Raw genomic sequence first — 72,089 nt, 5'->3', positions numbered from 1 at the left:
GAGGTAAAACAATTAGTTAATCATTCAGTTAGTTGATCGTTATTCTATTGGAAGTCTTATTATATAATGTGACGTATCTTGTTGTAGGCAATGGAAAAACGGATTCAAGCTCAAGAGGAATTGAGGGCCGAAGGGAAAGCTGATGCGGTACAGAATATGAGGATTTATAAGTTTTATCCTGTTGCCACGCCTGACACCCCAGATGTCTCCTCTGTCAAGGTCGTCGTCTTTTATTTGATTGGTTTTTTCTCATTATCTGCGATAGAGAATATGAGATTTAATGCATGTAATGTGTTTTTGTCTTGCTTGCAGTCACAATTCATAAATAGGTATTATGGCAAGGCACATCAAGTGTTCTAAGGCAACACAGAGCTTTTGAATACTCTCTATCAGCATCTGTTATTACTTATTAGCTTTTAAATTATCCCAAGCTGAGGTTAGTTTCTGATACTTTTGATTTTCTGAAAGTTTTAAGTTTTCGACACTTCGGATTTTGTGAAATATGATTGTCAATTTTAAATGTTGCTTAAGTCTTTAATTTCTTATAGTTTCTTAACGAAAGATGTGTACAGTTTAACCATGAGTACATAGAAAACACAGTAGTATTACAAGTTCAAATATGAACACGGTATATTATTGTTATCTAGTAAGTTTTTCTAAAATAATGTAATTTGGAACATACTTTCAAGAAGACATGCACTAATAGTATGATTTGGAGCATGTATCTTTTCCTGAGTATGTTGAAGTTGATATAGGACCGCAAGGGTCTCCGTATACAAGGTCCAAAGTTGTTGAGATGAACTTTTGGCTTACTGAAGGGAGTTCTATTATGTTTCCGAAGTAAACATGCACTACACACTTGAGTTGTGTGATTTATGGGAGGAACTCCATGGACTACTTTCTTTCGGGCAATTTTAATTGTGTCAAAGTTTAGATGACCCGACCGAGCATGCGATAACAATGTTTGGTCTTCCATATTAGTAGGGGTGTGCACAAAAACGAAAAAACCGAATCGAAACCTATAAAAACCAAAAACACGGAACCGAAAAAACCAAACCGAATTAGAAACCGACGGTTCGGTTTTGAACTTTAGTAAACACCGAAATATTGGTTTTGATTCGGTTTTGTATTTTGTTAAGAACTGAAAAAACCGAACCGAACCGAAGCAAAATGACCAAAACATTGAAATAACCATAATAGCTTAGCCGTACAATTAAAACAAAATTTACCAACGACCATTTATTTAGTATGGTTAGTAACTAATAATAGTAGTAATTTAGTTTTGATTTTTGATTTCAAATGTATCTTTTCTTAGTTTTTAATATTTGGGCTATATTCTAATAATCATTAGTTTAAAGAAAAAAAATCATGTCCAATTTCAATATCTTGGGTCAAGTGTTTTTTGCCCAAAATATTTTGGCTCGATTAGCAAAACCGATAAAACCGCATCCAAACCCGAATCAAACCTGAAAACCAAAAACCAAACGGTTTAAAAAATCATAAAACCGAAAGTTTGGTTTTTGGTTCGGTTTTAGTCAATAACCGCACCGAACCGTACCACACACACCCCTAGATATTAGTTAGGAGAGACATTTTTAAGTCGTTTATTTAGACAAGTAGCTACAAATATGGTGAAATGTTACATAAAAGTAAAAAAAATTTCAAAATAGCCATGTTGACCAATAAATTTCCTAAAATAGTCAAAGAGTTCTTTGTTCTATAAAATAATCATATCTAAAAAGGGGTCGTCACATTTAGAGACATCATCAGATTCGACTCATCAGACTACTTTTGAGCCGACACAAAATAACATTAAATGACTTGGCATCAAACATAATGCGAAACGTATCACGATCCATCTATAAGCTATAGAAAAACATGAATAGAAATCCCTCAACTAGAGTGGTACTGGTGTTGCTTTGGGTAAGATAGAGCCGTCGGTCTATGTTTCGGTTTTATCCTAGCTGACTCAAGTCGAAAACATGAAGCCACCAACGAAGTTGGCTCTAGGTATGCCGTCTCAGTAGACCAACAAGAGTTCTAATTGTTAAAGCAAAAAGACCAAAGAACCTCTCAAACTAGTCCACATTGACGTCTTCAGAGTCGTCAAACAAAAATCGATAACATTTATATACGGTTACTCACGTTGCATTTGGGTATCGTTTTTGAAAGAGAAATCAGAAGCCCTACTTAAATTTTAAGATTGTAAACAAGAGGCTGACTTTTAAAGTCAAGGTATTACGATCAAACAATGGAGGGGGAATTTGGGATGCTCACGAGCCGAACCAAACCAAGCGAGGGCTTGCTCGTGCTTGGCTTGTTTATAAATCGAGCCGAACAACTCATTTACAAACCAAGACAAAATCGAACAAGCATTTTCCGAGCATTTTTTATCGAACATCGAGAGATTTTCGAGCATTTTTTTTCACCCTATAGTTTTTTTAAGAAACTAGGTTGAAGTTGGATATATATTATAACCGGAAAAAAATCAATAGAATTTAGACAAACTTGTAGTAGCTTACAAATTCCTATAAGAATGAAGTTTAAAGTTGGATACAAGATTACTCTCATTCACAATCTAATCTAACCCAACTTTTTTTAATTAAAAAACAAATTTATCTTTCTCCACACATACAACCCAACCAAAGTCAATTTTCACACTCATTAACAACTCAACCCAAACTATTTTTTTTATTAAATACGTATGATTTATGGTTATCTTTTATTCTATAAAAGTTATTACAAATATTATCATAAAATTATTTTATTCAAAACTAATAAATTATTAATGTATAAAATTAAAAATTTTAGTATTTATTTTAATTATATTGAAAATTATTAGAAGCATAGAATTGTGAATAAGTATGAAAGTATGTCAATATTATACATTATAAATAGAGAAATAATTGTTATGAATTTTGATATTCTATTTAAAAAAATTTGAACAAGATAAGTTTATATGGTTTAACGTGATAAGTTTTATTTTAAAAAATATATAACTAACCAACAACAGAGCAACATAAGTTAAAAAAGAATTTAAGAAAATAATTTAAAAAATGTGAAATTCTTGGTTGTTTGGGTAAAATGCTTTTAGATTTTCCTTTTAGAAAAACACCGACCAAACAATACTAAAACCCATCTATGTGAGATTGGGAGTAGTCTGATGTACATGAAAACAAACTTCTAGTAAGCTATGTAAAATTAGAAGTTAGGGTGTTTGTGTATATATTTAAAAAGCAGCTTAAAAAGTTGACACCCGTTAAACTTTTGCAACCATAAATTTTAATAAAAATTTTGCCACCAAAATTTTTTTACTTTACATTTTTGGTATAAGACTGAACATTTCAATTTTGATCATAAAACTTTTACACTTTTAGCCTTTTAATTTTTATCGTAACTTTTAGACTTCTACGAGTCACAAAAAAACCTTTTTACTTTTCCATTTTCAGTTGAGGTAAAAAACAAAAATTTAACGGTACAAGCCAAATCAAAACCTACCAAGTTACCATCGCCTCCCTGCCGTGACACGCCGGTTAAAAGTAGCTACAAAGAGAGGGTTAGGATTCTTTCAGGCGAGGTAACCGACATAGACGTTAGGGTTCCTTTGTGAATTAACGCCAGTCTCTTCTCTCCGTTCTCCAATTCTTTCCTCTTTGTCACCTCATATGACTGAGAGAAAAAAAGATGAAGGTTTTGCATCTCATCTGTTTGCTAAACACGTATTCCATGATGAAAAGAAGAACAAAGAAGATAAAATTAAGTTGACAAAAATATTAGCTGGGTTATGACCGTGTTGGAAAAATAATTAAATTTTGATGCTAAATCATACCCCGACACCCTACGTATAGTCGAAGTACTGCTCGTTCGTCCTTAAGCGTTTTATCCCTTTTAAGTTTGTGAGGTTCGTCCGCTTTGGTTCCTTTAACGCATCTTCACTTATTATTCCAAGATTTTCTCAAGGTGAGTTTCTCACTCCCCCCCCCCCCCCCCCGGTTTTACTGTTTTGGGGACATATGCGTTTTAATACTATATATTACTCAACTTGCAACTGTTAGTCATGTGTGTTTAACAATTTATGCCTAACGTGTTATATGCTTATATACTTTACTTGAATACATTTCGGAGAGGTCCAACATATTCTCAGACTAGTATGATCATACGCCCGTCGTGTTATAATTAGCCATCGTCCAGTTCATCTGGCATCAAGCTTACCGGCAACATATTTACTTGCTCATTTGGTTAAATTACTTATCTTACTTGACATAGTTTGCTCTTTTATTTATTATTATATAATCATAAAAATATGATGTTTTACTCACTCAACCTAATGTTGACAATTTTATTGTATTTTTAACGCATATCCAGGTCATCGTGTGATATGATTATCAAGTTCATTGGAAGAAATTAGGGTTGCATGTTAGATAGAAGACAACAAGAGCTTGAATTATATTTTGTTTTTGTTTATGTTATTTATGAATTATGTACTTTGAAATTTGAAATTTGGAAATTGTTAGATTATTTAAATTGTAATAATAGATATTACAATATTAAATTTTGCATGATAGTACATTGAGAGTTGTGAGCAATCAGCTCACGCCCCGACATTTTCATCGTAGGTCGGGGTGTGACACTAGACACTAAGTAATATTCTATACTCTCTAAAACTCGATCAAACTACTGACCGACAAGTGAACCGATCGACTCTAGTAAAGCTAAGTAAGTCCAGATATCAAACCCACGAGACTCTTTTGATTACGTAAATTAACTAATTAGAGTCGACAAACCGAAACAACTATTTATTTATATATGGGGTTTTAAATTACTAATACTAAACTAATAAATTAACCTAATTTAGAAACTAGTAAATAAAGCGAAAGACAATTTAATTCGACTGACTAAGATGATGATGAAAAACACCTATGCTAGAATAACCTAAGTTGCAGTTACCAATTTATTTGGAAAATACTTGTTATGGAACTTGGATAATAAAATAGACACTTAAAAGAAAACCCGAGCAAGGGTCGAGGTGACATCGAGAAATATGAACTTCAAAAAGTATCAGAACCCTCAAAGGAATTTACGAAAGGGGGTCCGATAGTTGGAAACCCTAAACAAAGCCGGGTAAACATATAATTTACCCTTAGAAAAAAGGTGAATTGGTTTGTTAGCCTCAGTTTCAAAGGATTCTGATCCCAAAATATATGAACTTCGTCCACCACCGCATCACTGGGAATCGCTTAAACATGTCGTATTTAGTAGACAACGACATAGATAGTAACAAGGAAATAAAAACTTAAAAGCGTTATCAAATCAGAAAGTCTAAAAGCATGCAGAAGGAGGAAAATGACTTGTCAAATCAAAAGTCTAAAAGGCTGCAAGAGTCAGAACAAAAGGCAGATGGTCCCACAAGCAACACACTAATAAACAAAAGTACAATTCAGACGATCTGAACAAAAGCCCCGCATAATAGTGTACGAGTTGTGTAGATGGAATTATGTCTCTTTAAATAGAGAGTTGTATTATAACAATGCAGACAATATCAATATATTAGACTTTGCATGTTTATTGTGTTCATATATTTACTCAATATCTCTCATCAATATCACTTAACCTACAATGTAGCTAGAATCTAGAAGTCGATCATAACCTGATTACAGTAGGGTTATGATTTGCTTTAATATTGCTTTACGATTTTGTATATACGTATATACATACATGCATACATACATCTCGTATTCGATTTGAAAAACTAGAATGATGAACAAAATATTTTGTGCAAATTATAACATATGTTGGTTTTCTATACTCATATCATTGCAACAAAAATTGTTTTGCAAAACTTAAGGATAATGATACCATAGTTGAAGTTAACTTTGCTTTCTTCCCACTATGACATATAACAATTGCATTTGACCTGGAAGTGTTGCAAATGGTCCTTACAAATCTATGCAAAAAATTATTGCAACAACATTAAACTGCATTTTAATGAAAAAGATGATGGGAATCACATTACCAATATAACATGTGTAATTGAAAATTTGGGGGCTGTTAGTTCTATGCTTGAGTATGATATGGAGATTGATAAAGTATGCACAATCATGAAGTTAAACAAAACTTCTCTGATTGCAAATATTGGATCAAATCAAAACGGTTGTAATGGAGATTTAAGACGTATCTTAAATGGAGCTTGGGTTCAAGGTCAAGAGGTTGCAGTCATTGAACAAGAGGATGCTGCAGAAGACACAGATGACAAAGAGACTGCAGGTGACGATGAACAGGATGAGGAACACAGTCATATTGGTGCCAACATTGAGATGCACACTTTTATCATTGGTGCCAACATTGAGGTACACACTTTTATCAGCATATAATGGGTTGACCCTACAACATACCCGAATTTGAAGGAGATACAATAACTCAAATGAACTTCTTCACAAACTTGGGGTATATTTCATGTTACATGTTATGAAATTTTTGGAGAGAACCCGAATGAGCAAAGCATGTAAGGGAATTAATCTTATGTTTCATTAATGATTAGGCATTCATAAGTAACTATTTCTTCGCATTTTCTCCTTTGCTAGCATTTGTTATCATTAATGATTGAAGGAATGGTGCTCTTTGCGCTATCATAATGTTTGATGTACAAACAGGAGATCTGTTCTTCGTCGCAGAAGATTAAAATCATTACTATTAAGGTTGGTTCAAATAAATTATTCTTCTTCTTCTTCCACACACACACATCCTAAACATATATTCACATCTACTTATTGGTTTGAATTTAGGGTACACGGTGCTAGTATTCCAATGGTACTATGTGGTAACAAGATCAATCGTGTAAATGATAGAGAAGTTCCACCACATATGGTGGCTGAAATAGTGCGACATACCATGCAATACTATGAAGTAAGTGCTCGGAATGATAATGATCTTAGTATAGTCACTACGCTCGTGCTTGCTCCTTCGGAAGTTCATGCAGACATGCAGACATAGCAAATGTAAGTGTTTTCTTAATGAAAAATGTAACATTCGTTAAATTTCAAACCCAAAAACCCGACTCTTTTTTTATTGTAATCCGCATTTATTAATTTTATCAGCCACGATCTATTTCATTAATTAATGCTATATATGTCATATTAAACCGTCAGATCATTATCGGAAACTTGAGAAGTTTAGTCATATATTTGGAATCCGTTAGTTGGAATATGAAAATGGAATAAAGTTAAAGGGTGTTTTATTAAAAATCATAGTTAAGATTACTGTGACCATGCTTCTAAATTTAGAGACCTATTTGTAAATTTTATAAAACTTGATTTTTGATCACGCGTCTTGCTCCCTAGTCCCTTGGTTTATGTTTTTCCGGCGATAAATCCGGCCACCATACCGTGTTTTACTGCGCGCATTAAACTCAAAATTTCATTGCCAAAACGACTAATTCCCTGCCAACGCGTTTGAATTTCGGCGAGTTACGTATCACATCGAGCATCAACTGAGGTAAGTTAATGCAGTATTCGACTCATTTTCAATCTTCCATTCAAAGCTCTATGGCTTTAATCAAAGTTCTTTAGTTTTGCTATTGTGATTTCGAAATCGAAGCAGACGGATGTACAAGATTTTTGCTTCATAAGCTTTAGTTTAGTTTATTTTGTTATTTATTGTTATACTTCTTTTCAAACTCAATTAGTTGATTATTTAGAATTTAAATTGAACACTTGGTTTTAAAAATGTTTATGCAAGTAAAAAAATTAATGGTATGAACCTTCCCAGTTGGTATGGTAGCAATATACTCAGGAATGATCTTGTTTAAAACCTTAAGGGGCTGTTTGGTACGTCGTAATGGAATGAATGAATGAATGAAATGGGCATAGTAATGAAATGGATGAGGGAATGAAATGGGCATGGTAATGAAATGGACAATTGTGTTTGGTTACAATGTAGGAATGCAATGATCATCCCTTTGTTGTTGTTTCTGCTGCTGTTGTTATCGTTGTAAAAAAGTTGAATCGTAAAAATAATCAAAAAATGTTGAATCACGCATAATTAACTCGTCAAATAATAATAATGATGATAATACGATAATAACTCTAATAAAATAATAGTTTTATTCTAATATTCCAATATAAAGATAATATAACAAAATTAATAATAATAATATAACAACTTTTTATGTAATAATAATTATAATATAATAATTTTAATCCTAATATATAATAATCATAATATATTATTTAATTATTATTATTATTATTGTTATTTTTGTTGATTCCATTCCTTGAAGGAATGGAAAAACACGTATTTCTAAAGGAACGAAAATATCATATTTAGAAGTAATTTTATTTATTATGGAATGGTTCATTCTATTATCACAAGAAAATCAAACAAGTTTTGAAAACTTAAATATCATAGACCTTTTGTTATAACTATAATTTGTTTATAATGATATAATCAAGAAAAGATTATTTTATAAAAATATATTGCTTAAGCGCCTAACTTTCGAATAAACGAAAAGGTTAATAAATATTGCTTTAGATACAAACGTTTTAAGATCCTCACTTGAAATGACTTAAGCGAACTAAATCCAAATAAAAACTATAGGTTCCGCATCATTTCGCACAAGGATTCTCTTTCGGTTTTTGCTTTCGCCTCCGTGTAGACAACCTTTCAACCTTAAAAAAACTATGCGAATGATCTAGACCCCTTTTTATCTTTTACACGTTTTGGGGTGTAACACGTTTCCATGCTCCTCGTTATTTCATGACCACTATTTACAAACCGATTTGAAATTATGCCATGCATGTTAATAATATTCTTTCATATTGTTTATGATGATTATACGTGTATAATGTGCAATGTGTTTATCGCTTTATAGTTGGTACATCAAACATCAAAACAAAGGGTACGACGGGACGTAGCTGCGCTACATATCCTTCAACTTTAGTTGTCGAGAATAGTCGTATCTTTTTCATTCCCCTAGGTTGGGACATTATTTGTGGTTGCATTCCATTTAATTTATGTTTGAATATATTGCATTCATGACTGTGAATCGACACACATTTTTACATTATATGCATTCCGGGCTATGAAATCTCAACAACATACGTGTTGACAAAATATATATTTTAAGCGTGTTGCAGGTTTAATCCGGTAATGTGCTAAGGACGAAGACTATTAGTTTACCTTAGGATGTATAAAATAAGACTTATGTGTTATCCGATTAAATATATTTTGTTTTGTTTTCAATTCTAAGAAACTGTGTACTTATTACCTTGTGAAATAGATTAAATATAATTATTGCCATTTTAATAGTGTTACGAGTTTATAAGTGATCAATGATCATGCACCCCTTCTTATATGTAGTAGAGAATGTAAGTTTTTATATATGTCATGTGGTTTTTCTTGCTTGCACTCTCGATTCATAAATAGGTATTATGACAAGGCACATCAAGTGTAAGGCAACAAAGAGCTTTCAAATACACTCAACATCTGTTATTAACTTTTAAATGGTCTCAACCTCGTTCAAAAGCGTTTAGTTTCTAACACTCTGAATTTTTGAAAGTTTTAAGTTTTCGACACTTTGAATTTTCTGAAATATGTCAATTTTAAATGTTACTCAAGTCTCTAATTTCTTGTAATTTGGTAATGAAAGATGTGTACAGTTTAACTGTGAGTATTACTTAGAAAACACAATAGTATTACAAGTTCAAATACGAAAAAGGTTTATTATTTAGACTTTACAAATCAATTTAGTTTGTTTTTCTAGAAGAATATAATTTGGAACATACTTTTAAGAAAATTACTTACAAAGGTCTCTATATACAGATACAAAGTATTGATGATCAACTTTTGGTTTACTTTAGGAAGGGAGGTCTATTATGTATCCCAAGTAAACATGACACACTTGAGTTGTGTGATTTATTGGAGGAACTTCATGGATCCTGGTAGTACCTAATTGGAACACTTTTGAAACTTTGTTACTATTATATGAAGTTGCCCCTAATTTTAATTGTGTCAAAGTTTAGATAACCCAACCGAGCTTGGTCTTCCATATTAGCTATGAGACAGACAAGTGTTGTAAATTCGGTTTATTTAGATAAGCAGCTACATATATGGTGACATGTATAAAGGAAAAAAAACATTCCAAAATAGTCATGTTGACTAACAATTTTCCCAAAATAGTCAAAAAAAAAAGTGTTTCTTCTTCATCTTTTTTTTTTCAAACTTCATTTAGAGCATTCTTAATAGTATCTCTATTTCGATCTCTGTAATTATATTAAAAAATACTACATTTTTTATTAAATAATATTTTTATACGTTTATCATTATTTTTCCCCTCTTTCACTCACAACCACGTTAAAAAAACATCAAAAAGTTATAGAAGGTGAACTAATGTTTCCCAAATTTACACATAAACAAAAGTTTCTCAAACTCCTCCACTCACAACCACTTACAACTACTCTATATAATATAGAGAACCTACTCACAATAATATAGAATGACCTATTAGGAATGCTCGTATATCTAAAAAAAGGTTAATCACATTTAGACACATAAGCAGATTCGACTAAACATGCTTGTTTGAGCCGACACAAAATAGCATGAAGAATGGCTTGGCATCAAACATAATGTTAAACGTGTCATGATCTAGCTATAGAGGAGCATGAATAGGCATGCAAGGCCGACTCTGCTTTAGCTAGGATCGAGCCGTCACACTCTATTATGGTTGCATCCTATCCAACTCAAGTCGAAAACCTGAAGCCGACTCTAGGTATGCCGTCTCAGTACACCAACAAGAGTTTAGATACGAATAAATTCACGGCTGGTTCATAATATTTAACCCGAAACAATTCCTACCCCTAGCGTTATGCGACGTTATAGCATCTTTTAATAACGCAAAAAGACGCAACACAATATCACATCTGGAGCACATTCCTATGTTACACTATTTTAATAAACAATTAAACGTTACCTAGAACATATCAAATAAAAGTAAGCATAAGCCGAACGAGTGAGATTCTTTTTCTCCTAATATTTACTACGGATCAATTGATCATTCAACTATTTATTTCTATGCATTTTTTATCAATCAAAGTACATGCTGAGAATGCTACCAAAGTTGATGCTAGTTGTGGTGTCCGTGAATCAAATGTTTTGTTCGTATATAAACTCACTCGTATTTTCTTCAACCAAGAAATAGATACTTACGATTGTCCGAAGTAATCAAATCATTATTGAGAAGAGGTTTCGATACACTTCATCGCCATAAATCAAATGTATCAGGTAAATGATCTCTTACTTCCTTCTGTGTGGCCATGTCTTGCGAGTTATAAATATGCATGCCAGCCCATAATACTAGCATGGTAAGCACCATAATACTACTAGCTAGATACAATATGTTAGCTAGTTAGAGTTTATTGTTATATAGTTATCATCACTCGACAACATGAATTGATCATGATTATATATGTTTACTTTGTAATTATTCTCATTGTACTCATATGTCACAAATATGGTATCAGTTTATTCTCAATTGCAAACGGGAACTCAAGAACAATTTAATTTAACAAGAACACAAACAATTTAATCAAGAACAAATATTGGGTATATAAACCCGGCCTAGACAATTCTAGACAAGATGAAGGGGAGATGCTCGGTTGATTTAAAAGCCTTAGAAGGAGCCGTCCCTTTTATAGGTAGCAACGACGCTAAGGGACGCTCCTTTCCCAAACTGAGACACACACTCCTTCCATAGATAGACCGGTAGACTCCTTTGCATATGCAGAGAGAGCAGCAGAACACTCATTTCCGGTCCAAGAAGCTAAGGACGCCGAACGTCCACAAAGGCCATATGCAAAATAAACCAAGGCCTAAGTGAGATAAATAAAAGATTATGAAATTAATTAATAAATGTAGAAATTTAACACCCCCTCAAATCGATAATCTGAATTCGTGTTCAATCAACAACTCGATCCTTTAGAAAAAATAATTTTTCTACTAAACATCGATAAGAATATTCAATATTCCAAAAAAAAAAACACCTCTTATTTGACATATAACCAGTGATTTAGACGACACTCCTCAAAACTGTATCATAAAATTTTAGATGTGGATTTAAAGCTAGAATTGATACCTTTGATACAATTACAAAATATGTGTTAGAGCATTCTCAGCCTATTTCTTAAAAATATGTGAGAGAAATTTGTAAATTATATGGTATAGTTATAAGTGGTTGTGAGTAAATGAGAAAGAAATGATAATGTATAATAGAATAAAAGTATATTATTTAATTGAAAAGTAGAGAGAAACTGTAGTGATTTTTAGTGTAATTATATGATATATATGAAATATGAATATACGGTAGAGAACTGAATGTGAATGCTATTATGTTATCTATTTAAACTCGTTAAGATCCTAGCGCGATACAATACCCCTAGTTTACTTCGTTTATAAAACAAAACACGTTTCAAGCCCGGAGTTAATTTAACATGGTAAAAAAAACATAGCAATATTTTTTAATATTAAATATTGAAAAACAACTAAAAGATAACAAATGAACTAATGATACTCAAAACTAGGTTCCAATGATGAGCATACTCGGAGCACATTACTATGATACTCTGGATAAACAAACAAGGCTGCTTAGAACATATCATAAAAAAAAGGTGGCAAGCAATATATGTAAGCTAGGCTAAATTGAATACCGGATTATATTATCATTCAACTAACATCCCTCTTGTTAGAATGCCACCGAAGTGGATGTTAGTTGCGGTGTTTGTTATCTCACTCTTACTCACAATACACGAGTCTCAGGCCTCCCTAGCGAAGCCAGGATGTCAGGAGACGTGTGGTAACGTAACCATTCCATATCCTTTTGGCATAGGGACAGGTTGTTATTTGCAAAAGTCATTTGAAGTCTTTTGCAGGGGAACATCACAAGATCATGCTTATCTTTGGTTCGCAAATAGAAAAGAATTTCAGATTTTAGAATTTTCCACGGCCTTGGTACGGGTGATTGATAAATCTCCCATGGTCTGTGCTTACGAGAACGCATCAGTAGGGGCTTCCTTGATCCTAGACGGCCGTTTTTTCTTTTCACAAGATCGTAACAGTTACGTGGCTGTTGGATGTAACATCAAGGCTTATTTTGGGGTTGATGGGTACAAACCATTTACATGTAAATCCTTATGCAACGAGAAACGACCTTCTATTGTATCGGCCAGTGGTTGTAATGGCTTGAACGGTTGCTGCCGAATTAGTATCCAAGAAAGTATAATTACATCATATGCTTATTCAATCAAATACATGACAGAAGGTTCATGTGTTTACGCATTCATTTCCGAAAATAGTGCACTAATCCCTACCGAGGAACCAGTATCATTACAAGCACCAAAGCCCTTACATGTTCCCATGGCCTTAGATTGGGTTGTAGCACTTACCACATGCCACCAAGCTATCACAACCGGAGACAACTTGTGTGGCATAAACAGTCGTTGCATTGATTCGACAATTGGCCTGGGATATAACTGTCGTTGCGTACAAGGTTACAAAGGGAACCCCTACCTTCCCAATGGATGTCAAGGTAATTTTCAAGTAATATCCGATACGCTTTCTGATTAATATGTTCTTATAAACTCACTCGTTCTATATATTTTCTTCGATCAACAAATAGGTATTAACAATAACCTTTGTCCAAACCAATCAAATCATTATTGCGAAGACGGCTTGACTTGTGAATATACACACGGGAGCTACAAGTGCATATCCCCACAGAGCCACAAATCGAAAGTTTTAGGTAAATAATCACATATAAATTTTTTGTGCACATAATAATATTAGATAGATTATATTAGTTAAGGTTTATTGTTATAAGCATCACTAGAACTTGTTTCCTTTGTAATTATTTTTATTGTAGTTTTAAAAATGGTTAGATTACCCAATACTTTAATTGAGGTTTGTTATTCTACATAAGAATTACCTACCTTTTCTTTCTCTTTTTGTCTTTCTCCACCGCTTTTAGACCGGGTGTAGTGGGGTGTTTTGCCCACCCAAAAAGCCTCAAAGCGCCCGGGAACACCACCCCCGGCACTTTGGGTTGAAGTTTGGTTATGGGCGCTGTGTGGGAAGCGCCATATGGGGGAGAGGGGGGAATGTGATTGTTGAGTTTTTATTTGTTTTTTTCTTGATAATTAATAATAATAATAATAATAATAAAATAATAAGGTAATGATTGGTTATTGCTCCATCCACTACATCATTTTTAGCAAAAAAATACCATATGCTGACATGACGCCACATGTCACACAACGCCCACAAAGGGGCTCCATCCGCTACACGTGGTCTTATAACGTACCATGGTCGTCTACCCTCTTCCCATCGTCCAATTGTGTGACGACTTATTTATTTTCTTCTCTAACTCGTCTTAGGGGGGACTCATTGTACACGTATATTGATTACATGTTATTTATTATTTCTTTTGCCGTTGTGGTGCGTCACAATCGTTGATGTTGTTGTACGTCGCCATGACCATGGATCCATCGTTATCGATTTCTACCACGAAAGAAACTACAAATTGGACGCTAGTCTAAGGTTTTAAACCCAAGCTAATTTAATTAATCATGCACCGGCGTTAAAACTCATTGTTTTTTTTTTCTTATTTTTCCAAGATTGTACATTTTATATATACATTGTTTTCACTCTGGTATGAGCATCCAATTTCCTCAAGTTTTGACTACTTGTCAAGAGAATACATTAGATAATTAAGACTATATGTTACACGGTTAGGATCATTAGAAGATATGATTTAATTAAGTTTCTTTTGCAATTATTCATTATATATTCTTATAAACAATTTACCAATAACACAAAATATCTTGGGGGGGGGGGGGGGGGGTTCATTAGTTTTAGATGGTATCAAATCCTTAAGAGTTCTAATTCTTTTCTCTCCCTTCATATCCTATTACTTTCACGCTTTTGCCACAAAATATTGGTTGGTTGTCGGCCCTCTTCCCCAACAACCCTACGTGTTAAGAATTCGATCTTTTATTTATTTACACACTTCAACTTGCCCCAGGACACTTGTACATATATATACATAAATTTGTTTTCCCCATTTCTCCGTTGTGCAACCACAATCGCAAGTCCTATCACCGTAGTCATTGCTCTTGTAACCATATGGCGCCATTGTCGGGCCTTTTGTCATCACCTCTATGTCCTTATATATTGTGTCTGTATATTATTTGGCTTCCGATTTCTTGACTCGTATATACATATTCAATATATACCTTGATCTTCCAAAGTACTACGATCTTTGATCCCGATTGTCTAACAAGTGTTTGATCATCGGATATTTCTTCTTGTAGAAGGATATATATATATATATATATATATATATTTTGTGTAATTTGTGTTCCTTTTTATTTAAAATATAAAGAAAATGAATGTATGGATTTAATTGACTCTCTTGGTGTCTTATTGCAACCTTTTTTGGCTGAAAAATTGTGCTTACTAAGTTTAATTGCAGGTGCATTAACTCTTGCCATCATAATTGGTCTTTCAGCTTTTGGTGCCATCTGTTACTGGGCATATATAAAGCTTAGCAGAATAAGAAAAAATAACATCAATAAGATGTTCTTTCAAAAAAATGGGGGACATCTTTTGAAGCGACATATATCTGCTAATAAATCATGTATCATGACAATAAAAATTTATACCGCGGAAGAAATGGAAAAGGCAACTGGAAATTTTAGTAGAAGCAGATTCCTTGGCAAGGGAGGACAAGGTACAGTGTACAAAGGGTTTTTACCTGACGGGATCGTTGTAGCCATAAAGAAATCGAACATTGTAGATGTAGACCAGGCAGCGCGATTTGTGAATGAAGTGTTAATCCTTGCACAAATAAACCATCGAAATATAGTGAAATTGTTAGGTTGTTGCTTGGAATATCAAGTCCCCTTATTGGTATATGAGTATTTGGAGAATGACACGCTCTCACAGCATCTTCATGACCGGGCACCTGGACTTTCGACATATTCATGGAAAGATCGTATACGAATCGCTAGGGACGTTGCGGGAGCACTAGCCTATCTGCATTCTTATGCATCACCAGCGATAATTCATAGAGATATTAAGCCAGGAAACATATTATTAGATAATAACTACAAAGCAGTAGTAGCTGATTTTGGACTTTCAAGGTTAGTACCTCTTAACAGAAGTCATGTAACTACACAAGTTGATGGCACATTTGGATACTTAGATCCTGAGTATTACCAGTCAGGAAAACTTACGGCAAAAAGTGATGTCTATTCCTTTGGCGTGGTCCTCACCGAACTATTAACCAGGAAACGGCCTACTTCTTTAAGTGACTCGGGTGAAGGCTTGGTGCCAAGATTTAAGTATTTGATTAAGCATAATCGGTTTGTTGAAATTTTGGACAAACTAGTTGTGCAAGAGGCTATGGTGGACGACGTATTTCTTGTAGCTAAGCTTGCCAAGAGATGCATGAAAACGAATAGCATAAAAAGACCAAGCATGGAAGAGGTAGTTGCAGAATTGGACAAATTAGGATTAGTATAAGTTCCTTACAAATGCATTATAGAACATGAACTCACAACTAACAAATTGTAATATATGCGTACTTTAATACTTTTGGTCCTTGTACAAAGAAGAGAATCCGTAGTATTAATTAGATCTATTATCTGAAGTGAAGTGCATCAAGTTGTAACCCGTTAATCAGGGACTAATTAATAACTCGAATGGGAACTCGTATGCGTACTAGTGGCAACGTGAAGTGAAAAATAAAACAGCGGTTCATAACTTACAGAAATTATCATTATAAAACCTTGTTAATTAAATTTACTTTTTTTTAGATGTTCTATAGAGTTGATCACTTTGACCAAATTTAAGTATCTGATTAAACGTAATCGGTTCTAAGTTAACTCTATGTCAATACGTACTCAACTTAGTGCGTTGTTACTAGAGTAGCTAGCTTGTAAATGAAAGGTCATTAGTAATGTTTGAAACAGCTTTGCTACATGATAATAAGCTTTCTCACATTTGGAATCAATCTAAAAGTTTACTAGAAAGTTGATAGTCGTTTAGCTTTCGTTATACGTGAGGTGCCATCAGAGCTTGTTAGTATCCTCATGGCACATGTGTTGGAGTAAATTAACTTCCTTGTTCTCATGATGGAGATTGTGGGGTTGATGGTTTGTTATGTGCTTGAGGGTCTGTATAAAGGCCGACAAACTTAATAAAAGTTCTTGTTCAACACTGAATTTTGATGTTAATAATTACTATAAAAATATACAATCGACAACGGCTAGTCGATGCTTTCATTACTCTCATTTGTAGTGGCGAATGAATTTACTCGCTCAAAAAGCTGTGACAGAATATGATACTTGGTGGAATCGAATCGAATCGAAGGTTTGGTCCTGTTTGTTAATCTTCTCCTGCTACCACAACTAATTAATCTTTAATGGATTTGCACGGTATCTTCTGCCTATGTTCATATGTTGTATACACTCTTTTCCCTCACTCAGTCACTCTTGGCTGTTGTTAGTATCATTCATAGCAATGAATGGTAATTTTGACTTAAGATCAAAAATAGTTAATGCAGTATAATCTTTATGACCATGAAAGCTTATAACTATTTAATCACAATATTAGCTAATAGACAAAATAAAAATATGTTAATTTATACTTGATTATGACAGCGCCGTATTATATAATTTATATTAGCATTCATGGAATAACGCCGTCGAAGCATCACAGCACAACAGTTGACAGCCATAGCCATGACATGACACTTATCGTCTCAACAAAGCTAGGATGTGACGTATTTATGAGTTGTTTGGGAAAGTTTGATCTCCATAAACGTGTTTTCACGGGCAAGTGAGACGTTTTATTGAACCATGGAGAGGCGATTTTTTTAATAAACGTGTCTTGCGCTAGAAGCAAGAAGGTAGAGTAGAGCAAAGATTTACAATAATATACCCCATATATATATGTCATGAAAAATGAATATTTACAAAATTTTTAACTAAATTGGCCAGATCATTAGAAGAAAATAACTTTGCTGTCTTTTTTATATATACACATAAAAAGCGAATTTTCCTTAATATCTTCTATTCTTTTGAAATCTTCATAGCGTCGTTGTTGAAAGCGTATCATTTCGAGCTCTGTGGAAGTAGAGATGAGTGATACGTAGACGCCGCATCAGCATAAACCTATTGATGGTATTCATGTTACAAGGTTTTAAATGTGTTGTTATAAGTTTTGAATATTAACAAGATAATGGAATTGTTATTGATTTTCTCAATGATTACATGAGGTATTAATATATACCAATACATATGAATAATAGGAAACATATTAAAAGACATTTACACACTTGCTATAAATAAAAGATATACACAATCATACTAACTTTGAGAAGATCGTGATTGGTGATTCAAATTTGAATTTGAATTATAATAGTTGTCATCCTTAATAGGCCCCTTCAAGATAGACGGTCGTAAGACAAGGCCAATCTTGGATGTGAGTTGTTGGAAACGAGAACGCGGTAATGGTTTCGTTAGGGCGTCGGCTAGTTGATTATCTCCATTAACGTGTGTAACCCTTAAGCATTTTTCACGAACCTTTTCACAGACGAAATGAAAATCGAGTGCCAAGTGCTTCATGCGTGAGTGAAAAATGGGATTGACCGAGTATTGAGTAGCGCCTAAATTGTCACAAAAGATAGTTGGGATATTGACCGATTTGAACCCTAGTTCTTGAAGTAACGACTTTATCCACATGACCTCGGCAGTAGTGGAGCTACGGCACGAAATTCAGCTTTGGTGGAGGACCGGGCGATGGTGCTTTGCCGTTTCGAGCTCCATGTTATTGGGTTTGAACCGAGATACACTATATAACCACTAGTACTTCGATAATTGTCTTTGTCTCCGGCCCAGTCGGCATCCGTGAAAGCGTGTAGCTGTAGAGGGGATGCATGGCGCAAAAGGAGACTTGTATGTATTGTTCCATGTAGGTAGCGAAGAAGCCGTTTGAGTGCACCCCAATGTTCGGACGTTGGAGCATGCATAAACTGGGATAATTTGTTGACAGTGAATGCAACATCTTGTCTTGTAAGTGATAAGTATTACGTAGTGCTCCAACTAGGGTTCTATAATCGGTAGGTGATGAGAGCGGTGTTCCATCATTCAATGTGAGATGTTTGGAGCAAGTAATAGGTGTGGATGCCGGCTTACAATCACTCATGTTGGCACGTTGTAGGATATCATTGATGTATTTAGTTTGTGATAAGAGGAGACCATGGGAGTGGGGAAGGACCTCAACACCTAAAAAATAGGATAAGGTACCGAGATCTTTGAGGGAAAACTTTTTAGCAAGAGAGGAGATGAAGGCATCAATGGTAGGAGAAGATGGTCCGGTGACAATGATGTCGTCGACATACACAAGAATGAATATGGGAGAGTGGCCGGAGGTGTGGATGAAGAGAGAGGAGTCAGAGATGGCGGGTTTGAAATTTTGGGAATGAAGGTAGGTTTTAAGTTCTTCATACCAAGCACGAGAAGCTTGGCGAAGACCATAAATGGCTTTATGTAGTTTGAAAACATGGGAAGGAAATGAGGGATTTATGAATCCGGGCGGTTGTGCCATGTATACATCCTCGTTTAGAGTGCCTTGAAGAAAGGCGTTATTTATGTCAAGTTGTCTAAGATTCCAACTGTGTGACACGGATAGGGATAGAATAAGACGTAAGGTGGCGGGTTTAACGACGGGACTAAAGGTTTCAGCATAATCAATTCCTGGTCGTTGGTGAAACCCCTTGGCAACAAGGCGTGCCTTTAGGCGATCGATTGAACCATCAGGTTTGAATTTTGTGCGGAAGACCCACTTGCATCCAACAAGATTTTGGGCTGAACTGTGAGGAACTAGAGTCCATGTTTGGTTGGTGTGAAGAGCGTTGAACTCTTCATTCATGGCATTTCGCCAAGAGGGGTTTTTGAGGGCTTGGGTTATGGTAGACGGGTCAGTGATTGGTCCGTTTGTAGCTGTGTATAGTTGAAAGTTCGGGTTATGGTATCGCGGATTTGGTTTGCGAATTCTTGTTGGTTGGGTAATGGATTCTGATGGTGTCTGGATTGGTATATTTTGTGGGGAGGGTCTTGATTGGTGTCGATTGTATTTGTAGGGGTGGGTTGACTTGGGCTTAAAGGTTGGGTTGGTGAAGTTGGGCCGGAGGGTTGGTTTTGTGGAGATGGGTTTAATGGTGGGTTTGTTGGAGTAGGATTGGTGGTTTGTGTTAAGTTGGTGTTGGAATTGGATATTGTAACAGAAGGTGATGAGGAGGAAGTGAGGTCAGGAAGTTTTATAGGTTTTTGATTATTGGAAACAGGAAACCATAAGGTAAAGTTTGGAGGTGAGTAGGATATTTGATTTGTGAGAGACATAAATGGAAATTCATGTTCAACAAATGTGACATGCCGGGAGATAAAGATTTTGTTGTTGGTGGGGTCGAGTGTATAATTTGCACTTTGGGTTGGGGAATATCCAACAAAGATGCATGGTTTAGATCGGGGGTGAAGTTTGTGTGGGGAGTAGAGGCGTAGCCAAGGATAGCAAAGGCATCCGAAGCTTCGAAGTTTGTCATAATTGGGATGTTTGTTGAATAGGCGATGATAAGGAGATGTATTTTTTAGTGTTGGTGTAGGTAGACGATTTACGAGATAAGCAGCGGTTGTTATGGCAAGAGGCCAATAATCGACCGGTAATTTGGCATGTGTAAGGAGAGAGAGACCGGTTTCAACTAGATGTCGATGTCTCCGTTTGGCATAACCATTGTGTTCCGGTGTATAGGGGGGAGATGTGAGGTGTGAAATACCTTTTGATTTAAGGTGAGAGGAGAGTTTTATATATTCACCGCCATTGTCAGAATAAATTTGTTTAATGGTAGTTTGAAAATAATTTTCTACCAAATTTTGAAAGTGAATAAAAGTAGAAAGTGAGTCGGATTTGTTTTTGAGTGGGTAAAGCCATATGTATTTTGTGTAATGGTCTACAAAAATAATGTAATATTTGTATCCGTCAAAGGAGGTGACCGGAGAAGACCAAACATCAGAGAAAATAAGTTGAAGAGGAGCCTTAGAAGATAAAGTAGATTGATAAAAAGGTAATTTGTGACTCTTGTTTATTTGGCAAGAATTACAATTGTTACTTGAACGAGAAATACATGAAATAAAGGAGGACAATAATTTAAAAATTTTATTGCTTGGGTGGCCTAATCGATGATGCCAATGCTTGTGGTTGGACTTGTGCATGGAGAAGAGTGATGGATGACACGAGGATGTTAGTTCATAAATGCCATTGCTTGTCGTCCCTTTAAGAAGAGGGGTTTTGGAACTTCGATCCTTTATCACAAAAACACAATCAAAAAATTGGATTAGAAAGTGATTGTCACGACAAAGTTTGGAAATAGAGAATGTTTTTAGAAATAGATGGGACAACTAGAACTTGTTTTAAAATTAGAGGGGTAGAAGGAGTGTGGATTATAAGATAACCAATATGAGTGATTGTAAGAGACGAACCGTCACCAATTACGAGTTCTTCAGTTCCATCATAAGGTGCATGAAGGGGGAGGGCATTGAGGTCATTAGTTACGTGGTGTGAAGCACCACTATCAAACATCCACTTTGTTGAAGAAGTGCCTTGGAGACCCATCATGTTGGCTTGTGGAGCTTTCTGCCCATGCACATTACGATTAGAAGAAGGTATATGTGCATTTGGGAAAGCCTTTTTAAATGAGTTACAAGTGCTAATTGTATGCCCTTTAATATTGCACCATTGACATCGCCCGAGAAAGGGGCGGTTTCCACTTGATGTTGTTCCGGATGAGGGTGTCGGCAACAAGGGCGGGTTAGAATGGTGTTGTGAACCGGTGGCGTTTTGGCGACCAGTCCATTGTTTGGGACGATTGTGTGCAACGAATGCGGATGCCGGATGATGGAGTCCGGAATTGGTGACAGTGGCTTGGGCTAAAGAAAGTTCTTGGTTAATGAGTTTCTCATGTAGCTCTTGAAGGTGATGGGAGTGTCCCGACCATGGATACCTTCAATTATGGGTTTATAGCTTTCTTGGTCTAAGCCATTGAGAATGATGTCAGTGACATCCTCTTGGTCAGGCTTTTTACCAAGGATTGATAGTTCATCTACAATACTTTTAACAGCTTGTAGATAATCCGTAATGGATTGTGTAGGGGTTTTGGAACTTTGGTTCAAGCGGTGTCGAAGTTGTTTAATGTGACCTCGTGAAGCAGAGGCATATGTGTTGGCTAGAATGGTCCATGCTTCAAGGGATGTTTTAGCAGTGGTAACAATGGGGATAATTTCAGGAGAGAGGCTGCCAACAAGAGCACCGTAGAGGAGGCGATCTTGTCGGAACCAATTCGAATAGTCCTTATGAGGAGTAACCGAGCCATCTTTTTCGGTAGTGGAGGGTGGAGAGGGATAAGAGCCATCAATGAATTTGTAAAGATCGAGTCCGTAAAGGAAGGCCTCGATTTGGGTTTTCCAACCAAGGTAATTGGTGGATGTTAATTTGAGAGAGGTGGGAAAGGCAACAATAGTGAGATTGTTGGTGGTTGTGTTGACTGTGAGAGTTTGGTTAGATTGGTCACCCATGGCAGTGTGTTTGTGGGAAAAAAAAAGTTTATGGTGAAAAGGTTGGATGGTCGATGTATGTTACTCAGGCTGTGATACCATTATAAGTTTTGAATATTAAAAAGATAATGGAATTGTTATTGATTTTTTCAATGATTACATCAGGTATTAATATATATACCAATACATATGAATAATAGGAAACATATTAAAAGAAATTTACACACTTGCTATAAATAAAAGATATACACAATCATACTAACTTTGAGAAGATCGTGATTGGTGATTCAAATTTAAATTTGAGTTATAATAGTTGTCATCCTTAATAGTGTTAGAGTTTATATATTTAATACGAAGAACAAGTATACGTGTTAGTTACTTAATTAGTTTATCAATTTCAACCTCACAAGCTAACCCGACATAAAGATGACAGAGATGAGATTTTCATATATTACTAAAACTAGGTATCAATGATCGCAATTATGGGAGCACATTCCTATGATACTTTTGATAAACAAACCTAGTAGCTTAGAACATATCATATATGTAAGCTAGGCTAAATTGAATATATACAGCCGAATAAAGATACGATCTTTTTCTCAGATTATTATTTAAGATGGTACTGATCACTCAATTATTTATTTCATACACCTTTGATCAATCAAATTAAGCATAGTGAAAACAGCTAGAATGCTACCGAAGTTGTTCTTGCCAGTTGCGGTCGATTCAGCCTCGTTAACAAAGCCAGGTTGTCAGAAGACGTGTGGTAATGTAACCATTTTATATCCGTTTGACATAGGGACATGTAATTATTTGCACGAATCATTTGAAGTCTCATGCAAATGATCGTTACAAGATCATTATCCTCTTTAGCCTGAATATAAGCAAAAATATCCGATTTTCCACGCACTTGGACAGTACCGGTGACTGATAGAGGTGCAAACTAGTTGAGGCAAGCACGAGCTCGGCTAGGCTTGAGCTCGGCTCGTTTTGACTTATGAAAGCTTGAGCTCAAGCTTCGATGGTGAGTCGTTCGGGCCAGCTTGTTTATTATTTGTTAACTAATTTACACATTTTTATTATAATAACATATTTTGAGAAAACCTTAAACGAACCTAAGCTCAGCTTGAGCTCGGCTGTGCAATGTTAAATTAATATATAGAAGTCAAAAGAGTTAAAACTTAAAAATACACAAGACTCATTAAGGCTCGACGAGCCTTAACGATCATCCCATGCAAGGATCAAGCTCGATAAGGGCTCGGCTCGTTTCGACTGTTTTATCAATCCGATCACAAGTAGTTCGCGAGTGGCCAACTCTTTTGCACCCCTAGTGATTGATGAATCAACCATGACGTGTTCTTCTAAGGACGAAACACCGGAGGCTTCCTTGATATATATGCTGGACCTATATTTTTTTTCCTTTTCACAAGATCATAATCGTTACGCATACGTGAGAGTGAGATGTCACAACATTCTGGCTACTTTTAGGGCTAGTTTACATGTAAATCTTAATGCAATTGTCAAAATAGTTTTAAACAAGTGTTATTACTTGATTAAAGAACACTGACGTGGACTTTCATGTTGTAAATTAACTAGTTTAATTCCCTTGTGAGTTGCATTCGGAATTTAGTTCAGTGCTGGTTCGTTCATTACAGTATCGATATGTTACCAGCACTCGGTATAAGTATAAGTATAGGTATAAGCTGAAAAAGCCAAAATATAAAGTTGTGATATTCATAAAAGAATGTCGACACTTGTTTTATATTGATAAAAAACCATAGAAAAGAATACTAGAAACAATTTTAATGGTACCGGTAACGATGTTCGGTCGCAATCGTCATGGTACTAATATTGTTGGGATGGTATCAGTTTGGCTCGTCATAGTACTGGTACCGTACTGGCACTCAGTGCCAAAGCTTGAGCTAAATCATAGGAGTGGCCAAAAGTATTTAGGGGTGACCGGACTCAATACCTGTAAATTTTTTCGAAGGAAAGTGCAAAATTTGACACTACTGAGTGAAAAAATCGAGGGTGGCTAGGGACACCTGGGTCACCAAGCAAGTTGCTCCTCTATTGGCAATGATTAAAAAAGATACTTTGTTGGGAGCAGGGCCGTCTCTGAGATTCGAGTGCCCGAGACGAATATAAAAAATGGACCTTATATAATTTATTTTATATTAAATATGAACGATAATTGTAATAATAAATAATGCAAAGTACGAATCAATACGATGGCAAACATTAAAAAAACACAGTTATAAATGGGTTGATTGCTAAATTGCTTATGGAAATATAAACCCACTTTGATTACTTATATGATAGCACCTACAAAAGTTTGTATTATTTATCAAAAAAGAAAAGAAAAAAGAAAAGTCAACAAGCATATTAAAAAAGTTGGCAGAAAAAAAAAGTACAAAATACATAATAGAATATTTATTTCTTTTATCACCTCCTTCAATTCCCCAAACCAACAAAAGCTACTTCTCGCTGTAACTTATACACGCCGAAAAAATTTCAGGCAATATTTCTTTATCTTTGTTATATCCTCTTCTTTCTCCTTTTTCATTGCCACTTTCACTTGTTAATGTTTAAAAAGACTTATGTATGGATATACATATATAAAACCTTTTAAAAATTTTGTGCCCTCTACTAAAACCGTGCCCTAAACGGTCGCCGAGCCCTGGATGGGGTCTAAGCCGGCCCTGGTTGGGAGTACAACCTCGCTTTCAACCAATTTGCGCGTATATAAAAATAAGCACGTTGTAATGGTATATTCAGTGTCTGTGTTTCTATTACTTTTACATTACTACTCACAAGTCACAACCCGGTTTCAGCTAAAAATATATTGAAACGTAATTAAAAAATAGTTATAATCACGTCGCAATGTGTATTCGATGTTTGTGTTTCGATTACTTGTAATTACTACTCGTAACCAGTTTCAGATAAAAATTTTATTGAGTCGTAGAAAAAATAGTCACGTCGCAACGACATATTCAAAATTTTGTAAAAAAATCGTATCATAAAAGTCATGATAGATAAAAAAACAAAATATGATGCTAATTTATTATTTAAAAGTATTCGAGTTAGAGTTGATATCTTAGATACAAACAAATATACGAGTTAGTTTATCAATTTTTAACCTCCCAATCTGCTAGACATATAGCAATATTTATCAGTTTCAATATCACATAAGATCATGTTTTCAATGATCACAATGTTCGGAGCACATTCCTATGTTACCTTTGATAAACTATCATTGTCGCTTAGAACATATCATATAAAAGGTGACGGACAATATTTGCAAGCTAGCTAGGAAGAATTGAATATATACCTGCCGAATGAGGATATGATTCTATTTCTCCAAATGTTTAATAGCAATGTTGAACAATCATAGCATACCAAAAAAAACACCTAGAATGCAACCGAAGTTGTTCGTGCAAGTTGTGGTGTTTGCTACCATACTCGTGCTCACAATACACGAGTCTCAGGCCTCTTTAGCGAAGCCAGGTTGTGAGGAGACGTGTGGTAATGTAACCATTCTGTATCCATTTGGTATAGGGACCGGTTGTTATTTAAATAAGTCATTTGAAGTCTTGTGCGATGAATCGACACATGATTATCCTCTTCGGTTTGCAAATAAACAAAAATATCCCATATTAGAACTTTCCACGAACTTGGTACGGGTGTTAAATAATTCAGACATGGTGTGTGGTTCCCTGAACGCAACCGTTGCAGCTTCCTTGATCCTAGACGAGTATTTTTCCATTTCACAAGATCGTAATCGTTACACGGCAAAGGGATGCAATATCATGGTTTCTTTTTGGTTTGATCCACGCAATCGAATTACTTGTAAATCTGTATGCCACGAGAAAAGAACTTCTACCGCATCTTCTAATGGTTGTACTGGCTTCAACGGTTGCTGCCAGCGTAGCATCCCAGAAAGTACAACATCATATAATTATTCGATCAAATCATACAACACAGCGGGCTCATGTCCTTTGGTTTTCGTTTCTGAAAACAGTGTACCAATCCCTATTAGCAAACCAAACTTGGAACTTCATGTCGTCTTAAACGTTTCGGTGGCCTTAAATTGGGTTGTCTCACCGACCACGTGCCATCAAGCTAGCAAAACCAGAGGCAACTTGTGTGGTAGCCACAGTCATTGCATTAATTCGATAAACGGCCTAGGATATAACTGTCAATGCAAACAAGGTTACAAGGGGAACCCCTACCTTCCCAATGGATGCCAGTTAGGTAATTTCAAAGTTATCCATCATGCCTTCTGGTTATTATATTCTTATGAACTCGCTCGTCCAATTTTTTCTTAAATCAGATGTTAATGACTCGTGTCCGAAGCAATCAAATCATTATTGTAAAAAGGGTGAGACTTGTGTATATAATAAACATGGGAATAACTACAAGTGCATATCCCAAAATCCTCCCAAATGGAATGTTTCAGGTAAATTATTTGTACATTCTTCTATGATACCATGTCTTGCAAGAAAAGTTGATATAAATATTATGCACATGATACTTTATTATAACCTCTTGGCTCAAATGTTCCATTAGAAAAATAATGGTACAAGAATAGATTAAAATGTTTCAGTCTATTCTTTGTACTGTTATTTTTATAACAGAACATTTTAGCCAAGAACACCTTAACTACGCAGTACCCTATTTATACTAGAAAGACACCACCTATGATAAAAACGCAACTCGCTTTAAATTAATGCTAAGACTTGAGCATTGACTTATTTAGCTAAAAAAAGAACAATTAGTATTAACTAGGATTTTACCCGGCAATCGGTAAAATCTAGGTGGTTGTAAACCTTAAGCGTTGTCGGTCTCGAGCGTTGAGATGATAAGTTGACGTGAATTCAGTTATTTTCTTACGGTACCAAAACTAAAATAAAAATGACAGTCGATCGGTTTTCGTTACGGTGGTACTAACTAAAACAAATGGCAGTGACTTTAAGCGAATTTGGTTGGTTACCTTCTTGTTCGTGACGGTACCAGATCTAAAACAAAAAATTAAAAAGAAAATTGGCATCTGGTCGGTTGGTTATGTTCGTTATGGTACCGGACCTAAAACAAAAAAACCGAATGGCATCAAAAACCCTAGCATTGTCAGTCCCGAACGTTGATGCAGTGAGTTTACACAAATTCAGTATGTTTCCGTTACGTAAACAAAATTGGCGTTAGGTCGATTCTCGTTACGTTCGTTATCCTACCAATACTAAAAAAGAAACTCAAAATGGTATGAACAAGTTTGGTGCCACCACTTGACTAGCGGCACCAAACTTCTCTTTTATAATATATAATTAACCAATTAAGTTCTATTAGCTCGTCATTGTTCTAACTAAATTTTATTGCAAGTGCAGCAACTCTTGAAATCATATTTGGACTTTCAGCTTTTGGTGTTATTGGTTACTTGACATATATAAAGCTTAACAGTATAAGAAAAAATAAGATCACGAAGAAGTTGTATAAACGCAACGGAGGACCTCAATTAAAGCAACAAATATCTTCTACTGAATCACGCGTCATGATAATTAAGGTTTATACCGCTGAAGAAATGAAAAAGGCAACAAAAAAGTTTTGTAGAAGAAGATTCCTTGGCAAGGGAGGACAGGGTACAGTCTACAAAGGGTTATTACCGGATGGGACAGTTGTAGCCGTAAAGAAGTTGAACGTCATGGATGTGAAGCAAGTAGCGAGATTTGTTAATGAAGTTTTCATTCTTGCACAAATAAACCATCGGAATATAGTGAAACTGTTAGGTTGTTGCTTGGATTATGAAGTCCCCTTATTGGTATACGAGTATTTAGCGAATGACACCCTCTCACAGCATCTTCATGATGGGACAGTGCTTGCGAATTTTACATGGAAAGATCGTATACGAATTGCAAGGGAGGTTGCGGTAGCACTAGCCTATTTGCATTCTTATGCATCACCAGCGATAATTCATAGGGATATTAAGCCAGGCAATATATTATTAGATGATAACTATAAAGCAGTAGTAGCTGATTTTGGACTTTCAAGGTTAGTACCTCTTAACAGAAGTCATGTAACTACACAAGCTGACGGTACATTTGGATACGTAGATCCTGAGTATTTCCAAACGGGAAAACTTACGGCAAAAAGTGATGTGTATTCCTTTGGTGTGGTCCTCACTGAACTCTTAACAAGGAAAAAGTTTTTTTCCTCAAGTGACTCGGGTGAAGGGTTGTTGCCAAGATTTAAGTATTTGGTGAAGCATAATCGGTTTGATGAAATCTTAGACAAGCAAGTTGTGCAAGAGGCTACGATGGATGATGTACTTCTTGTTGCCAAGATTGCCAAGAGATGCATGAAATCGAAGAGCAAAAGAAGACCAAGCATGGAAGAGGTGGTCGTAGATTTGGACAAGTTAGAAGTAGTGCAATTCAAATTTCCTGATAAGTGTGCCTTAGAACATGAAATAACAGCTAGCTAATTCTAGTACATATGCACCTCAATATCTGTAATCCTCATAGGCTAGACCTACTGACATAGCAAAAAGAGTAATCTTAGTTTTATAGTTTTTTTATGTGAGATGGTAACCATTATATGATAGTTGGGGCTGGCTAAGCCTACCTCACCCCTAAATTTTCATTGTCACCCCCCCCCCCCCCCCCCCGGTTTTGGGTTTTTTGTCTTTTATGTGAAAAGAGGAAAATATTAGTGATATCAGAAGGAATTTATGTGTGGGTTGATCAAGAATTAAAAGGTACGTCTAGTACAACCCTTTTTGTACACATACATCATTCATATGTAATCAGTGGTTACACATACATCATTCATATGTAATCAATGGTTACATATACTTAAGATGTTTTAAACTTAAAATTATGAGTTAAAAACTAATCACTGCAAAATCATGTCGATTGAGCGGGTTTGATTGGGAGTCATTCTATGGAGTTCGTTTTGGATTGGAACAAATGGGTCCCCTTGGAGGTCAACATATTCGGTTCGAAAGCGTAGAAAGGGAGAATTGCTACATCCGATGCATTAAGGAGAAGAGGGGTAACCGAACAACAAAGTTGGTGCTTTTCATGTGGGAATGAGCAAGAATCAATAGACAATATGTGTAGTTTTTTTTTGGTGGGAAGGGCAAATAACAAGTCTTTAATTTTGAGAGACAAATGTGTAGTTTTTTTTTTTTTTTTTTGAAGGGCTATGTATTATAAACACGACCGAAGCTTGGTCCACATAGGAAACCAATTAACAAGCCAAACCAAAACAATTAAAGGAAATTAAGAGGAAAATAATAGAATGACACAGAGCAAAATTACAAATTTAACACAACAATGGATCTAACTTTCAACCTGAAGAAACACCATCCTTTATCGACTCCAACATTGAGACCTCATAGGCCCGCCTATCGTTGAAAATCACCTCGTTTCTGCTCTTTCCTCGGACCAGAAAGTTGTCAAGAAAATTGCAATAACACCTTACGTTTCTTGACATCCGACACATGACTTCTCCCAAATTCCAACGTGTCCCTAACCGTCATAACCCACCGAAAGCGGCAAATTCAGCCATAAACAAACCTGACACCAAATTACCTTTGCTACAGGACACATGTATAGATTTAACCGTAGGATTAATGTGTGTTGAAGTTACCATTCCAAAAGGTAAATCTATCAAGTCAAGAGTAATTAGTCACTTTAATAATCAATAGTGAGTTAATGGTGTGCATCTCTCAACCCGGTTAGCCTACCGTGAATTAATGATAAATGATAGTGACTCGAGTACAGATACTTAGTATGGTTTCCCAGAAAGATGCGAGTAGTATTCGGATTATAAGGTTTTAAACGATTCTTATTAGAGACTTAGAGTTGATCAATTTTCAGATGAATATAATAACTTAAAAATGGTTCTGCTATTAATTTCAACACGCAGACACCTTGTTTTATGACACGCTTTTTAAACAAACTGAAGAATTATAATAACTTAAAAATCATACCAATATTTGTTTAATATCCGATATTAATTGTGAAATAGCGAAAGGTGACAAATGAATAATGACACTAAAACTCGGTTCCGATTATCACAATGTTGGGAGCACATATATTCATATGAAAATTTTGATTAAAAAATCCACTTTGCTTAGAACATATCAGATCAAAGGTGGCAGACAATATATAAAATCCCAAATTGAATGCCAGCCGAATGAAAATGAGATTCTTTTTCTCCTAATATAATTTATTTGGACTTGAAACATTCAATTGTACATTTCTAAGCAATTTTGATCAATCAAATGATTAAGCATACTTAATTAAAACAACAAGAATGCTACCGAAGCTGTACTTGCTAATTGTGGTGTTCGCTACCTTACTCTTGCTCGGAATACATGAGTCTCGAGCCTCGTTAGCGAAACCAGGTGTAACATCCAAATTTTTCGTTCGGATAGTAATAATAATAATAAAATATGATAGGATAAGTAGGCTTTTAGATGGACTTAATTATGGACCAAAAGGGAAAGATGGGCCTTAGGTCCATGGGCTTAAGGGAGTATAAATACCCCTTAAACCCTAATCCTTTCCATTTTTATCCTAATCTACACACTAGCCTATACCTTAGAAAACACACACAACACCATCTTATAACCCGAACCAAGATCCGAAGGCGAAAACCCGAGCTTGTTGGTGCTGGAACGTCGTGACGGACCAAAACAACATCAAGGCTTAACCGTGTTCGTAGTTCGACTCGTTCAAGGTACGTTTATAGTTAGAAATCGTTCGTATAGGTTCGGTTTGATTTGGGAAATCATAGATCTGTGTTAGTTTGTTATAAACGAACCCAAAACAACAAATGTTACTGGAATTGATTAGCATTTGATAGGTTAATTGTTAATCTAAAAGAACCCGTAACCTATATGCCTAAATCGCACCCCTTAAACATCGAAGTTAGGCCGATTTGATGGTTGGGGTTTGTAGGCGCTGGTCAGACGGTTCCGTTGATACCAAAATCGTGATATTTGGTTAAGAAACGAAGGTTTAATTGCAGATCTAAGATCTGTTGACTATTTGCTATTCTTGACGATTTTGACTTTGACCCTTGAGTCAAAGTCTGGATAAGAACTATGGGTGATTCGTTATGGGTGATTCTTTAGCTAGTTCGTTATGGGAGATTAGCGAATCAGAGGGTGATTCGTTAGCTAGTTCGTTATGGGAGCTTAGCGAATCAGAGGGTGATTCGTTAGCTAGTTCGTTATGGGAGCTTAGCGAATCAGAGGGTGATTCGTTAGCTAGTTCATTATGGGAGCTTAGCGAATCAGAGTATGATTCTTTACCCAATTCGTTAAGGGCAAAGTAACGAACTAGGAGTTTAATATAAAGACAGAATGGTCCCTGGACTTAGAAAAGAATTATATAATTATATAACAACCCTTGGAGTTTGGCAATTTATGAAAGATACCTTTAAAGGTTAATGAGTAACGATTAACTAACCAGGTAATGATTTAATGAAGTAAAACAGCTTAGACGTGTAAGACTAATTAAGTAGCAATGAGATGACTAGAGCGGTACTTAATACTGTAATTATTAAACAGTTAGACGCGCACAGCTCAAGAAGGAGAAACCGTTAGCAGAAGAAGTAACCGAGTTCAGGTGAGTTTCTAGCCCCATTCCATGTGATGTTTTTGGGGCTGTGTGCATACTCGATGTGTTGTTAATACATTTATCCTAAGTGATAAGTGTATGCCATATGTAATAGATATGAATGATTGCTTGTCGGTACACGAACGATCTTCGGATATTGCGCGTACTGTCAGGTTATAAATAAAGGTACGAATATTATATATGGAAGATGTATGAACATTACAAATGAACACTTGTCGGGGTGTGAACGATCTTCGGATATTGCACGTATCGACAAGGGGTATGGTTGTTAAATGAATGATGTAAAGAACGCCTAGAGTGTTCTTATGCTATAATGTAATTATTGTATATGTGAAGTATGTGTATACAGGTACACTAATGGTATGTGAGTCCTACGTTCGACATAGTAAGTTAGGATAGTGAATCCCTCTTACTTCTGTTGGACGTAGACTTGGCAGGTGATGGCGTAGTTAAGGACTGCGGGCCTTATACGTGATGTAGATGATAGATGTAAACGTAGATAGGGACGGTGGGCCTTATACGTGTTATAGGAGATAGACGCCAACGTAGATAAGGACTGCGGACCTTATACGTAATGTAGATAGGCGAGGAAAGGACTGCGGACCTTATACGTGCTATATTTGTGTTGTGATAGCATAGGGGAGGACTGCGGACTTCGTACGTGCTATGGTTTAGGTTGCAACATAGGGAAGGACTGAGGACCTTGTACATGTTGTCAATATAGGGTGGTATAGGGAAGGACTGCGGACCTTGCACGTACCATAACTGGCGAACATAGGTAAGGACTGCGGACCTTTTTACGTGTTCACAACCTTGAGTATAGGTGTAGACAGCGGACTATGATCGTACTCTCGGTAGACCAGGATTAGTGATTGTAGGTATGTATGTAAGTATGGTAGTAGGGTAATTGGTTAAGTATGGATATGTATCTTCGGATATGTATGTATGTATGTATGTATGATATGTGTATGTATTGTATGTCGCCTGGTTAACTAGAACTCACTCAGCGTAGCTGACTTTTAGTATGCACGCAGGTATACATGTTTATCGAGATGGCATGAGGATGACACATGGCATGGGTTGAACGGCTGGCATCTGAAGACGGAAGAAATGGTGTTTAAAATGTGATGTTTTAAGTTGGTTTTAAAGAAAAGATTTTATGTTTTGTAACAAATGATTTTAGTTAACTTTTCCGCGAAAGTTTTAATGAACTCTGATTTGTAGAACTGTGTTTATGAGTAAATCCGACGCTAAAGTAGGGCTACCGGGAATGGGGCCTTACACCAGGTTGTCAGGAGATGTGCGGTAATGTAACAATACCATATCCATTTGGCATAGGGACAGGTTGTTATTTGCACAAGTCATTTGAATTCTTTTGCACCGGATCGTCACAAGATGATGTTCCTCTTTGGTTTGCCAATAAAAGAGAATTTCCGATTCTAGAAATTTCTTCGAACTTGGTCAGGGTGATTGATGAATCAACAATTGCGTGTTCTACAATAACGTGTCGAGAGGGGCTGTCTTGAACCTGGATCGACATTTTTCCTTTTCACAAAATCATAATGTTTATGTCGCAGTGGGATGTAACATCCTGGCTTCTTTTGTATATGGTCCTTGGATTAATATGAATAATTGTGAATCTTTATGTAATGAGACAACAGTCACAACACCTACTATTGTATCTACCACTAGTTGTACTGGCTTCAATGGTTGTTGCCAAGTTGGGATCCCAAATTATACAAGTGGATATACTTCTACGATCAACTACGCCTACACCGACACAAATGACTCATTATGTGCTCACGGGTTCATATCCGAAAACAATGCACCAATCTTTTTAAACAAATATCAACTACAGTTTCCTGTGGCCTTAAATTGGGTTGCCGGGCTTAACACATGCCGCCAAGCTAGCAAAACCGGAGAGAACTTGTGCGGCAGGAATAGTCATTGCGTCGATTCGAGAAATAGTGTAGGATATAATTGTCATTGCAGAAAAGGTTACAAAGGGAATCCCTACCTTCCCAATGGATGCCAAGGTAATTTCAAATTATCCATTATGTCTTCTGATTAATATATTCTTACGTACAAACTCACTCGTTCTATTTTCTTCAAATCGACATAAATAGATATCAATGATTGTCCGAAGCAATCAAATCGTTATTGTGAAGAGGGTGAGACTTGTGTATATACACACGGGAGTTACAAGTGCATATCCCAACATCGCCATAAATCAAATGGTTTAGGTAATGATCCGTACCTCCTTCTTTATGATCATCGTGTATAGTAAACAAGGCTGATATAAGTTAGAGCTTTAGACGCAGAGCATATATCTTTCAATTTGTTTTCCTTCTTATTAAAAAGATAAAGAAAATGACTAGATTTATACGTTGGCTTGCTTAGTGTCTTATTATGACCTCTCAGCTTAAAAGTTCTAGTTCCGACACTTGTTCTTGTTAGATCCAAAGAGATTTTGGCTTTTGAATATATGAAGCATTAGTGTGGAAAAAGTGTGATGTATATTGCTCAAAGATTTGGATGTGTTTACGGAAATCTCGTAAATAATCAAATCTTGCTAAACATTGTATTTAATTATTCGGATCGTGGTTATGTAATTTTAAGACTAGGTAAACCGACGCCAAGAGACACCTCTATGCATGGTTTGTCACAAATAACCAGCCATAACTACTTATTATGTCACATCTAGTGACTTAATTACATATATAATTATAATAGTGTTCAATGTATAGTTTAATATCTATAAGTGCTAAATAAAATTTATTGCAAGTGCAGCAACTCTTGAAACAGTAATAGGACTTTCAGCTTTTGGTGTTGTTGGTTGTTTGACATATATAAAGCTTGGTAGAATATATAAAGTTAAGATCAAGAAGAAGTTCTTTAAAAAAAAATGGGGGACATCTACTGAAGAAGCACATATCTGCTAATAAAACATGTGTCATGACAATAAAAGTTTATACCACGGAAGAGATGGAGAAGGCAACCGAAAATTTTAGTAGAAGCAGATTCCTTGGAAAGGGAGGACAGGGTACAGTGTACAAAGGGTTGCTCCCTGACGGGACGGTCGTAGCCATAAAGAGGTCAAACATTGTTGATTTGTTAACGAAATTCTCATTCTTGCACAAATAAACCATCAAAATATAGTGAAATTATTAGGTTGTTGCTTGGATTATAAAGTCCCCTTATTAGTATATGAGTATTTGGACAATGACACCCTCTCACAACATCTTCATGATGGGATAGTACTTGCGAAATTTTCATGGAAAGATCGTATAAGAATCGCAAGGGAAATTGCGGGAGTACTAGCCTATCTGCACACTTATGCATCGCCGGCAATAATTCATAGGGATATTAAGCCAGGAAACATCTTACTAGATCAAAACTACAAAGCCGTGGTAGCTGATTTTGGACTTTCAAGGTTAGTACCTCTTAGCAGAAGCCATCTAACTACTAAAGTTGAAGGCACATTTGGTTACTTAGATCCTGAGTATTTCCAATCGGGAAAACTTACCGCAAAAAATGATGTTTATTCCTTTGGCGTGGTCCTTATTGAACTCTTAACCAGGAAAAAGTCTATTTCCTCAAGTGACTGGGGTGAAGGCTTGGTGCCAAGATTTAAATATATATTTGGTGAATCATAACCGGTTTGTTGAAATTTTGGACAATCAAGTTGTGCAAGAGGCTATGATGGAAGATGTAGTTCTAGTCACTAAGCTTGCCAAGAGATGCATGAAAACGAATAGCAAAAAAAGACCAAGCATGGAAGAAGTGGTCGGGAATTTGGACAAGTTAAGACTAGTACAACTAGAATAAGTGCATCATATAATATGAATATGAACTCACAAATAGTTAATTATAGTACATAACTACATCTCAATACTTCTAACATGAGATGGTGAACCCGTGTTGGTGATGATGAGAACCACATTAGGCGTGGCTACTTAAATTCCAGATTGAATAATTCTAGGCTTAACAAAATATTTAGATTCAAATAAGTATATACACTAGTGTAAAAACACCCATTTAGGAGTGGTTTGTAACACCATTTGGAGCGGTTTTAAATCACTTATAAAGGGATCGCTCCTAATGGGAGTATCCCTCTTTAGGAGTGGTTTTATAAATCGCTTATAATACGCTTCTAAAGCCCTTTAAAAAACAAAAAAATGACGGAAAATGGCCGGAATCCTAGCCACCATCGTCGGAGTTTCCGAATATTTGCAGGATATTCTTGTGAGTGGTTGCTCCGGTAGGTGTTTTCTCAAGCCTCATCTTTAATGGTCTTTTCTTAGAACCTTTATACTTGGCTGGATACCTAGTCGCCATCTTTAATGGTCCTCCGTTGTATCAAATCTTAGTGACCACCACTTGGCCCTCACTTGTTTTTGGTGAACGTCCGATAAAGGTTTTGCGGGAAGTTTTCGTTTATGTTCGTTCGATTAATAAATGAACAAAAATGAACAAAAGAATTCAGTCCGTTAAGCTTAATGAATGAACACGAATAGAGGTTGTATTCGTTCAATAGTGTTCGTGAATGCTCGGTAATGTGTTTGTTTAAGTCTACCCAGTTACGTACGTCCAATTATGTCCGTTTACGTGGCGTCTAGTTAGGTTCATGTATTACCACTTTACTACTAATATTTTTTTATTTGTTTTACTGTGTAAACTATTATGTTTTGATTACTATGTGAACTGATAAGTTCTTTTTGGTTATTCTGGGAGTAATTCTGTATTTTTGGTTGAATTTGCGTGGATTTATGATTATTATTCTCGAATTAACATGTAATTGTTTATATCTGTTTGTCTGTTAGTGTCGTTTCTATCACACATTCACACCCTCGGGACGAAACACAATTGCTCATAGCTCGTAACATTAATTTAAGTGACAACAAATATTATTTCATATTAAATAAAACAATTCATCACATTCTCATAAATCAAAACAAAACAAATAATCCAACATAAATAACCAAAATAATTAAGTTCTATATTTATTAAATATCCTAGAAGTCTGTCCATCTAGGCGTTCCAATCTTGAGCATTTTTAACCTGTAGCATATATAAAATAACTTGTTAACACAAAGTTGATGAGCAATCATAGGTTTAATATTATATAACATGTAAAAAACGTTACGATTCATATATCACAAGACAAAATCCAGCATAATGTAAATACGTAAAAATAACTAAAAACTTTCGTTCGTTCTTGACATATAGTCAATCTACTAGAAGTGTAGGTTCGTCTCAAGGGTTGTCCCACTATAGTGTTTGTGTTTGAGTATCCATCATCAACAACTTGAAAATAAACATTTAATCATATAGCATGTAGCATGTAGACATGAACAAACATGTATAGAGATCAACACTTACTTATATTGTCATGAATCATATTTGAAGAATATGAAATAACCGGTTTTGTAATGTAAATACAAGCTACACCCCCAAATATATTTAAAAGCATAAAATGGGGACATGAAATAGTCATTTGGAAAAGGCGTATAGAAGTGATGAAACAAAAGATGAGCTTAATCGAGTAGATTGACTTGGCTTGGTTCAACAAGAAATCCAAGATTGAATAATCTAAAGTCATAGAAAATATTCAAAGGAAGTAAAACAGTGAATATGGAAAACTATAGGTTCGATTTTTAAATAGGGGTTTAAACAAAACTAAAAAAGCAAAGTTAGGTTTAACGTGTGGTAATAATCAAAGTTCGGTTTTTATTATGAAAATTAAGTTAAAATAGTTATTGATAAATTTTAGATGGTTTAGTTTCATTAAAATAATATAATGCGGATGAAAAAGTAGACTACTTATAAAAAATGCTTAAACTAAAAACCCCCAATTTGAAAGAACATAAACCTTAGTTATAAGATTGACTAAATTGGATGTTGAAACACCTAAAATCAATGGATTTGGTAGAGGGATTTTGATTCATATATGTAAACAAAGAACAACAATTAAATAATTACGTGGAAGATGTAGAGAAATATGAAGAAGAAAGCTCGGTTTGACTTTTGGAGGTCAACTATGCAAGAACACCAAAACAAAGCTTGAATTCGTGAAAGTGAGGAAGAATTGAGGGTGAAGGACGATTGAACAGAGGCTTGTGATGTGGTTATATACAAGAATTTCGTTCATGATTAAATCGTATCGTTTAATTTGAAAGATTTATTCAAAATTCAAACTTGGAAGGAAAAACTCACAATTGACGAGGTAAATGGTAAAGTTGAGGGAAAAGAAAGTGATATGCGTTAGAAAAGAATCTAGAAACATCCTAAGTCGACAAAATCAAAATCTTATCGAGTTTGGAAAGGATTTGGATAATAACTTGGAGTCTCGTCCAAGTTTCGCGTTCAGATGTATGCGTCGTGTATCACGAAGACTAAAGGGAGTGGCCTTCGTGTGTCTCTATCCAATTATGTTTGCGGTTGTTCTTGGTGTTGGTCGCGTATCTCGAAGATCATTAGAGGAGTTCGTTGCGTAGCGCGGCCTGATTGAAGACTGGTGCAAATCCTAACATTTTAGCATATCGCGAAATGTTGGGTTAATATTATTCGGGTAGTGCGAATGATAGAATTCTTTGGAATTTTTAAGATTTGGCAACTTTGACCCTAAACTTTGATTGCATGCAATAAAAGATATAAACTCCTTGAAATAGCGTTCGTGATCGAGTTGTAACCATACAATAACATACATAAATATACACCAGTAACACCACAATTGAATAATGCAAACTTTGTTAATTAGGAAAAATCCGAATTACAATACAGGTTGGATAAACGAACTGGGAAAAATGACAAATGTCACAATTTCCGTTCGTTCGCACATTAGGGCCGTTATATTTGTTTGTCCATTAATGCCAGCTATCGTTAGTTAGCATCCAGTTACATCTACTAGTTTTCATTAGTATCCATTTGCGTCTATTTACGATATTAACGGACCAACATGGGCAAAATCTCAATTCAATTCCTTAATGAACGAACACAGACACAAATTTCCGTTCACTAGAGCGTTCGTTAACCGTTCATTTGTCCGACAAAAAACTTAACAGACAAACATAAACAATGTCTCACCCCTTGATTCAGTTCAATTCGATTCGTTTACAACCTAGAGAGAAACATATCATATATATTAAACAAATTATAATGATCCCATTTTATAAAATTTAACCTAATTAGAGGCGCGCAAATAAACCGGTTAACCGAACCGACCCGAAATTCGAACCGAAACCAAATCAATTTGAAACCGATTATGCAAAAACTGGTTTGGAAGCGATTGAAACCATAGGTTCGAAACCGGTTTGTAACTTTCTCCACCAAAACCGGTTCCAACCCGGTTAACTTAACCGAAACCAACCAAAGACCAAGCAAGAAATCGGTCAAAACCCTAACCGAACCAATCAAAACCCGAACTAAAACCGATCATACATAGTAAAAAAACGGTTTCAACCCGAATCGAAACTGAACATAAATAAATTTTGACTTTTATTGACCAAACCGAACCGTTTTTAACCCAAACCGATATGTGCACCTCTTAATCTAATCCAAGACACCCCTCAATTTGGTAACAAAATTTAAAATCCAAAATATAACCCCATAAAATAAAACTTTACCAAAAGTAACAAAAACCAAAACCAAACCACAATAATAATAATAATAATAATAATAATAATAATAATAATAATAATAATAATAATATAAAAAGCAAAGAGAAGTGGGCGAGTGGGAGGGTTTGGTTATTATTATTAATACTTTAGTTTCGAAACCTTCTTCTTCTTCTTCTTCTTCTTCTTCTTTATATCTGGTCGCCTCCTTCCAACTGCAAACACAAATTCACTCACCGATTAATACTAATAATATTATTATTATTACCCAGTAACTGAAATCGACGGTGGTGAGTTTAGATCTGACTAATAATAATAATAACAACGATGGGCAGCAGAGGCGGCGGTGGTAATAATAATATTAATGGAGTTAACGGAATACCGACGGCGTCTAGGAAGATGGTACAGAGTCTTAAGGAGATTGTTAACGGAGTTTCGGATGCTGAGATCTATGCTGCCTTAAAGGACTGTAATATGGACCCTAATGAAGCTGTTAATCGTCTATTGTCTCAAGGTTCAATTTTTAACGGGTTTTTTTAGGTTAAAAGATGTAATTGGTTTGTGTTATGTGTTTTTTATGCCTTGTTTTGTGTGAATTTGAAAAGGGTTAGGTTAAAAATTATAGCTTTGTGGTGATACTGGTCTTTTTTTTATTATATGTTGTGTGTTGTTATGATTTGGTTGTGAAAATTTGAAAAAGATTAGGTTAGAAGCTATAGTGTTGTGGTGATACTGTTAGTTTGTTAAGTATATGTTATGTGTTTTTATGTTATGCTTTTGCAAATTTGAAAAAGATTGGGTTAAAAGTTATAGTTTTGTGGTGTATATACTGTTAAGTTGTTAATTATATGTTATGTGTTTTTATGTTGTGATTTGTGCACATTTGAAAAAACATTAGTATAGTTTTGTGGTGATGCTGTTAATTTGTTAATTATTTGTTATGTGTTCTTATGTTTTGATTATATGTTGTGTGTTTTTATGTTTAGGTTGTGCAAATTTGGAAAAGATTAGGTTAAAAGTTATAGTTTTGTGGTGTATATACTGTTAATTTGTTAATTATATGTTATGTGGTGTTATGTTTTTGATTATATGTTATGTGTTTTTATGTTTTGTTTAGGTTAAAAGTTATAGTTTTGTGGTGATTAGTTTTTTTAATGTATGTGTTATAAAAGCACATGATACTGTTAATTTGTTAATTGTATGCTCTGTGTTCTTATGTTTTTATTGTGCAAATTTGAAAAAAAAAATAGGTTAATAGTTATACTTTGTGGTGCTTATTTATTGTATATATTATAGAAGCACATGATACTGTTGATTTTAGGTTTTTGTTATTTTACTTGGATAATGAAGCATGATGGTTTGGTTTTAGGTTCTTGTTAATGTTATGTGTATTGTTTTGATATAAAGTTTTTATTTTTTTTAATCTGTAGATCCGTTTCACGAGGTGAAGAGCAAGCGAGAGAAGAAAAAAGAGGTGTGTTTGCTTGAATGATAACTGAACTTGTTTTTATCAGCCTTGCCTGATTCTTTGAATTACTGAATGAGTATTGTTTTTCTGCTTTTATTTGCATCAGTTTAAGGATACTACAGAATCTAGGCCTCGTGGTGGCGGTAGCACTTCAAACCGTGGTGCTAGAAATGGTACAGATCGTTATTCTGGGCGTGGTGGTTCATCACAGTTTAACCCTTCTGGTATATTAGTATTACATTTTGTAAAAATCAAATATTTATTGGTTCTATGCGAAACTTGAACTATTAATTCTTATTCATTGCATTTTTTTTAAAGAATCTGGTGGTCTACACGGAAAGTCCAAGAGGGAAAATGGTTCAAGTTCTTACACAAGATCTTCTGCACCAGCTTATGGAGGTGCACCAACTAATACAAACCGAACCCCTCAAACTTACAGGTATTTCAATGTTACAAAAATTAGTTGGATATATATGTGTTCTATGTAAAGGGTTAATTTTTATTACTTGTTGACTGCAGTGGTTCTGTTAGCAATGAAAATAAAGCACCAACTTTCAGTGTAACTGATGGTGCTGCAACGGGCTCTCAACCGCCATCTTCTGGTTTCCAATCTGCTTGGTTGGGTGCACCTGGTCAAAAGTCGATGGCTGACATTGTGAAAATGGGTAAACCACAAAACAAGGTTTATAGTGCCCCGGTTCCATCTCAGCCACCATCAACACATTATGAGCAGAATTCTTGGGAGGACAATACTTATAAAGCTCCAGAGACGTATCAAGAACATGTTGATGACTGGCCCGTAATGGAGCAGCCACAAACAGTTGTTGTACAATCTGTAGTGGGGCCCGAGTCTCATGTAGAGCCTGAGAATGTGGATTATGAAAGAAACGATCAATACATTGAGTCTCAGACCGAAGAAGTTGAAGCAGAAGATGAACATGTTTACGAAGAACACGAGGATACATCTGAGAGTGCACCTCTTCGTGACGATACGTATAATGATTCCTTTCATCATGAGGATCATGCTTTTGAGCATAATGAAGAACAATTCACGCATCCAGTTGATGAAGGTGATGCTTTAGCGTCTTCGGTGAGTGCAAACATGCAGCAACTAAATATTCAAGAAGACAGACAGTATGATGAACCAGAAGAGAATATCCCGTCTGTAGTGATTCCAAACCATCTGCAAGTTCAGACTGCTGATTGCTCACACTTGAGTTTTGGGAGCTTCGGTTCCACCATGAATCCCGGGTTTCCCGGATCTTTTGGATCTAGACAGTTGGAAAACAAAACAGAAGAAACACTTGCTGAGCCTGAGTCTTCATCTGTTGGGCCTTCTGAAATTAGGTACAACCTTAATCTTATATTACAAGTGTCACAATAGATGCTTTTATTATTTTTTTTATAATTTTTAAAAACTTTTTTCGCAGAAATTCCGAGTATTATGGTAACGAGTCTATGATAACGCCGGAAAACAATGCGGTCCATCAGGCGGGGCCAAATTCTGGGAGTTATGATTTGCCGTCTGCTTCACAAGCAGAGGTGTTGAAACAAGAAAATGCTGAGGTGGCACATGGGAATCAATATAGTTTTCCTTCACCGACACCTGGATCTGGTTATTCATTTGACAGTACCCATTTATTGAATCCCGGTTTCCCTCAGACTCAGACACCTTCACAGATGCCAAATGCAGCTCCCTTCTCGAACGTTATGGTACAGTTACAGTTACAGTTACATTAGCAATAGTTATATATTTTATATGTTTTCTTTAATAGCATACGATTTCTTGTACTTAATTTATTAACTTTTTCAGCTGAATCTGTTTATGATTTTTACAGCAGGCTGCATATACAAACTCGTTACCAAACACATTGTTAGCAGCAAATGGTCATCCTGCTAGAGAATCTGAACTGGCATATTCGCAGTTTCCTATTAGTCAGTCAATGGCTGCTAAATATGGTAACTCAGTCCCGTCCATCAGCGGTTCAACTATATCTATGGCAGAGGTATTGTACTGAATTTAACTTACTGTCTTTCTTTCGTCTGAATAATCAGTTAAAATACTTTTGGTTGTTAAAAGTTATAGATTTACGATTATGTTCATTGGTATTGCAGGCTTTAAAGACTGGCGTGTTCTCATCGTCTCAACCAACACCACAGACTTCACCTGGCAACACAATTGCAACCGGACCCGCTCTTCCACAACACCTTGCTATGCACCCGTACTCTCAACACACGCTTCCGTTGGGTCCATTTGCAAACATGATAGGCTATCCATTCTTACCTCAAAGTTACACATACATGCCATCTGGATTCCAACAAGCGTTTGCTGGAAATAGCACTTATCATCAACAGTTGGCTGCTGTTCTTCCTCAATATAAGAACAGTGTTTCTGTCAGCAGTCTGTCTCAATCTGCAGCGGTTCCATCTGGTTATGGTTCGTTTGGTAATTCTACTGCGATTCCTGGAAACTATCAAGTTAATCAACCTGCGGGCCCTTCAGGGTCAACTTTAAATTATGATGATGTGTTGAATGCCCATTACAAAGATAACAGTCAGTTGCTCTCACTTCAGCAGGTATCTCATCTTTTCCCATTTAGCAATTTCTGAAATAAACAAGAATATGATAGTAAACAGTCAAAAGTTGCTGAAAGTGTCTAATTTCATATATGCTCTTACAAATTTTAAAAATTTCATAAATATCATATACACTAAACTTTAGTGAATGCTTACTTATTGACCATTCTACCTCTTATTATTATTATCTTTGATCGACATCGATGATATATTTTTATGAAAACCATTGTTTACGGATAAAAACTATAAAAGTATTAAGTGTAACATGGCATGATGGCATACATGATATTTTTAGTTTTATATGAATTTTTTTATGAAATAAGGTTTACTTTTAGTTTTAGGTTAAAGTTATTATAATTGTTATTCTTTCTTTTTAAGTTAAAACTTTTTATCCTTGGTGTTTTAACTTTTGCTTTAAAAAGCATTTCCATTTTCATTTTGTTTTTTAATCCCTTGATAAATTACGAGTCTTACCCTCAAAGTTATGGTATTAATAAACTAAACTAGACTATTACTTATATGCACATTAGGATGTTAAATGTATAGTTTTTGGGTTGTGCATATAGGTTACTTTTAATATAAAAATCATATATAAAACTTACTTTTAATAATGTCTCGAGGCTTATATAGGTTATTTACTTATTTGTAATATAAATCATATATAAAACTTAATTTTAATACTGTCTTGAGGCGTATGAGGCTTAGGCCTTGAGAGTCAACGGAAAATGTTTCGAGGCGCGTTTCCGCTTTTTAAACTTTGGGTATATTTGAAATTTTTAATTACTTGGTAAGGGCATACATGGTATTTTTAGTTTTCCATGGGTAAATATGATATTTTCAAGTTTGTAGGGGTGTATATATTAATCTGTTAAATTTACTCACGCAACGTTTTTTCCCCAGAACGAGAACCCAGCAACGTGGGTTCATGGAGCTGGTTCAAGACAAATGCCCGGAGTTCAAGCCAGCACGTATTACGGTTTCCAGGGTCAAAACCAGCAGCCAAGTGGGTTTAGGCAAGGTCAACCACAGCACCAACAGCAGCAGCAGCCGTCACAGAACTATGGCGGGGCCGGTCTTAACTACCCAAATTACTATCATTCCCAAGCGGGAATATCTCAGGAGCATCAGCTGCAGCAAAACACCAGGGACGGGTCTGTTGTCGGTGGGTCTCAAGGGCAACCGAAACCTCAGCAGCAGACACAACAGCTATGGCAAAACAGCTACTAATGGGTTCATGCCTGACTCGGGTTTTTCAGGGTCTTGTAATGAGTTTGAAAGTGGCAATGAAATAATGGAATGATAAAAAAATTAAAACAAGTGCTTGGCTTTTACCTGCTGCTGCCCTGTGCCTTGAGAGGTTGTATTCTACAGTTGTTTCTACTACCAGTGTTTTGTGGTTTCGGTTCTAAGTTAGTTTGATGTAGGGAACATGCGTGCGTGCTAATTTTTTGTTAGTTTGACTTCTATTATAAATCGTTCTGTCGTTTTCTCTGTTTCTTTCGTTGGTGTTAATTCCTCGTTCGTTATCAAGTAATTTATAGTTTCTTTTGTCAGTTTTCAATCCGGTTTGGTACTGTCTTCTTTAAATCAAAAAGCAATTTTTACTTTCTGGTTAACTCAGTTGAGATACAAAACTGAAAATCTGAAGTGGGACTGAACTAAACTGTAAATATAGTATGTTTGGTCGGTTCATCGTTCTTAATTTATGCTTAAGCCGATCAAAATTAAGATAAACTTGTATATTTATAAGGTTTACGAGCCAGTTTGAGATCAAACTCGTTTTTTTGGTACTGTGGTCTGACTTGATGTACGCTTGAAGCAAGGTTTGTTGAAACTGGTCTGAGTGTATGTAGTCGATCACTGGCCATAGAGGCAGGCATAGAACGATTTTTCGAACATCTAGTTAGTTTTGGTACGTAGTCAAAATAATAGTCATAAAATGTTAATTTTTTCAACTTTCCATGATTTTTAATAACCAGAAACAATCATGATTTGAGTGAAGATATTGATGATTTTAGAAATTTAATCCTCCCAAATGAACAAGTTACAAAAAAACCTCAATCCTTGAATAAAACTAAAACAGGAAAGAACAATAACTCCAAAAGAATATTCAAAATACACAAATCTTTTCTCACTATTGAAAACATAATATTCAAATTCAGAAAATAGTAAATTAAAATAAAAACCAACTTTAATGAAAACCCATATAAAGTTGATGAGAATGATCTATAAGAAACACAACAAGAATAAAATATGCCATTTCATGTCTGATTTTTAAAAACCACTGCATTCAATGTCCAAATTGTTCTCCCTTTAGCTGCAGAATCTAATTTGAAATCAAGAAACTCGGCTTGCTTAACTTCAAATTGTAGCGTCATCATACACTGAAATTAAGAAATTCAATTCAAAGTCAGAATCTTTTATAGCCGTCTATCTGTTATAAAATAAAAAAGATCAATTTTTTTTCTCTGGTTAATTTTAAAGTTTATTACTTGAGAAGAGATCTTGTAAGATGTTCCCGTGCAGTTGCCAATGCTTGGCTTATCGTCTGCAAAAATAAATTCACAATAACGAAGCATGAAATATGAAAAAATAAATCGTTATTGTGGAGTTAGGCGGTTAGCTTACCTGCTCAGAGAGAGGAGCTCCGGAATCTACACTGTGGCTTGCAACCTTACCAGCAATGACATTTGCATCGGTTTCCAGGATGATTCTGCAAATTACAGTAGATAGATGTTAATATATCTCTCATCTGTATAGATTTTTAAACTAGACAATAATACAATAGTTAAAAATTAATAATAATTAAACTATGTAATAAAGATAGTTAAGATGTAGCTTACCCGCCATCAACAATTTCATCAAGGCACAATAAAATGAGATCCAAATTTTCAAGTGCCTCTTTCTTATCCACGTTGCCCCTGGAACATATATCAATTGAGAATATTATTGACATTTCATAAAATAAATAAAACAAAGCTCGTGAAATAACAGAATAAGTAGATGTATAAATTTATTTTTAACTACCTAAGCAAAAGACCAACTGCATCAAAGAAGCCCTGAAGAACAGTAGATATAATGAGCTCATTTTCGTCATCACCGCCAGTAACAAAGAAGTGAAGGTCTTGAGCAAACTTGTAAATAACAATGTTGTTCTCAAACATTGCTATCTCAGCTGCACATTAGTCCAACCCAAACATTACATGCCAGTTAAGATAACTAAACAAGTTCTTCGTTTGTGGAATGGCATTTCATCATATCAATCCAATATCAAATCAGAGGGGTTTTAAAGTATACCATCTGTGCGTGCATTTGTCTTCTGAGTCTTGGTAAACACAGCCTTTTCAAACGCTTCCTTAGAACTATTAGTTGGCCAGTCATCTGAATAGTACTTCACAGCTACACGGTTGCCCTCTGAATCCAATAGTAAAATGTTCTTCACTGAAGGGCAAGACTCCTACACACAAAAAGCGACACAGATATATCAAAACTTTATTACTCACATTCACATCAGCTTCTCTATTTTTATCTCTATATAACCAAAAAACACATTTATCTCCAAAATTTGACAATCTTCTACAAACTTCCCACATCTCACTCTCTATGACCACCTCTGTTTAATTAAACAATACTTCTTTATTATTTTTTATCTTTCTTCCACTCTCAACAACTCACGAAAAGTATAGAAAATATATATAGGGAACAAATAGTAAATCTCTATAAGTAGAGAATCACTATAGCTTCTCTATAGTTGTTCTCTCTTTTAGAGATCCTGATGTAGTGATAATTTTATTGGTTTCTCTAAAGTTTAAAGAACCCGCTGCTTACTCTAAAGTTTAAGAGCATTCTTATCGAGTCTCTATCTCCATCTATATACGTTAACCCAAAAAAAACACCTTTTCTGTAAACTTTGTTTTTTCCCTTAAATCTCACACATCCGATTCTCCATCTCTATCTCTATCTTACTCACAAACACTATTTTATACACTCACAAAAATATAAAGATTAACGAACAATCAGTCAATCACCCTCTACATATAGAAGTTTACTATTATTTTTATCAGATTTTTCTTAATTATAGAGATTCCAATGAAGGGAGAGTGTAAGTGTTTTCTTTATTCCATTTAGAGGCTCCAATGTCACTCATGCAACGGAATCTAATGTTCGTTAACCCTATTCTCGATGCATTTTACATCAAAGTATCGGTCTTACATATATATCACAATTACGCCCGAACCATTACTAGCTAGCAACTATGTTAAATCAATTACTACAAAGTTCCATTTTTTGCAACAAATATGCCAATAGATCAAGGCTTCCCGACACAAAAACCTAATTAACTCATCACAAAAACAAAACCAGATCTTAAATTTACTTCAACACCACCATTAATTCAACTAAAACTCCAAAAAAAACCCTAATTCACTATAATCACCATCAAACTAAACCTCTTAATTCAACAATAACACCTACATTCATCCAGATCTGAGTCCTGTAACCCTAAAAATCCTCATAAACCTACCTAACAACCAATCGATCACAAAATCAAACAAAACTGAAGCTCCAGATAACAAATTACATTACCGATCGCTAAATTTACTGAAATCAATTGACAGATCGGCAATTACAAATGCAGGATCGATGAACACACGCGTTAAAGTATGATATAAATTGAAATTGAGCAGTAATGGAGACAGTATGTGTGTATTATAAGCGGATCTCATTGTTCAACTTACCATTGGATTGGTTACAAATTTTGGCGTCAAGATTTGTTGTGCAGATTCAGAGGAAGTCTCGACTTATTATTATTATTATTATTATGAACACAACGAAGAGTATTTGTAGGTGGAGAATTTATAGAATGGGCACTGTATTTTTATGTATTTTACAATTTCATATAAAACCGGTTAGGAATCGATTGAAACCAATGGTTAGGAATGGGTTATGTATGTTTGAACTAAAACCGATTACAAGCCGGTTAGTTTAATTGTTTAAATAGATTGGTAAGTGGTAAATGGTTACTAAGACTACTCTCATTGGCAATCTCATAATAAGATTGGTGGGCCCAAAGTTAAAAAAAATTGAAAAAGAAAATTTACCAATCTAGATTGGCAATCTGGGTTGGTAGAGCAAACCCAAATTGCAATCCAAACTAACCCCCAATAACTTAATTATTCAATTAACTTTTAATATTCGAACTAAAAAAAATAATTAAATACACGATATTTCTTAAAAAAAAATTATGAACATTCTGACATAAATTTTATTTAAAACGGACTTCGTTAAAAAAAATACTTTTTTTAAGTTGGGATGGATTGTGAATGTGTGTAAAAGATTGGGGTGAATTAAATTATGTAGATTGAGAGAGAGAAATAAATTTTATAATGTGAGATTGAGATTGTGAGATTGTTGATGGCGATAGTCTAACGTTGACATTATATTTTAAAGGGGTAGTTGTTGTGCGTTAATGCCTTAACGTACGGTATGTACGCGAGACGCTCAAAGGCAAAAACAAAGGCAAAAACCTAAAACGCTCACAAAACGTAAACACTCAGCAAACGTTCAAAAACGGTCTTCGTGAAAAAAAAGTGAAAAATTGATCGATTAACCATCCAAAACTGTTTTTTTCGGTGAACAAATGATTGACTGGATATGTATTGACGATTCTGAGATGTTTGGATGTGATTTCATGGATCGATTCGTGAAAAAATGGATTCGCGTACGTAATGTACGTTAAGACATTATTGTATTGGATCTTTTCCCATATTTTAAATATTATGATTGTTTTCTAATGGTTGTATAGCTGTTAGAAACTGGGTATTGGCTATTTTTGACCTTTTAAATGGGTGTTTGGGATTCCTTATTTTGTCTCCTTATAACTTTTCATTAAGTTAATAGGTTACAAAGTGTAACTTATGTAACTTTTACTTTCACAGTATAAGCAATCTCAAACACATTTTTACTTTTCAAAAAGTTTATAAGTTATAAGTTGGTGAAAATAAGCAATCCCGGGCACCCCTTAAGTTAGTATAAATAGGTGTTGGATGTTTAGGTTTTATAACACCACCTCTTGATTTCTCGAATACTTTCTAACACGTATAACCGTTCATCTCGGTCATGTCTCAACCTGATTGAACTAATGGCAAATGTAAAGCATTGTGTTTTTGGCTAAGTTTGACCTAAGTCTAATGTTGGCCAACACCAAAACGGCTTGTTGTAAAAGTTGTTGAGTCTTCCTTAAGGCGACGTCCACCTTCACCTTGCGATCTCACTTGAAAAAACATTGCCTGGCAGTGAGAGCAAGAAACGAAGAAAAAGACCTTGGAGCTACAGATTAAAGACCAAGTCCATGTGTCTTGATTAACAAAAATGCTAAATAACCGGTTCAGTTATTAACCTAACTGGTTTTCACGGTTATAAATTTCAAACATAGAAACCAGCAAATAGTTGGTTACTGGTTAACCGGCTTGGTTATTAACCTAACCGGTTTTTATGGTTATAAATTTTAGGCAAAAGATCCGATACAATAATACCTTAACGTACAATAGGTACGCGAATCCTTTTTTTCACGAATCGATTCATAAAATCACATCCAAACATCTCGCAATCATCAATACATACCCTATTAATCATCTATTCACCGAAAAATGCAGATTTGGATCGTTAATCGATCAATTTTTTACTTTTTTTCACGAAATCCGTTTTTTGAGTGTTTTAGTTTTGGCAGAGCGTTTTAGTATTTTTGCCTTGTTTTTTTGCCTTGAGCGTCTCACGTACCTATCGTACGTTAATGTATTATTGTACAGTATCTTGACCCATAAAATTTTATGCATAGAAACGGGCTAAAAACCGTAACTGATTTTGACAGCTTGACAAAAACATGTTTCGGTTTGTAATCGATATTACTAAAACCGGTTAACCACTATTTGCACCACTAACCGAAAATGCCCATCACTCCATGACTCCATCGTCTTTGTCATGGGCTTCTTGGGCTTTTATGGTTTATTTGGGCTTAATAGTTGGCTACCTCTTCCCTTGATGGCTTGAAACCTCATTCGGATGGCCGGATTATGGTATTGACTTTTGTAGTTTTGTGAACACCAAAAACCTCATTCCCTTGGTGTCGTATTTAGTCTGTAGGAATCATGTCAATTATTGATATATGTCGCATAATAAACATTCTAATCACTCTATTCATGGGTTTAGGAATATTAAATGCAATATGGGTTAAAATGTTAATGGGCTTTAAAATCATCTACACACAAAAAATATAATTTAAGAATCAGAAGCGTAAATATATGTCCCCATGGCGTTACTAATTAAACCGACACATAGTTGTATGTAGAGGTGCACAAATCGGGTATTATGAAAAACCGGGTTCGGGTATGGAACCGGGTTCAGGTATGATCGGGTATTGAAAAATCGGGTATTAACAATAATCGGGTCGGGTTCGGGTAGGGTATTGGCTTGAAAAACCATACCCTGTGTACCGGGTTCGGGTAGGGTATTGAACCGGGTCTTCAATACCCGGGTATTTGAAGACCTTATTTTCGGGTATTGAAAAAAACCCGTTTTATCGGTTTTGAATACCCTATTTTCCGGGTATTAAAAAAACCCATTTTCTACAGTTTTCTTCTATTAACGGGTCTGCTTCATTTTTTTATCCTAACTCCATTTTTTTGCATATAAACTTCAAAGTTCATTCAAACATACATAAACAACTAAACAATGATACAAAAAACATATATTTTATGTGTTTTCAGTTGTTTGTTATATCAAAAGGTGTTGCTCTAAACAAGTATTTATATCATATACGTGCTCCAAAAAGATCCGTTGGAGAACGACTATAGATATGTGGACAGCCACACAAAAACATGTGCATAAACACTAATATCCTAGCATGCAAAAAATCCGGTTCGGGTATGCAAAAAACCCGGGTTTCGGGTATAACTAGAACCGGGTTTCGGGTATAGTTTAAACCGGGTTTCGGGTATACTTAGAACCGGGTTTCAGGTATTATCGGGTTTAGATCGGGTACGGGTTAGGGTTCGGGTTTCAACATTGAAAGTCATACCCTATCCCTACCCTACGGGTAGGGTCGGGTTTGGGTATAAAAACTCGGGTTTTAGAAAAACCGGATCCAGGTTTTTTTTTTCGGGTCCGGTTCTGAGTTCAGGTTTTTTGTGCACCTCTAGTTGTATGTATATAAACTTTTGTACCAGTTAGAAATGTATTTTTAAACTTAAACCCTTGGTCCAACGCCAAATGTTTGAGTCAAGATTGCGTATGTTTGTCTAATAGAACCAAGTAAAGAAGGCCCAAACTAGTGTTCCTTAAGGGCCGAAGCTACAAAGCCCAAATAATCGATCTAAAACCTTGGCAGTTGGCAGTTGGGCACACACATGACACATATTGACACTGACACACGTCAAATGAACTAATGAATTCAATTTATTTATATAACCTACATGTAAGTCATCGGCAGGTTATATCACCTACGTATGATCTATGTGTCTGCACACAAACATAAAAATATAAAAGTATAATTTTTAAAAATACGAGCGACTAATTAGAAAGAAAATTTGCTTTATGTTTGTTCTTTTGATTAAAAAAATCTTGTGTTAACCTTACCTTGGAGCATTCGCAATAAGTTCTCCATCTTCATTTCAATAAATAATACTTCTTTATTTAACAAAAATAATCATTTCTCAAATTTAGCATTCATTTTTTAAAAACCGACATCCTCTTCTTCATATCTATCCTTATTTCAATTAAATAATACTTTATTTCCTTTCAAACTATTTTATTTCTTTTTGCTTCTTTTATAAACAACCACACACATTAAATACGGGTTTGATGAATAGTAAAACCCCTAAATATGGGGTTTTACTGTAGCTCCCCGATAATATTTAGGGTTGAGGAACGGATATAAAGAACCTTTTTTCTTGTTTTTGAAAGATAAACTTCATTTAAAAAAATGACATACAATATAAAATAGTTAAAAGTTTATGAGTTCTCTTAAATCATAGAGATGGGATAACAATGATGACCCTATTATGAATAATGCTCTTAAAGTTATATTTTATATTTTCTGTCTCTTTTAAAAATATAAAACAATACCTTTTAATAAATAAAATATACAAATATTAGAACATGGCACCACAACGATACAAAATGGACTAAATTGTCAACACAAGATTTAATTTAATTAAACAATATTTGTAGTCAAGAAGTCAAATTCAAACAAAATGTTCACTTTAAGATTCCCTTTAAATCTCTCCATAAAAACTATAAAAATTGGTCACATGGCTTAAATATAAAAAGATATAAAAAAATTGTCAAAAGAGTTATTTGCAGATTTAAACAAAAGGAGGAAGTTTTTAGAATAAAAGTGACTATAGATTAAAAAGAGTTCGAACAAGTGAGGTTAGAAGATGATAATCCAAAGTAGCATTGTTGACATATTACTTTTATCGGTAACATGTTCTTGAACAAATATTTTTCATGTAATATTGCGCGTGTTAACAAAAAAAAATTTTGTTCAAAATAAGTTCAATCAAAAATCGTATAAAGAAGTTTTAATAACTATAGCGTGGTCCCTCTGAAAAACAACATATAATGATGATATTTAATTTTAATGTACTTTTTAATTATTAAAAAACCAGGCATTAAATAAGATTTGGAGTGTAAAATGGTGAAGATGTACAAAAGAAAAGAGGGGACAAAAAAAAAAGAAAGAAAGAAACCCAAAAAAATAATGAAAAAAAATATAAGTGAGATTAAATTTGATAATTTTTCTAGTGAGATTAAATTTATGTTATTTTATATGAAATGAAAATTACGGCCCTTTGTGACCACTTGTGGGTCTTTTCTTCCTGTTGATGAGTAGACTCGGACCCGAACTGATATCTGTATAGTGGTATAAATCTAACCTGCAAAACAAACCTATTATATTTGGGTTCCAAAACTCGGTTATATTATGGTTCGAAGAGTCGGGTCCCATAGTTCAAAACTGCTTCTCGCACACCCCCAGAGATAACGTCATAAATGATGTAAAGGTTGATTAGCGATCAATGCCAAAAGCTTAGTTGGATGGTTTTTTTGTTTCAAGATCGAAGTAGGATTGAAAGATGTTACTCAAGTTCTATACGCTTTTGTTAAATTTCATTATAATACTTATCGAATTGCAAATTCATTAATGGCGTGGTCACTAAAGGTACCATCTTCCCATCAATCCTATAATATCATCTAATTTATCTTGTATATTACTCTAAAACCGCTTAAACAATAAACAACACTCCACTCAAGCGTCTCTCTCTCTTCCTTTGTTATTTTTTAACGGGGAAACAACCCACGATTTACAGTACCCCAATTACATCATAAACCCATGACGAATATGTTCATCGTTTTTGGTCTATCGCGTGCAGTGCACCCCTCTTCCCTAATAGTTTAATATGATTCATAACGATTTATATTTCAAATTAAGTTATGTACACATATTTTGAGTTCAATATATGAATTTAACAATTACATGAAATTTACTTTGTTCATTCATTTTTATAAATTCCAACTCCTTACACCTTAATTGAAATTAAACAAGATTGAATTATTTTAAGGTCTTACAATAATGTGGTCAAAATTACCATTAACGCTTTTCACTATAAATAAAATAAAAAAGTTATAAAATATCAGCATCCAAAACTATATCTTTTAATGACCATAACATTGGCCATGATATAAATATAAAATATCACTTAAATATACATAGTAACACTTGGGATGCTCAAGGTGGGGACAGAAAAAGATAGGCCTACATAAAAACATAACCCATGTCGGGTCGGGTCGGGGCCCACAAATGTAAAAAGAACCAATAAAAGTCACGTACACTTTATCATTATCGAAACACTGGGACCCGTTTCCCAAAACACGGTATCCGGATAACTTTACGAGTTAACGCGTTATGTTCCTTACTTCCGGTTATCAAAGCATTACATTTGGTCTTTAATTCCTGATAATATTATGTTGTTGAATATATACTTTTTTATCTTTTGTTATTAAAATATAAGGTTACTTATGCAATGTATTTAGTATCACCTCTTAAAGAACACTTAAATACAAGAGTACACGATGGAAAGGAAAAAAACAATGCAAGCAATTATTCTCGTTATGTGTTGGTGTTTGTGAAATGCGAGAAACAAAACTCTTTTAATAAGACACGAGTTCGGATCAATCGACTATAGGAAGACATCAAAGGGGGTTATCGACTTATCGTTCATATGGGTGAAGAATAAAGGGAAAATGACGTACTCACTTTGATTTATGTTGTATTTTGGTTTGATTAATGTATGGGTTTATGTAATTTTACGGGGGCTAACTACTTGTTAGTCTTTTATGTTTTAGTAAAACGGTTATTAAAAAAAAAGTTTAGCATCGCTTATCTTTAAAACAATTATTTACTCTTGTGTTGTTTCTAAATCTAGTCCTAGAAAAAAACCTCCAACGCATGTTTATAGCGTGATTAACGGTTGTTCTTATGGTGTCTTGGACATGTTTGCTAACACAAGACGGTCTTACCACGCATCCAACATTGTCATCAATATCCTTGTATTCATCTCCGTGACTGCGTCTTTGTATCAACAGTAACGTTACAAGAAGTTTGAAGTTCTACTTAGCTTTTAGCAAATGATAAATAGATAATTAAACACGTGTTTTGGAATATATTTTAGTGAAATAATAAACAATGAACTAACGTTTTTTATAAGTATATATATATATTTTTGGAAGTTATAAATATTTTTTGTAGCATAATACCTCATCAAGTAATTTATCAGTTTAACTAATCTATTTTTATTTTACCTTTTTTAAATGAAAGTATCGCAAGGCTTTACAATGAGGTTGCATTTCACCATCTTTCCGAACTCAGATTGAAAATACATGTATATTGATCTTTATTTTAGTCACATAAACTCAATAAGTGTGTCTAAGTTAAGTAAGAACGAACTCCATAAGCACATTTAATCAAATAACATGTCTAGATATGTTCACCCATGACACGTACTAATGCTTAATAAAATAATTCAATTACAATAGAGATGCATAAAAGTGGACAATAAAATACACCACAAACCATCTATTGTCATTAATGTAGACTTTTTTCGATCTTTGTATCTGTAATGTAAATGATCATATTTAGTCATTCTGCGTAGATATATAATGTAACATTGTTTAATCAAAATAACACAAAAAGAAAATGTATAGAATGATAAGTCATAAGTTAGAGGAATTATTATTTTTCATTAAAATACACACTAGACGACACACCGCATACCACCATGTGAAGGCATCTCCGTTGGCAACTTATCACAAGACCTTAATTTTCATATTTTTAAAACTTAAATCACATTCTATGGGTGAAAAATAAATTTAACTCGTTTCATTTTTACCCCTTCTACACTGTTAATTTTATTTACTTACTTTTGGTTAATCAATCAATAAAAATCTGCAAACTAAAATATGTATTTTCAAAATACTTAATAAAGTATATATTATCAAAGAGTGAAAGAGGGTAAAAGCTTAAGCTAAATTACACATTAACAAATTTAAACTTATTCTAAAAGATAAAAAAAAAAAACTCATACATCACAGCCTTTTAGTTTGAACATCAGATTATATGATACGGGCACCGCGCCACGTTGCCGCCTACCGATGATGATGTGGTTGACACGAAGGTCACATTTCGGTGATGAAGACGATGATTTGCGTAGATATGTCCACGCAACAACAACGTCTTAAAGAGGAGGACAAGACCATGCGGTGCTGCTCGGTTGTAAAGAGTGGTTGTGGTGGTAAGCGGCAAACATATCAGTGTTGTAGTGAGATGCATGAAACACTGATCATCGTTCTGTTATTTCCATATCGCCTAAACTAAAAAGAGACGATATGATAAACTTTTAGCTACATTGCGTCAAACAATTCTTTCTATCATATTCAATCGAATAACTTTCGTTAAATCCACGATAAAATAAGAGTATCGGTTAGAACTTTGAAACGATCCAATACTCCAAAAATACAACATGTTAGAAAAATTACTATTTGTGTAATTTCCTTTTAGAAAATACAAATAAATATCTACTATTATAATAAAAGAGTACTCACTTGTGTCACTTGTCACTCCCTTAACCATTCTCATCTTTTTTAACCCTTTTTCAAAAACATAAATTCAATAAACATAAATTTGAATATGGTCAACTCATTTACCATACTTTCTAAAAATTCGAATTATTTGTTTCTTTGGAAAGCTACAATCTATATCTTTTTTTTTCATAACTAAGATACTATTAGTTGTTTGTTTTTTCATTATTCATATTTTTGTTAGACCATGTTTTGCTTAGTGTGCAAAGATTAACATTTTCATTAAAATCACTTTATTTAAAATTTTTAAAATTAAAAGAATTTTAAGTAAACATTAAAATCATTATAGTTTTAGCTGAAACTTTGAAAATTTATAATTCTGATTTTCTTTCTAAAACTCTAATCATACGAATAATTATTAGCTTTAAACCTTAAAATAAAGTATTAAAGTATGTTTTTTTTCCTTATTAATACATATATAAGTTTGGAAACAATCATGGTTTATTAGGTGTTTAATATTTCAACAACTTTTCAAACAAAATTATCTAATCACATGAGATATGAATCAAGTTATATATATTCATTATTTGACACTTTTAACTAATATAAATGTGAGTGATTTCATTTTTCAATTTTCCCTAAATATAAATCAATAGATTATTTTAGGTAGATTTTTTTAATGAAGAAATCAAAGGTCTAATATGATCAAGCTATAATTACGATTTTTTTTATTTAATATGATAAACTCATTTAACATGATTGTTTCCTGTAAATCTGAATTATTTCATTATTTTGAAAACTACAATCATGATTTTCTAATTGTTTTAAATAATTATAAACATAGAGATATATCAACTTAATTAAATATTGCAACTTTTTCTTAAAATAATCACTGATCACACGGGATTAGTATTCAAAATTTAAAACATTCATTATCTAATATTTTCAAGTACTATATATAAGAAACACCATGTGGAACTTTGCTAACTCATATAGTAATCAACATTTTCACAACTATGACAAACATGTTAGTGTGTCTTTTTCATATTCCTGGCAATTGCATTTCTTATGTAATACTTTCAACCATTTCATATACTCCTTGGTTAAATGACTTTTAATTGTACTAAATTAAAAAAATTTGAAATATTTCAATACAGATCCGTTGATGACAACAAATGTATCATGCTTAATCATCTTCCAATTCAATTAGTATTATACTTTGTATTAAAATTTTGTTAGTATAATATTATTAAAAGTATCCAAGTCAATAAAAATAACCAACATATATATTTTTACTTGAAAGAACCTGTGTTCTCACATGAACATCTATACACCGCCTTGTCAAGAGTTACAAGCACGCATCTGTTAAAGATTTTGATTCTTGATAAACAAGGCAATCTGACTAATACAGCCAAAAATGTAGTGTACACGGAAATTTTCTTATTTGTAAAATATTTGCGTAAGGATTCTTTTATAATTCATGTGATTTTAATGTAAGTTGTAATTGTATTATTAATAATATATGATAAGTTCGTTGTTGATTGTATATTTATTAATGTTTAAATTTTAAAATGAGAAAATTATGATTTGCCTCCCTATGATTTATGGATGGGAGCACTTTACAGGTCCAGTTCGATTTTGCGCTTGCCACTAAAGCATAGGAGACAAATTATATTTTTCTCTTTTAAAATTTTCCTCAATTATCTGTGTAATACACGGGTCTTAAACTAGTGTTACTAGTAAACAAAAGGGAGTACAAGTTTGACGTGACAGAAATACCTAAGTCAAAAAGTTGTCAATATGGGACGCTCTGATTGAAGCAAAAAGACCGTGCAAACCCCTTTCCCTGTACCAAATTACAAATTAACAAAAGATAAGATTAGAGAATAAACCAAGTAACTTTTCTTACCGTGTAAATGAGCCGAGCCGAGCTTGGACATATTTTTAAGCTTGATGCCACGGAGCAGTCTTTTTGGACTTCGTGTAATGTTCAAAGGTCAATCAATCCATTCGCTTATGATTAGAGTCTATTGGTTTCGTCTTGCCTTAGACTCATCAAGCGAGCATCAACAACTCATTATTAGCGATGCGTTTGTTGCCTGCATGCCTCCTTTCTCGTTGAGCCCATGTTTGACGAAGTTCGAGACGAGCTCAGGAAACCCAATCATTAAGCACAATCAAGCAATTGGATCTTCAAATATTTGGTCCATAACATTGGGCTCGAGTGTGGTTGGATTTTTATTTACTATTTAATTTATAAAGTTTTACCTATTTTTATATATTTGATAAAAAAATCTTAACAAGTCTTAGCTCAACTTAAGCTTGTATTCAATACCTTAAATGAACCAAAGCTCACATCAAGTTCATCCATACAATGTAAAATCATTACATAAAACTCTAACAATGAAGATAATAGTAATAGTAAAGTTGAGATTATAAGTTTGTTGAATAATAATAGGAATAATGAGTTTTGTGGCCCGGTTACTTCCTTTGACTGAAACGAAACCGAGCCACGTTGAACTGGGACATCTCAAATAAAACACACTAGGCTCGTTAAGTCTTGATGAGCCTAAACTATCTTCCCATACAAGGCATGACATCGGGCTTGATAACTAAACGAGTTTTATTTGAGACTCGATCTGAGACTCTTTCAAAACTTTTTATCAATTTGAAATCAAATTACTCATAATTAGGGGTGTGCGTGGTGCGATTTGGTGCGGTTTTTGATTGAAATCGAACCGAAAACCAAAGTTTCGGTTTTATGACTTTTTAAAACCGTTCGGTTACGGTTTTTTCGGTTTTTGGTTTTTGAATTCGTTTTTTTTTCGGTTTTGCTAATCGAGGCAAAAAGTTTTGGGTCAAAATAAACTTGACTCAAGATATTGAAATTGGTCATGATATTTGTTTTTTTACTAATGACTGATAGAATAATAGAATACTAAATGTTTGACCTTAAATATTTTTAAAAGCTTAAAAAGATGGAATTAAAAACAAAACTAAAAGTACCAGTATCATTATTTAGTAATCATATGTAGAAGTCACTAGAAACCAAATATATTTGTTATAAACCATTTGTTAAAACTAAATAAACAGTCATCGGTAGATTTTCTTTTAACGGTAACGGTCAAGATGTTATTTCAGTTTGGTTCAATTTTTTCGGTTCACAAATACAAAACTGAACCAAAACCAATATTTCGGTTTTTTCTAAAGTTCAAAATCGAACCGTCGGTTTCTAATTCGGTTTGGATATTTTGTTTTGTATTTTGGTGTTTTTGGTTTCGCGTCGTGTTTTTCGGTTTTGTACACACCTCTACTCATAATCAACTCGGCTCGTCTTGTTTGCAACCAACAAATAATTCCGTATCTTTATTATAAGACAGAATTACAAATTTTGTCCTTTAAAAAAAGCCAAATTACGGTTCGTGTCCTTTGTTAAGTTTCCTTGCAGGCGGTGTACTTTAAACATTTTTTTCCTACACGTTATGTCCTTTACGCTAACTGGGTTAGAAAAACTCAGTTAAGTATGACATGTGCCAGACATGTGATGGGCATAATTGTAATTTTAGTGTATCTTTAAATTAAAAAATATATATATATATATAATCCCCTCCTTTCTCTCTTCTTTCTCTCTAAGCCACCACCATCACCATAAACTCCGGCTACCATAAATTCCGGCCACCACAAACGATCACTATCACCCGAACCCGACCCATCCTTTTCCAAGACCCGTATCCCTATCACCCGAACCCGACCCATCCTTTTCCAAAACCCTCTACTGAGATCTGCCCGAATCTCGCTGGAAAATCATTGGTGGTTCGAGATCTTCCCGAATCTCGCCGGAAACAACCACCAACACCGTTAACATGATCAGATATCAGATGTCATCTTCATCCTTTCCAAATCCTAAAACCCCAAATCTACTTCATCCTTTCCAAACCCTATAACAATCTCTTTTGAATGCCGACAAGATTTAGAAATCTTTTGACTTATAATTTGAAGGACAACAAAACTACAAAGAAAAGGCTTACGAAGACGTCAAAGACCGGTGGGTATAGGCGGCGATTGTCGTACATCACTTTTTGGGCAAATAGGCGGCGGCTGATATTAGTTCATAGCATATCTGTGTAGTTAATTGGATGTGGGAAGAACTAATTTCAAATCTGCAGATGAAGAATTGGATGTACGCGACCTAATATTTTAGGGTTCGTGGTCGATTTAAAAAGTTTGGGCTTCGTGGTGGCAGTTGCAGGTGTTGGCTGTTGTGTAGTGGTGGTTGCGGTATGGTGGTGTGGTTGTTTCTGGTGGCCGGAATTTGTGACGGTGGCTGGCGGTGGCCGATTTAAGAAAGTATGGTTTTGTGGTGGCAGTTACAAGTGTTGGTTGGTGTGTGGCGGTAGCTGTGGGTTTGGGCTTCATGGTGGCCGGAGTTTTGGAAAAGGATGGGTCGGGTTCGGGTGATAGGGATCGTTTGCGGTGGGCGGAGTTTATGGTGGCCGGAGTTTATTGTGATGGTGGTGGCTTAGAGAGAAAGAAGAGAGAAAGGAGGGGATTATATATATATATTTTAATTTAAAGATACACTAAAATTACAATTATGCCCATCACATGTCTGGCACATGTCATACTTAACTGAGTTTTTCTAACCCAGTTAGCGTAAAGGACATAACGTGTAGGAAAAAAATGTTTAAAGTACACCGCCTGCAAAGAAATTAACAAAGAACACGAACCGTAATTTGGCTTTTTTAAAGGACAAAATTTGTAATTCCGTCTTATTATAATTATTTAAACATTTAATAATAAAAATAATATACTAGTAAATTATTGAAGTAGACTTTAGATATGATAGACACCACCAAACAAACAAGTTGCTGGAATCTTGGTTAAAAAGCCACTACACTCCTCACTCTGTTTATTCCCACTCTCTCTGCCTCTGTTCTGTTTCTAGAGAGAGAAACACCTACTTTTAGAGAGAGAAAGTTACATTTTTATTTTTTACACACACCAGATAATAATAATAATAATAATAATAATAATAATAATAATAACAATGGCTTCAACCTCACTAACAATCAAATGGCTTCCATTATTATTATTAAGCCTTCTTATCACCTCTCATCTTGTTGCTATAACCACTACTTTCGCTGCAGAAGAAGACGGTACGTACTCATTGCTTTAATTTGAGATCTGTTTTTGTTCAATGTATTAATAATCTTCACTCTATTAATAATTTATTTGAGATCAAAGTAAAACAGAATGTGTTTTGACTGTTGCTGAGTTCACATACTTTTTAACAGAAGTTAAGTTAGTAAATAGTAAATACTTATTGCTCATGGAAATACGGTAAATTGTAGTGGTATTGTACATTTGTACACAGTCAGTTGTACTACACTGTACAAGTCATAATGCACCCAAACCGACTTCTTTCGGTCTATATCTATCCGAATTTTTTTTACACATTTTGGTTGTTGCAGATATTTTATTAGAAAAAGGTTATTTTGTTTATTTATTACCTTTTCTATGTAAAAAAATGTGTTAAAAGTCATTTTATTTTAAACCTTGATCTTGGGCTCGGCTGCTGGTTAATTGAATAAATCTTTTTATTTTTTTATTGAAAATTTTAAATTAAAAAAAAGAACACTTAGAATCGGCCTTGAACTCATTACCTATATATACTATTATAATATGTCTATATATAATTTTTTTTTCTTTTTTGGGATTTAGAGGCTTTAGTTAAGTGTTGGTTTTGCTGCTACGGGTCGGCCCTGCTCGGTTGGCTTAGAGCTCTATTTCTAAAGCTCGAGTTTGATTCTTGAATAGTCTTTAAAGAATAAAGCTCATCTGGGTGTAACTAATTCATTATTTAACTGCTTTTGTTTTCGGGATATTATATTTTAATAATTCAGACTTTATCTCATTGGTCGGTGTTAAGCTAAACTTTAAAAATATACCACAATAGTCCTAAGTTTCGACCTATTGGCCGTCAACAAGTTTTTTATTGACGGGGTTAGATTTCGTTAGTTTTTGATGAGGTGGATGTTGACGTCTTCGATGATGTGGCCAAAATAGTGATGCAGACTGCTTATATGGTAAAAAATGTTTTTAAGTTAAAATTAATTTTTCTACCAAATAATCAAGCCGAGCCACTTTTGTTAACAAAAATAAACGAACCCGACTATTTTTTAACACAAAAAACTAATCGAACCACCTTTTTAACAAAAAAAGCTGAACTACTTATCTAACAAAAAGAAACGAACTGTACCACTTTTTTTAACAAAAATAAACAAACCGAACCACTATAAAAAAATAAACGAACCGAACCACCACCACCACCACCACCATTCAGACATGAACCACTTCCGACACGAAATGCGTTCTGACCCGAACTCTTTCGATCTGAGTTTATTTTTCTTAGAAAAGTAGTTCAGTTCGTTTGTTTTTCAGTGGTTCTATTCATTGATTTATGTTAAAAAAAGTGGTTATGTTCATTGATTTATGTTAAAAAAAAGTGGTTCGGTTCGTTGAGTTTTGTTATAAGAATGTGTTAGGTTCGTTTAGTTTTGTATTAAAAGTGGTTCGCTTTGTTGATTTTTGTTAAAAAAAATGTGGTTCGGTTCGTTTATTTATGTTAAAAAAGTAGTTCGGTCCATTTATTTTGTTTAAAAAAGTGGTTCGGTTCGTTTATTTTTGTTAGAGAATTTTGATTTTAATATAGAAATAGATTATACCACATACGCATCTCACTATTTTTACCACATCATTGTACAAGTCATCATCCACATCATAAAAAACTAACGGAATCTAACACCGTCAGAGACTTGCTTGTTGGTGTCCAATAGGTTCAACTTAATTAGGACTGTCGTACATTTTTAGAGTTTGGATTAACGTTCGCCAATGGGACAAAATTTAGATTATTAAAACCTAATATTCTTTTATTTTCTATAGGTACATTTTGAATTTTTATATCACATATTATGTATTATATTTTCATTTTATGTATTATGGATTAACATTTTCATCATAAAGTCATAACCTTTTACATAATCAGTTCGCAAAATATAACCTTACACATAATATCAGGTATAATGTCAATATTTATTTAATATAATTTAACAATTTGTAGAAATCATAGTTTTTTATAAGCTTATGCGTCTAGTCAAGCCTGATAAATGAAGTCTCAGCTAAAGCATGCTTTAAAAGAGCTCTAATAAAAGCTGGCGCTCGCTAACCGACCTGGTTTCAAGTGGTTCATATATGACTTGGCTACTGGTTAAATTCCTCAAGAATTTGAATTTTTTTTTACGACCAACAAATTCTCTAAATAAGCTACTGGTTAAATTCATCACATCAGGATATAATCGTTAGGATATACTCGTCTTTTGATATGCGGAAAATCCCCACCCAAAAATTTGATATGAGGCGGAAAATCACGTGATTTAAAAAAAGTGACATTGAATTTGAAACGAAATATATACAATAATAAAGATGACTCTAATTAATATTAATAGGTGGACTGCTAGGGGCCCGTCCGTCCGGACTAGTGGCCGGCTCGGGCTACCTTTAGCCAATGGGGGCCGCGTACGGAGTACCCGGCGTTACTTAGTTGGTCGTTCAAAAAAAAATATTAATAATTACACTATTTGAATTAGCTATTTTTGTTAGGAATTTTGTACTTGATAATTCCGGTACAGGCTTTTCTTTCCTCTAGTCACCATCTCAACAACCTTCAACAAATTATGATTTGTAAAAACATAATATGATTGTTTACCATTTATGTTGAATATAATTAACCATTTCTTTTATAAATTATAATTCTTCTAGTTTCTCTATCTATAGTTTTAATCATATAGATTTGTTTTTTATTGGTGTAAAAACCATCATTCTTTCTTTTTTCGTACAAAAAAAATTCTTTTATCATAATTTTTAATATTCTTAAGTAGGGTCAGTTAAGTTGTTCACTTTTATAAAAAAGAAAAAATTCCCTAAATGACCTATTTGATATAGAAAATTTAAATGACCCATTAATAATCAATATTCTGAAAATGAACAAACAAATATGGACTAGAGCGACGGGATTTAAAACGATTTGAATCTCGTCTGCTCCGTCCAGATTTAAAGTGAATCCCGTTTTTCCCTTCTAAATTTTAAATAATTTTTCTTTTCACTTTTCAGTCCAATTTTTTTTGTCTTTTTATCTTAACACTTTTTTTCTCTCTGCTTCAACCTCTCTCTTCTTTTTTTTTCTTCCTCATCATCATCATCATCATCATCATCTTTTCTTCTTCATCTCTGGCGATAAAAGAAAACCCATTAACGAAAAATGGTTAAGTTCCAAGATTTCTCGTCGTTGATCGATAATTATTACTAAGATTTCTGTAACAATGATGAAAATGACGAAATTGACGATGAAGCCACTCTGTGTTTATTGAAATCTTTTTCCTCAGACAAGTCGAAAGCTAGAATCGCTAGAGATAATGAATAAAAAGAAGATGATGATGATGAAAAAGAAGAAGAAAAAAATAGAGATGTTGAAGGAGAGAGAGGAAAATGTTAGAGAAAAAGACAAAAAAAATTTCTAAAAATTTGGACCGGAAAGACGAAATTATTTAAAATTTAGCCGGGAATGACGGATTCACTTTAAATTAGGACGTAGCAGACGAGATTCAAATCTATTTAAATTCCATCACTTCAATAAAATTTGGTTCATTTTAATAACATTGATTATTAATGGGTCATTAATTTTTTTTTCCTTTTCAATTGAGCCACTTAAGGAATTTTTCCCATAAAAAATATCCACCTTTAGACTCTAGTAATATTAATTGTAGTTGAAGCAATCTCATGATTGCTTTGATATGAAAGTTAATATTCTGGATTTTTATCTAGCAATGCCAATCAATTCTTTTTGGCAAAATACATTTATTACTGAATAGACCCATAAACAATTCAATAAAAAATGAAAAAAAAACAGACATTCAAATGAAATTATTCATATCAGAAATTATAAATTACATATACTTAGCTAACAATATAGTCCCTAAATATATTGATCTGTCACATTTATCAACCTCTTATAATGGTTCTATACATATTTTGGATAAATTTAAGATTTTATTTTTACCTTTACTTATGAATTATTAACTATTTACAAAAAGTAAAGGATGCGAATTTCTATAAAGATAAAGAAATATTTGGCCGAATGATTGTTTTTAGTGGACTGTAATGTTGTGTTTTGCCGCGAAAATTTGGTGGGAAACACAAAAGGTTTTATTATTAATTTTTTGTCCCCGTTGTGTAGCTCAGTTGGTTAAGGGGGCGTAAGACTTGGAACAATAAAAGGCTATATTATTAAAATGTATTAAAAGGTTATATAAAAATGTTAAAAAATGTATCAACAAGTATATGTAATATAAAATTTATAAAATATGTACCTGATAAAAAGTTAGTGTTACTGTTAGTATAAAATATAATAAGACAATAGAGTAACTATTATTACGCTATAGCTTTTAAATTAAAGTTGTTATTATTATTATTATTATGCTATAACAAGCTAGACTTTTGTAGGCTTACTAGCCAATGGCAACTTTGAAACCGCCCCAACAGGAGGGTTCACCGATGACGGAGCCACCGACAGCCCCGACGGCGTCCCAAGCTGGAAACTCAACGGGACGGTGGAGCTAGTAGCATCAGGTCAAAAACAAGGCGGAATGATATTAATCGTGCCAGAGGGTAGACACGCGGTGAGGCTAGGAAACGATGCTCAGATAAGTCAACAAGTCAAACTCGAAAAAGGCGAGATCTACTCGATCATATTCAGTGCATCTCGCACGTGTGCGCAGCTAGAGTCGTTGAATGTGTCGGTCCCACCCGCGTCACAAACCATTGATTTACAAACTTTGTATAGTGTACAAAGTTGGGATACTTATGCATGGGCTTTTCAAGCTGATCAAGAAGATGCTAATGTTGTTTTCACTAATCCTGGCATGGAAGATGACCCCACGTGCGGGCCCATTATTGACGATATCGCTATTAAAAAGCTTTTCGTACCCACCAAACCAAAAGGTTCGTTTCGTACTTGTAGAACTCTCTAGGCGCTAGTCGGAATTTTATATATTATTTTTCAAAGTAAGTATAACTTTTCAAATACTTCCAAATTTTGACTGAATCTGACTGATTACCGATTTTTACAGCACTGCTTTCACTCCAACAATTAATATATTTGTATAAACAATTTCAAAATTGTATCAAATTTTCATGATTACAGAGAATGCAGTATTGAATGGTGACTTTGAAGAAGGTCCATGGATGTTTAGAAATGCTTCACTAGGAGTCTTACTTCCAACTAACCTCGATGAAGAAACGTCATCTTTACCTGGTTGGATAGTCGAGTCAAATCGGGCGGTTCGTTACATCGACTCCTACCACTTCTCGGTTCCCGGAGGCAAACGAGCAGTTGAATTACTCTCGGGTAAAGAAGGAATTATCTCACAAATGGTCCCAACAAAACCAAACAAACCTTATACCATGTCGTTTTCACTCGGTCATGCTGGTGACTCGTGCAAGCAGCCGCTAGCGGTCATGGCCTTTGCGGGTGACCAAGCGGAGAACGTGCACTACACGCCTAATGCTAATTCGACTTTCCAAACCGCAAATGTGAACTTCACGGCTAAGGCTGAGAGGACTAGGGTGGCGTTTTATAGTGTGTATTATAACACTAGGAGTGATGATATGAGCTCGTTGTGTGGGCCCGTGGTGGATGACATACGGGTTGTGGTTTCGGGTGGTGTTAGAAGTGTGACGATGTCGGGTTTAGGATTTGGGTTTATGGTTCTGGTTATGATGTTTATGGTTTAGTAGCTTATCATGGTGATTTTCATATGGCAACTTGTATTATTAGTGAAGTTACGTTATTAAGTAACGGAAGTACGGAAGGAAATACTTATTATTATTATTAATATTATTATGATCTTACTTGTAACCGTTCTAAAATCTTATAGGCTGTGACAATTAAACTTGTTATCTAAATGACTATATCAAAACATCAGATTGTATTTTATAGTAATTAATAAATTTAAGTTAAAATGAGAGTGTGGTGAATGAAGTAAATGCTTTTGCAACACAACTCTTGTGTATCGTCAAGTAAGAATAAATTATTTTTACCTAAACACAAAAAAAAGTCCAGTTTAATATTACATTCTTAATCATCAATTAATATTTTTATTCACTTAAATCTAACAAACAAGTCAATACTCAATATATAGCTGATGGTGATGGATTGGTGGTGAAGTGGTTAGAAAGAGACTTGATGTTTCGTGTAATTCAAGTTTGATTCATGTCCCAATTTAGTTTAGGCGGTACCTGATATAATGCTAAATATATATGTTTCCCTTGTTTATTTTATTTAAAATTTTAATTGTTTTTGTTCGTTTTTAGTCAAGATTTTTATACTACTAACGTTTTTATGTTTCGTAGGTTCCGGGATTTGATCGTGATTAAAAAGGGCGAAAAACGAGCTACGAGCCGAAACGGAGATCCGGAACGCATCAGGAAGGAACCGGACAGAGAACCGGTCACCACACACCTTTTCTAACCTTATTACTACTCTAAAACACCATGAAGAAAAGCATTGAACAAAATGAACTAGAGCTTGGTGGAGCACGCGGCGCTGCGCCTAGGGGAAAGGCAAAAAGGCCTAGGTGCGGCTCCTAGGCACAACTGGGCTAAAATTATTTTGTTTTTGCTTATTGTCGGGCCTTGTTTTCGCTATTTAAACACCTTTAACTTAAACCTGACACAACCTGAAAGCAGCCAGCCGATTTTGGAGTTCTTGGAAGGATATTTTCGAGTCTTGTGGTGATTTTGAAGGCAAGAGAACATCCGGCGAAGAGCTAGACGTTTAAGATCGAATAATACGGGTTTTATCGCCTTTAATCTTTCGTTCTTTATTATTTCACCATGTTTTCGTTATTATTTACTTTGTTTGAGTTAGACTTTATGATGTTAGGCTAAACTTTATAAGCTACCTAGGTCATAATGAATCTTAGTTCGGTTTGATTTGATTTGGGTTTTCGTTTTCGTTATGGATATTATGTTCTATGTAAACAGTTGAGTTTTATTTAATTAATGCGTATGATTGCTTGGTTTTGTTTACTTGAATTTATTGTTTCACATTGCCCTTGTTGATTGTTTCATAGGATAGGGTTTTGTCAGGTCATTTACTGTGTGTTCTTGACTAGTTTATGATTGATATCGATTAAGATCATAGAAACAATAAAATCAATTAAACAAATAAAAGTGAGCTGCTTGTCTAAAAAACTATAAAGTGATAGGCTATTAATAGATCTTTGCTTGTCGGGATTGCTAGATTTAGTTCTTCTTAAGGAGTCCGTCTAGATTTGATTGTCAGCATATTCCGCGCTGTAAGGTAGGTTTTCGTCATAAAAGATACTTAGACATAAGGAATTAAATAACCGTAAGGAAGTTTAATAAAAACTGGTGAGTCTTAAAACTTGTTAGAAATTCATAGGCGTCTTCTTGAAGTTCAAGGGTCATGTTCGGGTTTTCTGTCAATGGTCTATCTTATGATCCCGGTTCCATAACTTGCGTTTCTCCATTTAAATTAATAACCGTAACTTTGGGGATTCCGGCCTGGGTAGTTATTTTAATCATCTGAATCAATCCAAGTTTTCTAAATTGTTTATTAGTTAAAACTAATTAGGGTTTAAGTTTTATTAGTTAATTAATAAGTAATGATTATGTTTTATTATTATTATTATTATTATTATTATTATAGTAATTAGGGTTAGGTTTAATTAGTTTATTATTAGTTTAATAGTTAAGTAATAATTAGTTAATTATTATTAGAGTTTAAATAATTAGTTTAAATACCCCTCAAATATTATTAATAAATAGTCGTGTCTTGTAGTTGAGTCTAATTTGCTAGTTTCGTAATTTAAAGAGTCTCGTGAGTTCGATATCCGGACATACTTAGCTGTACTAGAGTCGACCAGTTCACTTGCCGGTTAGTAGTTTAAGTTAAGTTGGTCTAGAGTATTACTTAGTGTCTAGATTAGTTTATTTTTAGTTAATAATTATTTGACTCATTCAAGCACATCAGTACCGAAGGATGATGAGAGACTAGGCACGTAAATGGCATACACTAGTTGAATCGTTGAACCGAACGAATTTTATCTCATCACGTTGTCGTGTCTTCGGGTGAGTGTTCACAAGCGTTGGTCTTAGGTGAGTGTTTTCCCCAGATCGAAAGACGGGTATATCTCAATGAAGTGAATTTAGCAAGTAGCCAATTTAAATGGAATATTTATCATACAAAAGTGAAGACATTTATATGAATAATCTAAAGACTTATGGGATGTTTGGGATTTCTTATTTTATCTCCTAGCTTAAAATTTATGGGTTACAAACTATAAAGTTTTTTAGAAAGTTAGGAAGTCTTCAGTTAAGTCAGAACTTTGTGTGACATTCGTCAAATTTGAGTCTCGAGTTATATACGTATTTTAAACTTTTATTTTGTAGAACCGCTCAAACACCCGTATCCCATCTCAAACTACCACCTTAAATTAAACCACCCTTTCATTTCAAAAGTTTTCACGAGCACTCAAATCTTTCCTCAATATGAACGAAACCTAAACATTCAAAAGTATACACTCACCAACTCAAACCCCATGCAAAATTCAAGATGTACAACATTAACCCAACGAAAAGTCTTAAATACCGCCACTTCTACGCCACGAAAACCTATCAAACTCACCATCCTAATACATCAAGAACACCGACAAACACACTCACGAATGCCTTGAACATATACAAACCAAAGCTTACCCAACTATGACTCAAATTCTTCGACCCATGCTATGTCAATTCACCAAACCATATCGCCACACCGTTTCCATCCAACCATAGAATTGATGTCAAAAAAATAGTAACCCAAACACTCCTTACAAAATACATGTATAAACCAAATCTCAACCCAAACTAGCCAAGATAAAAAATTATCCAACCCATCAACTTACCCGAACTCAAATAAGCAAGCATCATCCTAATAGCCCAACCACTACTCACACAAATCATCCAAGCCTAACCCACTCAAAAGACCTAAACTCAACAAACCCCATCGATTCAACTCAAGAAAACTCAACTACTCAAGCCAACTTAAACGCCCTCACTTACTACTAAATTTCCAACCCACTCACCGTACGAAGCCTAAGACCCCTCCCTACGCATGCGAGCTTCATTTTTCCCTAAATTTTTTTTATGTATGTATATATATACAACTAGTGTACGTATAACAATCTTATGTATTCAAATAATCACATTTAAATTATATAAAAAATAATAATAAAAAAATGATAATAATGGTTTACGTGCCATGTTCGTATTTTATGAAGCATTTTTTTTAATATATATATATATATATATATGTGGTATTGTCATGACAACAAAATTTTATTATGAGGATTTGTATTCAAAGATTATTAAACGATTATATGTATGATTTCAAGATTTTAAATATTGTCACCTAAGGTGATAAATCTCTTAATAACTTTATAAATACGAGGTTTCATTTTGAATGTTGAATGCGGGATTTATTTAGTATTAAATTACAACTTTCACTGTATTGCATAAACTCAATGACCATGGCTTTGCAAATCTTTTGGAACGCGCTTATAAATATTTTATATTGTAACACAAATTTTTGTTCAATAACGATTTACACAAACTATTACTTCTTATTATCGCAAGCATCAGTTTATAAATATTTTTCATCACAACCGCTTTATGTATACATATTCCTTTAACAAATTGGACTTACAAGATTTACACTTGATAATGACCAAAACGTTTCTCTAGCTACGTGATACACAATATATTGATATTATTATATTCATTTTTCTTGGAAACAATAAAACGACTTTATTTGAGATTTCATTTTCGATGTTATTCTTATATTTTCAATGAACATATAAAACACGATTTACATATTTCG

General features: G+C 34.4%; 4 protein-coding genes and 2 pseudogenes across 5 annotated transcripts in view; 5 read left to right on the top strand and 1 right to left on the bottom strand.

Moving 5' to 3' along the window:
• The window catches only part of LOC143636690 (protein HEAT INTOLERANT 4-like), a 574-nt gene extending 168 nt beyond the window's left edge, over positions 1-406 (top strand). The window contains exons 2-4 of the mRNA XM_077104218.1: positions 1-3; positions 88-219; positions 313-406. The exon at positions 1-3 is cut by the window's left edge and continues 45 nt beyond it. Coding sequence (XP_076960333.1) covers positions 1-3; positions 88-219; positions 313-360 — 183 coding nt within the window. The 3' untranslated portion in view covers positions 361-406. The remainder of the gene's footprint in view (positions 4-87; positions 220-312) is intronic.
• Positions 407-15,714: 15,308 nt separating this feature from the next.
• On the top strand, positions 15,715-16,566 carry LOC143636716 (wall-associated receptor kinase-like 2 pseudogene; annotated as a pseudogene).
• An 11,631-nt stretch (positions 16,567-28,197) lies between these two features.
• LOC143636715 (wall-associated receptor kinase-like 4 pseudogene) lies at positions 28,198-29,127 on the top strand (annotated as a pseudogene).
• Positions 29,128-40,091: 10,964 nt separating this feature from the next.
• On the top strand, positions 40,092-45,470 carry LOC143636732 (uncharacterized). Of its 2 annotated transcripts, none has more exons than XM_077104247.1 (9): positions 40,092-40,426; positions 41,343-41,386; positions 41,487-41,604; positions 41,699-41,819; positions 41,900-42,727; positions 42,811-43,093; positions 43,222-43,386; positions 43,496-43,957; positions 44,858-45,470. In XM_077104247.1, the coding sequence occupies exons 1-9, from the start codon at positions 40,240-40,242 to the stop codon at positions 45,182-45,184; spliced, it is 2,535 nt and encodes an 844-aa protein (XP_076960362.1). In that variant the 5' UTR covers positions 40,092-40,239; the 3' UTR covers positions 45,185-45,470. The 2 variants fall into 2 exon arrangements, with proteins under 2 accessions (XP_076960362.1, XP_076960361.1); XM_077104246.1 differs by having other exon boundaries at positions 43,219-43,386.
• Positions 45,471-46,445: 975 nt separating this feature from the next.
• On the bottom strand, positions 46,446-47,550 carry LOC143636714 (coatomer subunit zeta-1-like). The gene is made up of 6 exons (XM_077104237.1): positions 47,461-47,550; positions 47,255-47,414; positions 46,985-47,132; positions 46,801-46,878; positions 46,586-46,670; positions 46,446-46,505 (listed from the first exon to the last, which is right to left on the bottom strand). The coding sequence occupies exons 1-6, from the start codon at positions 47,548-47,550 to the stop codon at positions 46,446-46,448; spliced, it is 621 nt and encodes a 206-aa protein (XP_076960352.1).
• Positions 47,551-62,088: 14,538 nt separating this feature from the next.
• Positions 62,089-67,936, top strand: LOC143636730 (BIIDXI-like protein At5g11420). Its single transcript, XM_077104243.1, has 3 exons — positions 62,089-62,244; positions 66,647-67,144; positions 67,347-67,936. The coding sequence occupies exons 1-3, from the start codon at positions 62,136-62,138 to the stop codon at positions 67,934-67,936; spliced, it is 1,197 nt and encodes a 398-aa protein (XP_076960358.1). The 5' UTR covers positions 62,089-62,135.
• The last annotated feature ends 4,153 nt before the right edge of the window (positions 67,937-72,089 follow it).

Source organism: Bidens hawaiensis, unplaced genomic scaffold, assembly GCF_021521415.1.
Source record: "Bidens hawaiensis isolate Kalapana, Puna unplaced genomic scaffold, B.hawaiensis_p1.1 tig00008041_1, whole genome shotgun sequence".
NCBI lineage: Eukaryota > Viridiplantae > Streptophyta > Magnoliopsida > Asterales > Asteraceae > Bidens > Bidens hawaiensis.
Note: the sequence above shows the minus strand (reverse complement) of the source record. Positions and strands in the feature narration are given on the sequence as shown.

What these genes read in the sequence shown, in the direction of transcription:
- LOC143636732 (XM_077104246.1), top strand. Translation starts at nt 40,240, where the DNA reads ATGGGCAGCAGAGGCGGCGGTGGTAATAATAATATTAATGGAGTTAAC. An exon ending in AGCGAGAGAAGAAAAAAGAG is followed by an intron (nt 41,387 to 41,486) that starts GTGTGTTTGCTT and finishes TATTTGCATCAG; the next exon opens with TTTAAGGATACTACAGAATC. An exon ending in CGAACCCCTCAAACTTACAG is followed by an intron (nt 41,820 to 41,899) that starts GTATTTCAATGT and finishes TGTTGACTGCAG; the next exon opens with TGGTTCTGTTAGCAATGAAA.
- LOC143636714 (XM_077104237.1), bottom strand. Translation starts at nt 47,550, where the DNA reads ATGTGGGAAGTTTGTAGAAGATTGTCAAATTTTGGAGATAAATGTGTT. An exon ending in GACAAATGCACGCACAGATG is followed by an intron (nt 47,133 to 47,254) that starts GTATACTTTAAA and finishes ACTAATGTGCAG; the next exon opens with CTGAGATAGCAATGTTTGAG. An exon ending in GAGCTCCTCTCTCTGAGCAG is followed by an intron (nt 46,506 to 46,585) that starts GTAAGCTAACCG and finishes TTATTTTTGCAG; the next exon opens with ACGATAAGCCAAGCATTGGC.
- LOC143636730 (XM_077104243.1), top strand. Translation starts at nt 62,136, where the DNA reads ATGGCTTCAACCTCACTAACAATCAAATGGCTTCCATTATTATTATTA. An exon ending in TTTCGCTGCAGAAGAAGACG is followed by an intron (nt 62,245 to 66,646) that starts GTACGTACTCAT and finishes AGACTTTTGTAG; the next exon opens with GCTTACTAGCCAATGGCAAC. An exon ending in CGTACCCACCAAACCAAAAG is followed by an intron (nt 67,145 to 67,346) that starts GTTCGTTTCGTA and finishes TCATGATTACAG; the next exon opens with AGAATGCAGTATTGAATGGT.